The sequence below is a fragment of the Schistocerca gregaria genome, chromosome 7 (assembly GCF_023897955.1).
Source record: "Schistocerca gregaria isolate iqSchGreg1 chromosome 7, iqSchGreg1.2, whole genome shotgun sequence".
In the NCBI taxonomy this organism is placed as follows: Eukaryota; Metazoa; Arthropoda; class Insecta; order Orthoptera; family Acrididae; genus Schistocerca; species Schistocerca gregaria.
The window spans coordinates 247,979,372-248,051,460 of NC_064926.1; positions in this window are offsets into that span (position 1 = coordinate 247,979,372).

Here is a 72,089-nt window from a genome sequence, read left to right on the forward strand (position 1 = left end):
TTGTATGACTTGTAACCACCCGACCTCACAGGAAATATCTAGTGCTGCTAGGAGTATATACTGTGATGTCTGTCATTAAGGTGTATCTACGAGTGTATGTCGGTCAAAATGAATGATGCAAAAGGGACGATTTCTTATGGTGCAGGATACTAATTACATGTTTACTACATTAACATGGTACTTGTTGATATATTGCCAGGTTGGAGGTAGGTATCACGCTCTAATACTCATGTGTGCATCCTCAGTGTCAGAGCCATGTAATTGAGTAAGAGTTTTTTGGTATTTGACGATCTGTAGGTAACTTTGCAAGGATTAACTGTTTTTCTGGTGCTAGAGTACCACAGGTTAGAAGAGAGTCCTACGGCAACAAGGCGAAGATTTCAAGCACGATTTAATGTTCCAAAAAGACCCGATGCGAAAGGGATGGTGTTGTCCACTGCTCACAAAGACATGCTGTTGTAAACAGCAGCTTCGGCCCTGATTATTATGAAAATAAGCATGACCCTCGTATACCTCTTTGTTAAAGGTCGGTACAGGTAGGCCATATTGCACCCTTAAATTTTCCATGGGTACCTCTGGGCGGCTTTTATATAATGGACATTCAGTTGATTCATAAGCAACATTTTAGAAGCAAATCCAAACTATCCAGAAAACTGACATGTACTTTGCCTCCAGTATGTCCAGAGAGAATTGTACCACCACAATAGTATTAACAAGAAATTAAGTTCGTTTCCACATTATACAATAAGAAAATTTGCGTGATTAACAAGGGAACTGATGAATTTTAAGCAAAATTCACTGAATATTGTCATTTTGTCGAACTTTGTGGCTGAATATGTACATCATTATTAATTCTGTTGTGACAAATACATAAACACATACAGCAAATACGAAAAAAATTCTTCAAACTCTTGAATAGTAGTGTGTTTGGCAAACCTATGCACAATGTGCGAAAACACAATTATAGGAAGCCAGAAGCAAATTGGGTAGACAGACACAGACTGCAAGATCGAAATTCAGGCGCAGTGATATATTTGTCGAAAATTTGCTTGCACTTGAATTAAGCGGACTTCACAATGTTGTGATACACCTACAGTTAAAGAAAAGGCTATTTTAGATATTTGCAACACCCTTCTTCCAGAATTTCACTACTGCTATATGTTGAAAATGTCGAGCCAATAAATGATAAATGTGTTGCACAGACGTTACGTTACCACTGAAAATATTTATGATGTTATGAGAAATGATTTGCGTAGTTAGTTTTACATTTTACCTTACCCTGACAATAACCTTTATAATATTCCACACGTCCGTTAAAAGATAACCCGTTTAAAAAATATATAAGTTTTCGTCAGATATTTCTGTAAAATTCATAGGACTGAGTCCAAAAATGCATGTTGTCGAAACCGACGCACAACCAGTAATGCATAGGCTAACACTGCGAAACTGTGAAATCCTCATCAGCGAAAGAACAAAGCATTGATGATAACTGGGACTGTGTATTAAAAGATGTTGAAAATTCGTCGTTCTAAATCAATTCAATCTACGTTCCAAACAGTTCCGACTGTAAGACAACGCAAATTAATATATTTAGTGTAATACGATAATTATTTGATAGTAGACGATAAAGTAAGCACTGTCGTGTTGGATCGTTGCTGTGTGTACAAGAGTTGATCCTCATGTGACCTCAAAGTGCTGTGGTTTACACTGTGTTGCGGACTGTCTTAGCTCAGAAAAATCTTAGGGGTTTCTGGGAATCGAATCCAGGTTCTTCCCCCACACATGGCAGTGACAACCAATTCGGCATAGGAAGAGGTCGATTTCCCTACTTGTGCATGGAAATGTAAAAACTTGATACTGATTGACTTCTCCGAGTACATGTGAAAAAAATTTAAAAACATTATGTGTGATTTTATTGTGTGTTTAAGGAAATTAGTAAAAATGCAAGAACATTGTGTGTGAAAATCCTGTACAATTTAAACTCGATGTATTCGAACATGCTTGATCGGCGTTGGTTCATACATTTCACACTCAACCAAGTATATAACTACCTTTCTTTAGAATGTATTCGATTTTATACAGAAACATATATTTTGAGTTCTTTTGTTTGTGTTCCGTTTTGACTCTCAATCCCTCTTCAATGTATTAGATTGTCTGCTATTCACGAGAGTGAGTCATACAAAGAGAAACAGAGGGAGAGAGAGAGAAGGGGGCGGGGAGCGAGAGAGAGTGATGGAATTTGACATAACGTTAGTAGAGTTAATACGTGTCGCCTCTTACCAACTGGGTAGGCATGATACCAAATACCTCTACTACGGACGTGAAGAGGTCTACTAGCCCTGTTCGCTCTCTCTCTCTCTCTCTCTCTCTCTCTCTCTCTCTCTCTCTCTCTTGGTCATGCAACCAGCAGCAGCTCTTTCTAGAGTCAGATGATTGTCAGAGGTGTATTTCTGTTAATGTGCCTGTGTGTGTGTGTGTGTGTGTGTGTGTGTGTGTTTGTGTGTGTAATTAACAGCGCTAATTTAAGCAATTCAGGCGAACTTGAAGAATTTTTTTTGAAAATACTATTGCACTGGCATTATTTTTTAACATAGTACCGTCTTTACTAAATTTAGATAAAGGTTACCTTTTTTAAAAATGGAAATACTGTTGTATTTGCAAAAAAATTTAAAAATTTCCATTTTACTCATTGAAAGTGAAGGTCACGTATTTCTTCCATACGAAAACACAGTACGACTAGCATTTCTCTTAACATAGCATGATTTTGCTTAATTCAGATGAAACGTACCTAATGTTTGGAAATACTATGATATTGGCAATATCATTTTGGAAATATTATGATACTGGCAATATCGTTTTTGAAACACTGTACTCTTTGCTATATGTTTTTTAAATATGGTACCATTCCTTCAAAATCGTAAAGTTTACGTAATTTCTATGGAAATACTATGAAGTGTAAAGTATTTGCCATGAATAAGGCATCATTTAATGCAGTTCAATTGAGACATGTAATTTTTGGTGTTACGTGTGCACGTGGGAGAAGAGCACTTTGGTTCAATAATATAGAGCTTAAAATAATGTATTGCCGTATTTTTGCAAAATGGCGCGAAATTTTTAAATACCCTGGAACACGACAGCTATATTATATCTATCAGTTTCACTTCAACAGCTGCTAAATACTAGGTTGTGAGAAGCATTGTTTGTCAACGTTAGAGAAGCTTCCTTGGACGTTAAATGTCTATGCTGCTCAAGAGCATACGTGATCACATAGACGAGATAGTGATACATTTTCTTAATTAATTTTGAAATAAACGTTCTGGTTTATGTTGAAGGTAATTCGGATGAGTGAGCTCGACTCATGCTATGAGAAATTTTCACAAAATATCAGATAACCTGATCTAGCCTGAGCTACCTCCTCCAAAAACCGCAGCCTGTCAATGCAATCGATGTTTTGAATCTTCAGATAAGAAGCAAAATAGCGACTCGACGGATCACACCCCACGCCTCCACGCAGCTACTGCCTAATTCCTGTGTGGTTTGGCCCATGGAAGATGTGCAGAACAATGTGCCATCTTACGGCCTTTTGGATGTGCCTGATGTCACATCTCCATTGTACGCAGTTTAATTCAGAATTTTCAGAAACTGTTTATGATGGACTGGTATTCCGTGACAATAACAATCCATCATTTGGGTTTGAAACCATCTTGATGGCTACTAGCATTACAGCAGCACTTGCACATATACCAACAAAGTTGGCACAACCAAGCACCATATTTCCTTTTCGCTATTCCGTCTGCACCGATGCCACATGACCGACTGACACATACACACCAAATGACTGCTTTGACTTTCATCAGCAGTGTAGGGTCATCTGACCAGCGGAACCAGTTCCATACCATCTACAGCACTTCAGAACGGCAACTCTGCTCTTCTAAGGAGGTGACCAATCTGCGTCTACAAGATGACTACAATTCAAAATTAACTGTCTGGCAGAAGGTTCGTCAAAATGGCTCTGAGCACTATGGGACTTAACTTTTGAGGTCATCAGTCCCCTAGAACTTAGAACTACTTAAACCTAACTAACCTAAGGACATCACACACATCCATGCCCGAGGCAGGATTTGAACCTACGACCGTAGCGCCTAGAACCACTCCGGCCTTCTGAGGGTTCATCGCAACCGTTACACTCTCTAATAGCGCGTCACCAAAACACTTAAATCTATCGGTGCGAGAGATGATTACTCATTATTTTATTGTAACGATCATTTCTCCCTATTTATTTGGGCGCTAACAAAATATTTTTACACTTCGACGAAAAAGTTTGTGACTGAAACGTCATCGATGGTCCTACGGCAGCGGATTCTGCCTTTGCTTCAATAGCTGCATCCCAATTCGTGTATCACATCCGTGGTACACTCTCCCCTATTTCAGAATACAACGAGCTGCCATTATTTGAACTTTTTACGCCCTCTGTAAATCATATCTGACTCGGACCTCACACTGCACGAGCGTAATGTAAAGAGTCTTTTTAATAGATCTGTTACACTTTGAAAGTGTTCTGTCAATAAACCACTGTCTTTTCCTTCCGCGCAACAGTATCTAAGTGATCGTTCCAAATGAAGTTATTCGTAATTGTAATCATTAAGTTTTGTTAACACCATTCAGATGTTTCTGATTCATCGAGCAATTGATAATTAGCGGTTTCATTTTAGTGGTTATGTGAATGAGTTCAAACTTTTCATCATTTGCAGTCAGTTTAAATTTTTTGCATCTTACACATACCTTGTCTAATTCATCTCGCAATTAATTTTGATCATCCGATGACTGTGCATGACAGTAAATAATAGCTTCATCGGCAAACAATCTAAGAGGACTGAGTCAGATTGTCTCCTAAATCGTTTAATTAGAACAGGAACAACATAAGCCCTGTAATGCATCCTTGGGGAACGTCCGGAATTTCTTCTGTTTTACTCGCTGACGTACCGTGCATTATTACGAACTGAGACATTTCTGACAGGACATCACGAATCCTGTCACACAACTGAGACGATGTTCCATACGTACGCAATTTAATTATAAGTAGTTTGCGAGAAACGGTGTGAAAAGACTCGCGGGAATCGAAAAAGGTGGAATCAATTTGACGTCGCCTGTCGCTAGCAGTCATTGCTTCGTGGGAATAAAGAGCTAGTTGTGTTTCACAAGAACGGCATTTTCTGAATCCGTGTTGCCTATTTGGCAGTAAACCGTTTTCTAAGAAGTGATCCGTAATGTTGGAGTGTAGTATATGTTCCAGAATCCTACTGCAAATTGACGTTGGTGGTGCTGGTCTATAATTCAGCGGATTACTCCAACTTCCTTCCTGGAGTCCAGTGTCTAGTGAAAATTAGCAAAATTTTTCATCCTAAAACTCCTCAAATTATTAATTAATATTTAGAGTAGAGTATTTTTGTCTACATTAATAGATGAATGATTTTGCGGACACTTTTACTGCACTTTTATGATACAATAAATGTAATAAATGTGTCTGTTTGAACCTCCCCTTAGAAAAACCTAAGAATTACTGTGCTAGTAAAACCCTTTACGTACTCAGACATTGGTCTCTTTACTTATTCTGATCAACACTAAACTGACACACAATATTTTTTGCGCAACACACTCTGACTTTCAATAATCCCTACAAAAGAATGGCCCTGACTAACAATAACCTATACCTTTCATGAATCACTTACCTCACAAAAATGTTGGTTACTCAAACTGCTGCAATATAGCGAGCGCCAATACTGTCAGCAAAACAAAAGATTGCAACTACTGAAGCCACTAACTACTAATACGCATAGTTAGCAAACGAAAGATTTTGATAGGGAACAAACAATGTATTTACCTTAATATCAGTTCATGATATCCAGTATTACAAATTTACTCTTTCTGATGGCACACACGTCCAGATCTTCCGCTCTCAAAATTCTGCCATCTCTCTCCCGACATCCACGAGTGCTGGCGGCTCTTCTCCAACTGCGCAACGCTACACGCTGTTCATGTCCAACTGCCAAACACTACAATAGCGAATATTCCAACAATGCCAACCAGTCACAGACTGCCAACACCACAGTCAGTGATTTTCCTACATAGCGCTACGTGGTGTTACCAACCTAAAATTCTAAACAGCCCACTTACACTGTATTTGTTGTATTATGACCATTACTTGCTGTGAGTTAGGAGGAGCGTCACCACATGGAACAGAGCAGTCAGATTCTTCATCCGCCTTCTCGTAGCGTGTGAGCTGGGTAGCAGGCTGCAAGAGCCCAGCGGGCGTCGGCTGCGGGCAGCTAGTGCTGCCTCAGCCCGCCTCGCCTCGGCTCAGCCCCCTGCCGCCTAAGTGGTCGGGGCTTCCCCGGGGCGCGCCCGGCACTGCATCAGGGATTGCGCTGCCGCGGCAGCTCATAAATCAGGCTGGCCTCAACCCGCAGCGAAAATTACCGACCGCTCGCTGGCCCCAGCGGGCCGGCCTCGCCACCCCTCAGCATGTAGCTGCACCATGCCCACATGTTGCTGCCAGGTTCCGGCGTTCCCACAGCTATTTGGGCTGCTGCTGCTTTATCATAGTTACTAGTGGAAGCAGATCGCGAACTCAGTAAATTCTGAAAAGGAAACTGCATTCAAGACGCCGGTGTGAACACTATTGTTCCGGTGGCTGTTCCATATCAAGCAAGCCATACAACACGTATTGAACGAACTCATAGACGCAGTGACGGAACCGTAGCAGGTCGATATAGGACATACACAAGAGCAGCGATAATGCTCCGAAACGTAAACGGAATTCTTTAGAAGTCGATGTTCTTGGGAAACCCTGTCGGTAAACTTTAGAGAACCTTTATTCAAGGAGGACTGTGTAAACGTAAAGTTGGACCATTGTGCATGCGGCGTGATATCATGAAAATAAAATAAAAATCTTAAAAGACAAGCGGTGGCACATAATCAGTAATTATTTCCTGTTTTATTGTTGTTGTTGTGGTCTTCAGTCCTGAGACTGGTTTGATGCAGCTCTCCATGCTAATCTATCCTGTGCAAGCTACTTCATCTCCCTGTACTTACTGCAACCTACATCCTTCTTAATCTGCTTAGTGTATTCATCTCTTGGCCTCCCTCTACGATTTTTACCCTCCACGCTGCCCTCCAATGCTAAATTTGTGATTCCTTGATGCCTCAGGCATGTCCTACCAACCGATCTCTTCTTCTAGTCAAGTTGTGCCACAAAGTTCTCTTCTCCCCAATCCTATTCAATACCTCCTCATTAGTTACGGGATCTACCCACCTAATCTTCAACATTCTTCTGTAGCACCACATTTCGAAAGCTTCTATTCTCTTCTTGTCCAAACTAATTATTGCCCATGTTTCACTTCCATACATGGCTACACTCCATACAAATACTTTCAGATACGACTTCCTGACACTTAAATCTATACACGATGTTAACAAATTTCTCTTCTTCAGAAACGCTTTTTTTGCCATTGCCAGTCTACATTTTATATCCTCTCTACTTCGACCATCATCAGTTATTTTGCTCCCCAAATTCCTAATCTAATTCCCTCAGCATCACCCGACTTAATTCGACTACATTCTATTATCCTCGTTTTGCTTTCGTTGATGCTCATCTTATATCCTCCTTTCAAGACGCTATCCATTCCATTCAACTGCTCTTGCAACTCCTTGGCTGTCTCTGACAGAATTACAATGTCATCGGCAAACCTCAAAGTTTTTATTTCTTCTTCGTGGATTTTAATACCTACTCCTAATTTTCCTTTTGTTTCCTGTGCTGCTTGCTCAATTTACAGATTGAATAAAATTGGGGAGAGACTACAACCCGGTCTCACCCCTTTCTCAACCGCTGCTTCCCTTTGATGCCCCTCGACTCTTGTAACTGCCATCTGGTTTCTGTACAAATTGTAAATAGCCGTTCGCTCCCTGTAATTTACCCCTGCCGTCTTTAGAATTTGAAAGAGTATTCCAGTCAACATTGTCAAAAGCTTTCTCTAAGTCAACAAATGCTGGAAACGTAGGTTTGCCTTTCCTTAATCTTTCTTTTAAGATAAGTCGTAAGGTCAGTATTGCCTCATGTGTTCCAATATTTCTACAGAATCTAAACTGATCTTCCCCGAGGTCAGCTTCTACCAGTTTTTCCATTCGTCTGTAAAAAATTCGCGTTGGTCTTTTGCAGCAGTGACTTATTAAACTGATAGTTCGGTAATTTTCACATCTGTCAACACTTGCTTTCTTTGGGATTGGAATAATTATATTCTTCTTGAAGTCTAAGGGTATTTCACCTGTCTCATATATCTTGCTCACCAGATGGTACAGTTTTGTCAGCACTGGCTCTCCCAAGGCCGTCAGTTTTTCCAATGGAATGTTGTCTACTCCCAGGGCCTGTTTGGACTCAGGTCTTTCAGTGCTCTGTCAAACCCTACACGCAGTAATGTATCTACCATTTCATCTTCATCTACAGTTTCTTCCATTTCCATAATATTGTCATCAAGTACATCCCCTTGTATAGACCCTTTATATACTCCTTCCACCTTCCTGCTTTCCCTTCTTTGCTTGGAACTGGGTTTCCATCTGAGCACTTGATATTCGTATAAGTGGTTCTCTTTTCTCCAAAGGTCTCCTTAATTTTCCTGTAGGCAGTATCGATCTTGCCCCTAGTGAGATAAGCCTCTACATCCTTACGTTTGTCATCTAGCATATCCCTGCTTAGCCATTTTGCACTTCCTGTCTATCTCAATTTTTAGACATCTGTATTCCTTTTTGCCTGATTCACTTACTGCATTTTATATTTTCTCCTTTCATCAATTAAATTCAATGTTTCTTCTGTTACCCAAGGATTTCATCTGGCCCTCGTCTTTTTACCTACTTCATCCTTAGGTGCCTTCACTACTTCGTCTCTCAGAGCTACCCATTCTTCTTCTACTGTACTTCTTTCCCCCATTCCTGCCAATTGTTCCCTTATTCTCTAACTGAAACTTTGTACAACCTCTGGTTTAGTCGGTTTCTCCAGGTCCCATCTCCTTAAATTCCCACCTTTTTGCAGTTTCTTCAGTTTTAATCTACAGTTCATAACCAATAGATTGTGGTCAGAGTCCACACCTGCCCCTGGAAATATCTTACAATTTAAAACCTGGTTCCTAAATCTCTGTCTTACCATTATATAATCTATCTGATACCTTCTAGTATCTTCAGAATTCTTCCATGCATACAACGTTCTTTCATGATTCTTGAACCAAGTAGATGTAGGTAGGTATGATGTAGGTAGAATGTTTAAAAGCATGGAGAAAGGTTGGTTACAGGCCCTCAGCTGCCCTCCTCCTAATCATCACACAGCCATGCTGACTCTTAACTCCTTTTCATATTCATCAGACATCCGCAAAAACACCCTATTAGTGTGTTGGCGTTACTAGAAGAAATTACTGGGGTTAGGAGTCAACCCTAATTTTACGACAGAGCTTATCGGTGTTTAGCTGCAAAAAATTTGTGTAGTTTATGTATTGTTGTCAATGAAGCACACTGGTTTACATAGATTGTGATATGATAATTTCAGGACAACTGTCAAGATAACGTATTACGTCCTGATTAGCAGAAATAACACTGAACACAACAATATCAAATTAAAATAGAAAGTTCTCTTCAAGATTTTTCTTACATCAATACAGTGAAACACTGTCTCAGTTGGCGAATATTACGTCAAATCATCTGATTCTGGTTCTATATTTGGTACTGGTTAGGGGGACAATCAACTCTATGGAATATCGTTAGTTTCTGTGACAAGATATACAAAAAATTGGTCAAGGTTGCTGATGTTCACAGTGGATGTAAGCTCGTGATCCAATAATATTATGCTTCTGTCAGCAGCATTAACCTTTAGTTGTGACGTCAGCTGCATGGCTGCTCTAGTCCTCTGAAAATACTATAAAAAGCTAATCAAAATCTTTACTGATCTTATCAGCTGAAACTGCCTTTCTTCCTCGTTACGTGAGAAAACATAAACTCATTCTGAATCTGGAAAATATGGTGATTAGGGCCATACACACGTGCGTATAGCAGCATGTATACTTCAATATCCTCTCAGTTCTCGCAAGAACAATTAACTATGTGGCTGTTTTCTTTCTCTGCTGTCGGAGCTTAACGACTCTTCAGTAATTTCTAGCTGAATGTCAGCCAAAGTGAATGCAGTGTTCATACAAAATACATCTTTTGGCATTGTAGAGAGTGTGATGCTACCTGTTCTACACTTGACTATGATTTAGAGGAGAGTCCCCGATGCTTGCGATATTCTGTCTTACGAAGCAACCCCCCCCCCCCCCCCCCCACGTGTGTTCTTTAGAGCTTTGCATCACTGCCTTTTCAGAACAATGGGAGCATTCATTTCGTGTAAACTACCCCCACCAATAGCAAAGTGCGCAGTTTTAAATTTCTCTGTATTCTCGCCACTTCTGCTCCTTCCCAGTTTGTTTCAGCCAATCGAAGGTTTTTTGCCTGCTCCTGACGCCTAGAAATTACAGGTGTATATCACAAGAGCACCACGGTCCTTTCACGTGATCATCAAATGTGACTCTTTTTTAACTGCGTCTCTGGCCTGTTTGTATCGATCTGGAAATTCCGAAATGCAAGTTTCTAAAGAATTTCTCCATCGTAGGAAGCACTGGGCTGTTACCTGCTCCCTTCAATGTACCACCTGGTGCGTTCGTTGCCTCCCTCACTGTGGAACACAGACATCTGTTAGAAGCCTTTGATTGTATATGTTCCGTGGCTGCGCAAAACGAGTCTGTTCCAACTAAAGCGTTTCTCCAGCAGCTTTTTTCACTTTTTGGTCATTGAAATGCAGGATTTGGTTTTGGTGTGTGAATGCCATGGAATCTAGTGTCATATCTTTTTTGCATTATATACTGTACATTTTGATAGACAAATCACATGGAAGGTGTGACATTAACACTCATTCAAGGTGCCACCTCACACCTTACTGCTTGTCACTGAGACAGAACCAACTTTCAGCAGAAAACATAATAGACCCCCAGCTCACACTGCAATGGACTCTCGTTTGACACTACCGAAATCATAATTGTCTGTAAGGAAGGGAGTACAAGGCTTCAGTGTAGAAATTCCCTTGTCGTAGTTGAACCACTGATGTGTCAGAGGTTGCTTCAGTAAGGGGCCGAGGATATGCAACTCAGATAGGGAGGTATCACAGCTCTGAGAATGATGTTACAGATTCTCCCATCCAATTTTTGAGGAAGCTTGAGAGTGTTCAAGGCCAATTGTAGCTTATCACTGTCCTGAAGAATATTAATTCGACGAATTACCCCAGCACTTATTCTTCATGGCCTGTTTGAGCTTCAGGAAAGTCTTTCAGTAATGTTCTGTGTTAACTGTTGCACCCCCTAGTAACCAGTCGATGAGTAGAGTCCTTTTTTTCGTTGAAATTGAGCCATTATCACAGACGTCTGGACAATGCGGCTTTTCTTGGACGAGGAGAATTGTCATGCTGCCATTCTATGCTCATGTGTTTGGAGACAGGGTGAACTTGATGACACCACATTTCATCACATACCACAATCTGAGCAATGAAATACATTCCTGCCTCCCTGTATCTCAACCGGCAAAAAACCAAATCACTATCTTCTGAATCTCAGAAAGTTTCTTGGGCCTACACTGTGCCCAAATTTTGCCATAACGAAACTTCTCGTGTATTATGTGATGAATAGATCCTTTTCTTATCGACAGTTCAACAAAAATGTTATATGCGATGATCCATCAAATAGTCCGTATGAGCTCCTCCACAGCCGAAATAGTGGCACTGGTGGTGACAATCTGTGCATTCCCAGGGTGTGGTATGACTTTGATGTTAGACGTCCAACCTTATAACGCCGACGCCACCAGATCATTGGGCGCCGAACGAAATACTCTGACTCAGCTTGTGGAACTGAAAATACCACCATGCCATCCCTCAGCAGATACATTCACCCACTGGGATTATACTGTATACAACATCGCTACTTTTCAATTGGACATATCTTCTATACGGGAGCTACGAAAGGTTCGATGAATGGTCCAAATTCTAACCGCTGCACACTTGAGTCCAATGCTCAGGTTGTAGGCTTTTTTAATGGAGACTATGCTGACAGCTCACATCTCGCGTATCTGACATGTAACTTGTATAGCAGACCGTAATGTTCTTGTTAATAATGAGAGAAGGGGGAGGGTGATTTTTATGCTACTGTGTATAACCCCACTCCTCTTGAAGGGCATCAAAAGTGACGCTAAACGTAGCGACCAGAAGAAATGAGCTGCTTGCAGTCAACATTACCTCCCTACACCAGTGACTTAGAGAAGTTCAGAATGCAGAATTATGGCACATGGACTTGTAACCAGGATCTGGAAATCATTTCCTCCCTTGCTGGCTCAGTACCAACGATGAAAATTTTCTCACCATCACAATTTTAACTGGGCAGCCTCATGGTGGGCGCTTTTAGTAACTTTTATCAGGGAGCTCTGTGACATCTAGATATGAATGTGTCTCTAACTCAAGGGAGCGTTTTTGTATAAATGCGTAAAAGTGACACATGATATTCAACAGAGAAAAGTGACTCTGTATTACTGAAGACCTAAAACCGTATGACCACCGAGTTACCGTAGTGTAGGTCCACTTTAGGATAGCAATAAAACACCACGATTCTGCATGGTGTGTCCACACCATGAAGAGCCTGTGGTGGGTTTCTGGTGACATGACCAGATATCTACGTTCATGCAATCGTCGAGCTGGTGGTGGTTCACCTTGGAGCTGCCACAGGGTAGCGTCCAATATGCCTGCCACTGGTATCAGGCGAGGTGGATTGGTAGCCAAGACGTCAACGTGATTTCACCATCATGCTCAAACCACTGTCGATAGATTCTGCCCTTGAAATATGACATCTGTTCTGCTGGAATATGCCATCGTTGTCAGGAAAGACATCATACCTGAAGGCATCCAGTTAATTTCACGTAATCCCTAGTTGTTACTTTGCCTTCGATTACTACGACAGGTCTCATTGAAGCCCAGGTGAAACTCCCCAATGTCTCAAGAATACCTCCACCACACAGCTTTCATTGTGCGATGCATTTTGAGAAGCAGTTCGCGTGGATGTCGACGTATCTGAACATTACGCTCGATCTGGTGTAACAACATATATCATGTTTCAGACATGTCAACAGGTTTCCATTGATTCACGATTGAATCTTTATGATCTTTTGGTCACCGACGATTTCGTATCGTGAACACGGGTAGACATAGAAGTCATCTTCCACAGAAATCCACATCCAAAGTGCGTCCAACGGTGTGATCCGATAGATTTGTGCCCGCAGTGACATTAGATCGCTGCCTATTGTAATGACATGAATCGTGGACATCCAAATTGCTTTTGTCGACTCATTGTCCCAAAATCCTTCATCTGCTTCCTATAGATGCTCAAGACAGTAACACGAAAAGAGCCGAACAGATTCACTTTTTTCGGAATGTTCATTCCCAGGTGCCAGGCCATCACAATTTAACCTTTGTGAATGTCGCTTACCGAAGTGAATTGCACCAGCTGCTGCCCATAGAATAATTCCCGATTATATAAGGGGAGTTAAATGAAAATGAGACTGGTGGAAGGAAAGTGAATGAACTGTTTATTACTTTAAATCTAATGGGAGTAACTGTTAATACACATTTGTTATTGTGAAAAACGACAGTCGGTGCCTTCAGGGAAAAATTTTTGTTGTTGTCTGTGAGACCAAAATTTCAACTTTTCATCCAAAGACAATCGATGGGCACATGTAACTCTTTTCAGGTCTTCGGAATTATGGAAAACATATTGGGAGAGATCGGGACTCTATGAAAGTGGTTTAAGGGCTTTCCTGCGAAACTGCTCTAACATAAACGAAACAGCCTTGGCGACATGTGTATCGTTCTCCGTTCAACAAATGTGTTATTTCAACATCCTTCCGTATGTTTTCATTTTCTCATTTAACATATAATCTTATATATATTTTTCACTTTTTACTCTCCCTTTCTAAACGTCTGAGAATTTTCATTCTCGCATATGAATTCTCCCTTTTTCCGTTGTTATCTACGTTTTTCTTCCTTACGTAACAACTGGAATAACGTTTCTTTTGATAATTCAGTCGGTTATTTGCTTAGTGTCCTTTGTTACAATTGTTACATAAATGAATTTCCCTTAGGTCGAAATTCATTTTTGTGCAGATTATTGTCCCTGCTAGAAAAAAATAACTGGACGACTGCAAACAGCATGGACATGATATATTCCGGATTTTTAAGATTAAAGAAGTTAAATCTTACTTCATTTATCTATTCCCAACGATTTTCTGCACTTTTAGCAAGCCCACGACGATGATTTCTGTCTTTGATTTTCTTACCTACATTAGAAAGATCGATTGTGGTAACGCAGTGGTTAGCACACTGGACTCGAATTCGGGAGGATGATAGTTCAGACCCATATCCCGATATCGCGATTTAGGTTTCCTGTGATTTCCCTAAATCGCTTAACGCAAATGCCGGGATGGTTTCTTAGAAAGGGCATAGCCTCTTTGCTCCATCTTTCCCTAATCCAAGCTTGAACTCTAATGAACTGGTTATCGATGGGATAATCTCCTACTCCTCCTCCTCTTGCTGTAGAGAGCTTTGACTCTAAATACAAAACTCCTTATTGTTTCTACCAGACGTCTGGGGAAAATCTTGTTGTCAAGTTTCTAAAGTAGTTTGCTTCTTATATCAAAATCAGTAGCTCTAATTTAGCAGGTGAAGATGGTATGTGCTCCCTTAGTGTTCTCTCTACAGTACTCTATATCCTAGTTCAAGTAAAGCTTGGAATCACAGGTCATAAACCGGAGAGAACTAATAAATATACTAGCAGAAAGAGCAACAGATATTACAGTAATTATCAAACTTATGAGAAATCTCAAATGAGTAAAAAACATTGCACAACTAATATACAATGATATGCAATGTGTAACAACACCTTTTACTTAGTTTTTTAGATATTTCTCTTTCCTGTAAACTGGGCAGTAGGACTTGCTAACTTTCTAGAGCCTGGTAGTGTACAAACTTGAGTTACTACGTATGTGTAAGCTACTAACATGCAAAGCGTAGCAAAGCACAATTTTAACAATACTAACGAATATTTTTAAGGAATTTGTTACTAATTTGAGAACTGTTTTAACTATGATGGAACTGAAATGGATAATCATGCTCTGCACCCTACCACTCTTATAACAAACTGCCTGTTGGCTTCTGTATCGGGTTCTTCGGCAGATGTTCGTCTGATGATTTTACTGACGCTTCGCCAGTACGAGTGGCTGTCACTGTCAAAGCTTCACCGTCCATTGCCGGTAGTGAACTGGAGCCGAGCTCACGGCCACAGACCATAATGTAACTGGTGCACCAAAGTCCGAGGGCTTCGCCGCGGTCATTACCGGTGCGGTTCTCCTCTTGATACCTGACACGGTCGTTCGCTGACGTACCTCAAGGCTTTCCTCTTATTCGTTGGAGCTGTTCGCGTGTTTTTGTATTTCTACAGCTTCCCTACAGTCAAAACTTCCGTGTCCGCAAATTTTATTACGTGGTCGGTCTCGCTAAGTGCGTGCTCTGCCACGGCCAATTTCTCCACCTGCCCCAACCTGCAATGTGGCTTATGTTCTTTTGATCCTGGTGATTGATCGTCCAGTACTTCTGACATAAACGTTTCGCATGTGCATGGTATGCAGTACATTCCTGACATTGCAAGTTGGTCACTTTTCTCCTTTGCCGATCTAAGACACTCTTCGATCTTCCTTGTCGGTTTGAAGATCGTCTTTAAGCAATGTTTGCCCAATATGCGGCCGATTTTGTCCGTCATCTGGGAATGTGCGGCAGGAAGGCCGTACTCGACATTTCTTTTTCTGTTTTCTTATTTCGCCGAGTGTTTGGAGTACCCGTTGCTACTCAGAACACTTTTCAGGTGTTGTACTTCGAGTATGAGGAGTAATGGGTACTCCAAAAATTATATTAGAAGTGTAACAGAGCCCAACAGAAGCACAAAGACTGGGATGGTATGGGCGTATATGCCATTTTGGTGAAGGCAGATTTCCTATGAAGATGGTGGAACTAAGAGAAGACGCAAAGAAAACCCCAAAAAATAATGTGGAGAGGGAGTCAGCAGAGCTATGTCAACGTGGACTTTGCACGTGCCCCAAGCCAAATCCGTTATGCAAAACGCCTCTCTAGTAGCATCTGCCACTTGAATTTCTTTAGAATCTCTACAATGCTCTCGCGCGGACTGTATGAAACTATGACCAAACGCCAGCATGAAAGGGTCCTACCCGGAATGGATCCGAGAGTAATTAGGAGTCGGTCGAACATCTGTTTTGCAAGCCACTTCACTCTAGCATCTGCTTTTCCTACCACTTGTTTTATGTAATTTTATGTGTGTCGCTCCAGATGGTTATTCACAGATATTTTACGATAAAAGCTGAGTGTTTCCAGCTATTTATCAGCAACAGTCTTGTTGCCCACTAGTAGATTTCTCCTTCTACGGATGCGCCATGTGTTTCCTTATTTACGTTCAAAGTCAACTGCCGGTGCCAGCAGGATTCAACAATCCGCTGCAGGGTCTTTCGCAAATCGCTGCAATCTTCAGGTGTTGCTATCTTCTTGTAGGAAACAGCATCTTCCGTGAATAGCCTTATGGAGTAACCGAGATTTTCTGCTGGATCAATTACATGCAGGGTGTAACTAAGTTCCCTGTATAGGCTTTGAAGAGAGATTCACTGCACCGAAACAATAAAAAAAGATATCCAATAAACATGGGCTTTGAAATGCATACCTTACGAACTATGAGCACTTGTTCATCTTCGATACTGTGAAAAATATCTGTTTTACTGCAAATTCTTTGTTTCCCACATTTTAGGAAGCGATAGTATGGGCCCAAACAAGAAAAACACGTCCAGTGAACATGGGTTCTTAAATGCAGACCTTAAGAGCGACGAGCATTACTGCAGTGGAACAGATGAGTAAGACAGTAGGGGAGATGAACAAGTAATCACAGCTTGTAAGGTATGCATTTGACAGACCATGTCTGCTCGATAATTCTTTATTTTGGAGTCCATACAATCTTGTCCCAAAATATGGAAAGACAAGAGCTTGTAGTAGAAGAAATGTGTTTCACAGTATCGAAGATGAGCAAGTGCTCGTGGGTCACAAAGTTGGCATTTTAGTTTCGATGTTTACCAGTAATTTATCTTCCTTCTTTTGGTATAAGGAACCTGTCCTCAATGTCTGTAGAGGCAATTTAGTTATACCCTGCCTACTGTAAACAGTAACGCCCCTATCACACTTTCTTTGGGTACTACTGATATTATATTTATATTTTTCTAAGTTTTCTCTGCAACATCGGTTAAATATTTATTTTTCAGAAAACTTTTGTATAGGATGTAACCAGTATAAAATACGGCTCCAATGCATAAAACGGCATACCAAATATTTATTGCTAGAAAGGGAATTAACCAAGAAAACGGAACAACAGCTATGATGACAGTATCAGCTTTTAATCAACATTTAAATAAGAGCTGTGGTTAGTAAGGAATCTAACACTTTATTTCTGAAACCAGGTTTCCTTTATTCAGAATTCCCGAATCTTTCTACACGAAATACCTATTTTTCAACATAATCTCAGATAAGTTCCACGGATAAAAGACACCTTACGGAGAGTGCCTGTAGACTTGCATGGTAACATTCTATTAGTCGACGTCGGAACCAAATTCTTGTTGCTTCAGCAACCTCCCCAGCATCGACGTATTGCCCGTCGAGTGCATGCATCATTGAGCCAAACGGATGGGAGTGGGAAGATGTGACATCCATCTTGTAGGACCGATGAGGAAGAACAGTCAACGAAGCTTAGTGAGCTCTTCTCGGGTGTGTAGATTTGTGTGAGGCTTTGCGTTGTCATGGAGAAGGAGAAACAGTTTTCAATTTTTGTGGTTGCTAAGTGTAGCGCCATGAGGGAGGAAGTGAAACTGAACAACCCCTTCAGAGTCCCAAACTCGCCGTAGTCGCCATGATGTTACCAACTGATAATGCGGCTTTGGACTTTTTCTTCGGATGATACGTGGTATGGCACCACTCCATTGACTGCCGTTTTCTTTCTTGTTCGAAGTGATGAAATCTTGTTCCATCGCCTCCAACGATATTAAACAAAAAATTGTCACTTTAAGTCTCGTACCGCGGAAGATATTCCGCACAGAGGGTCCTTCTTTGCTCTTTATGGGCTCCTCTAAGGCGGCGATGACCAGAGCAGGCACAGACCTCTGAGTACCTAAACTGATAGACGAGTGCGTAAGCTCGACCAACAGTGACATCCAATTGAGCAGCAAGGTGTTAGGTTGTAATCCTTCGATCACCTCCAATAAGAGTGTCCGCACGTTCCAACGTTGCGGGAGTCACACCTGTGTGCAGCCGGTAGGCACTCGGGAGATAAGACTGGTTTATTCAACCGTGTGGAGATGATGACAGATGTCCGCCCAACGGCTCAACGTGCTTTTGCTCACTGCCAGGTCTACGTAGGCGTTGTGAAAGCTCCTATGAACATCTGTGATGCTCTGCTTTACCGCCAAAACTATTTTGAAGGATATGTTTATCACGGGCACCTATCTGAGCTTCATAAAACTATACCGACGCGAAAATATTCCACAATGTTCCACAACAAATTCCGCATTTTTTTAACCGAAAATGGCGAGAAAAACAAATGTGATGCAGTACTTACTGACCGCCTTTGGTAGCAAGTATTTTTAGATGCTAGTTTATTTCTACCCACAGCCTGAATTGGATTTACGTATGCACCATGAAATGTTTATCTCATTGTCTCTCCGTTCTGTCAAAAAGCAATTAAGGGAGTTCTTTTGAGTTTATGTGTATAAATTAATATGGAAAGTGAGAGCGTCCGGCGTGACAGTGGGTTGATTTATGTCATCAAGTCGGCTGGCAGCGGACACAGTGTCGGCAGGTGGACGCCACGTCGAGGCGCGCGCCGCCTGTTGTGGGTGGCGATCTAATCCCGACCCGCGGCCGTGTTAATTGGCTATTGGGCACGGCCGCGGCCGCTCTGCGGGGAGCCCCGGGTCATCACACGCTCTGTCGCCCCCGCGGCTGTCCGTCCAGTCCCGCGGCGTCACGTCACAATCCACTCAGCTACCTGCGCTTCGTCGCCCGTCCTGTTTCGTTATCGGGGGTTCTTTCCTCTGGTGAGCTGCGTGCTCGCTGCTCCTGATTCCACTAGTTTCCATTTAGTAATGCTTCCATAGCAACACCTGTATAAGAGCGTGATACTTAGCCAGTCAAAGCAGCCGTTCTAATGATACAAAGAACATTAAACTCACCGTGTGCATAGTAGTATAAATGTTATCTTCAATGAAAAAAATTCTAGTAGTATCATCCAACGTATAATATTATGACAAAAGTCATATTTTTTATGGGATAGAAGATGTGTGAGAAAAGTAATGAGACGGATTTTTATTTACCGATCACTTAAAAAAAAAAAAAAACCTGTACAATCCCTTTGAAATTAGTTCATCTCGGCAGCTATAGACCGAGAAGTTGTTCTCAGTCTTGGTAGCAGTGCTGGAAGGCTTCAACATGTGGTGTCTTTAACATGTCTGTGACATACTTTTGAACGTCCTCCGAGATCCTCTAGTAAAGTCGTTTTGAGACTTTTCCAGTTTCGGAAAAAAAAGTCACAAGAATTCAGATCAGGTAAACAAGGGCTTGTGGAACCACAGGAATGCCTTCTGAGGTCAAAAATTTCGTGATTGATTCGGAGTAGGTATTAAAACCCATGGAGAAGAAATAAAAACTTTGAGGTTCGCCGGTGATACTGTAATTCTGTCAGAGACACCAAACGACTTGGAAGAGCAGTTGAACGGAATGGACAGTGTCTTGAAAGGAGGATATAAGATGAACATCAACAAAAGCAAAACGAGGATAATGAAAAGTAGTCGAAATAAATCGGGTGATGCTGAGGGAGTTAGATTAGGAAATGAGACACTTAATGTAGTAAAGGAGTTGTGCTATTTGGGGAGGAAAATAACTGATGATAGTCGAAGTAGAGAGGATACTGACAATGGCAAGGAAAACGTTTCTGAACCAGAGAAATTTAACATCGTGTATAGATTTAAATGTCACCAAGTCGTTTCTGAATGTATTTGTATGGAGTGAAACATGGACGATAACTACTTTAGATGAGAAGAGAATAGAAGCTTTCGAAATGTGGTGCTACAGAAGAATGCTGAAGATTGGACCGGTAGATCACGTAACTAATGAGGAGGTACTGAATAGAATTGGAAGAGAAGAGAAATTTGTGGCACAAAATGACTAGAAGAACGGATCGGTTGGTAGGTCATATTCTGAGGCATCAAGGGATCACCAGTTTAGTATTGGAGGGCAGCGTGTACGGTAAAAATCGTAGAGGGAGACCAAGAGATGAATACACTACGCAGATTCAGAAGGATATAGGTTGCACAGGGTAGAGTAACATGGAGAAAATAACTGATGATAGTCGAAGTAGAGAGGACTGGAGACAACAACAACAACAACAACAACATGTGGCCATGTGACATGGGTCGTTGTCATGATGAAGCATCCCCCTGTTTGCAGTGTCGGGTCTCATTTGATTCACACATTCCCTGAGCCTTTCAGTGATATCTTTGTAGAACAATTGGTCGATATTTTGTCGTGGAGGAACAAGTTCTTTAATCATGACACCGCTACTGCCCAAGAAGATCAACGCCTACGTTTTTTGATTGTTCTTCTACTCAGTTGCGATGTTTTGGCACAAAGATTTGTATGTGCAAAACTTAGGTCAAAATTTTGTGTATAGTGTAAGACTTTAAGTTTAACAGAACATTCATTACCATTACTCTTAAACGTCTGTCTAATCTCACAAGAGCACACACACTCTCGACGTTTTCGTCGGTTTCTGAACTTCAGAATCTCCGTGAACAAGGTTCACACTCAACGTGTTCCCTGTAATGCAAAAAAGATTTGTGCCAGCGAAAAACGTTTTCTTCTTTGAGCATTGAGCATTTGGTAAGAAATGTTTCCCCACAGGCTATCTCCCACTTTTAAAAAGGTCACAATTGCCGATTCTCCACATTAACACAAAATTTTATGGCATAACGTAGCTCTAAATTCCGCTGTTTCGTTTTCGTGACACACAGCAACAACACAGCTTCACTGATGGCGCTCTCAAAAGTCACGTGGTTGGTGTAACTGAGCTAAGATTCAGACTGAGTATCTCAAAGGGGTGAAACCACTGGTCTATCCAAGTAGAACAATATAGCGTTACCAGATCGCTCGCGGTGTTTCCAGACTCATTACTTTTCTCACACGCCTCATATCGGTTGCATTCTGAAAGTAATAATATAACTGTTCCCATAGACATATCTATTCAAGGTACTGAAAGAAAACGTGTTTTGCATGCTATTTTTATAGCTTAGCTCTTATTCTGTCTATTCACCATACAAATAAAAACAGTTATCGTACGTTTACGCTAGTGTTACAGTAGTTACTGTATACTCAGTTGCCACCAACCTGTTGAATCAATCAGCTAAGTCCTCTTTCCGTTCTTTACGATTTCTGTAGTATCTTCCGACCAAAAAAGTCGCTCAATTTGGCATAAATATGGTAACCCCTTCGAAGAAGAAAGGACGCTTAGGGTTTAACTGAACAGATTAGAGACAGTTTTTTGTGGGGAGTGGAGCAAACTTGTGGTATACGGAATGACAAAAGAAACTTCAATATTTTATTGACACTCAGTAGTCCAATACACAAACACAACCTTAGTTGAACAGCCACACTTTGCTATAACAAGATAAATGATAATAATACTTTATATTAATATTTAGAGGACATCCTATAAAAAAGCTTCGCAAAAGCTATTTAAATTACGCTATGTTGCCGTACTCTCTCACTTTCCATATTAAGTACGAGACTGAGAGCAACAGTTTTTTAACGTCATTACAGACGATAAAACAAGTTTTCATCACTTCAAACAAGAAACAAAACAGAAATCTATGGAGTGACACCACACCACGTCTCTTCCTATGTAAAGTTCAATGCCACATAATCAAATGGTAACGTAATGGCGACTACGGCGATTTCGGGACTCTGAAGGGGTTGTTCAGTTTGACGTCCTCCCTCATGGCACAACAACCAACTCTGAAGTGTATTGTGCTACCATTAGAAAACTCACAACTGCAGACCTATCATCTCCTTCTCCGCAAAAACATAAGACATTACATAAGCCTACACACCCAGTAAGAGCACACTAAGCTTAGTTGGACTGTTCTTCCTCATCCGCCCTACAGCCTGGATGCCACATCTCCGACTTCCACCCTTTTGACTCATTGAAGGATGCACTCAACTGGAAATAATATATGGATGTGGGGAAGTTACTGATGCAGCAAGACGTTGGCTCCAACGTCGACTAATAGAATGGAACCATCCGAGCGTACAGGCCCTTTCCGTAAGATGACGTAAGGTCGTCGAACTTCTCGGAGATTATATTGAAAAATAGGTAATTGTCGCAGAAATATTCGGGAATCCTGAGTAAAACAAACCTGGTTTCAGAAAAAAAGTGTTGCATTCTTTACTAAACGCACGTCTTATTTAAATGTTAGTGAACACTAATACTGTAACGACAGTTTTTGCCCCGCTTTCTTGTTTTTTGGCTTCCTTTGACCACCTTAATTTATATTACCATCAAGCACTTAACACCATTTTAACACGTACAAATATGAAGCCACCCTCTATTAATCTTTACTCATAATGTCCGTTGCCATCGTGCGTACTGAAAATTTCCAAGCTTTTCAAATTACAAGAAAACGTATCTTCCACAATTACTGAAAAGAATATAAACTTACAGATCAATTATAGCTGGGACGAACAAATAATTACTTATAGTTACCACTCCTTTGACCGGTGAGCTCCCGCAATTACTCATGCTCTCTCCTTCTGGCCTCAGCGTCAACAAGGTAGCTCGAGCAGTACAACGCATGATAAATATCAGCTCCTTGTACGATTAAGTGTTATTACACACAAGGTTGTGTAAATGAACGCACTAGTTCCCAAGACACGGGAAGACCATCGTTTTAGCGATAGTTGCGAGACTCGGCTGCTCGATAGTGCATGTTAAATAAAACTCCTTTCAGCAGTCAATTTTCAATGCTATTTAATTGGGCAACCAGCTTCAACGTTTTACTACGCTATCTTCAGGCCCCTGAAAGACGTGTAGGAATGATCTACCTCGCTTGTCATCAAAACAGAGGCCAGCAATACTAGTAATACTAGAGGAGCGAGGGGCTTGTTGTAAGAGGGTAAGTAGTAACAGGCTCTTTTCACTAGTATCTTAAACTTCATTAGCGTATTTCTTTGACTCGATTTGACCTACAAGCCGCGCCGCATCATGTTGCCATAGCCAGTGTCTCGCCGGCCGGCGCAGTGAGCTGAAGTGTGCTCGCTATTCACTTTTGCCACGTACTATAAAATTGTACTGTCGTAACATTTTGTTTTGCGTTATTATTATCCACCAACTGCAAACTTTCTATATCGTATTTACATTCCTATTTATCTAACTCTGACAACGTGTTACAGTTTTTCAGATTGATACATTGTTTAAATAGTTATCTTGATAAATGTTAAAAATCATACCATGGGTTTAGTTGTAACAAACTCCCGGGGCTTGTTGTAACGTGTTACAACATGCCCTACGTTATAATGTAGATACCACTTCTTTTTCCTTTCTTCTAGAATGAGGGTGTATAAAAGAAAGTCAGAGCGGGCAAGACAAAGCCAAGTAGAGTACGAGTTACCGGCAGATGAAGTTGTAGAAAAAAATGCAGTATTCTGAAAGCTAGTCAGTCTTTCGGATTATGTCACGTCTCTGTTTATAGATACATAAAGAAAAAGAAGAGTAATGAATGTTTAAGAGTTGGTTATGTTAAGCCTAGACAAGTATTTACTGCAGAAGAAGATACCTACTGAAGTGCCCCGAAATATATTTTGGACTACTTCCTATAGAATTAAGGAAACTAGCTCACCAATGCGGTTTGCAGATTAATGCTAAAAACATTCCTCCTTCTTGGCATCAAAATAACATGGCTGGTACTGACTGGTTCCAAAATTTTATGCGCAGGAATCCACAGTTATATTTAAGGATACCAGAAGCGACGTGTTTAAGCCGAGCGACGTCGTTCAATAAGACTAACGTTAATTCATTCTTTGCAATATATCAACGACTACTCCAAAAATATCAGTTTAATGAATCTCGAATATGGAACATTGATGATACAGGGGTCACAACGGTTCAAAAATCTAAGAAAGTAGTAGCAAATTGGAGCTATGACATAGGCTGAGAGGGGAACTCTGGTAACACTTGCTTGTGCCTCTAATGCTGCGGGTAATTTTATCCCACCGATGTTCATTTGTTCCAGGCTCAAATATTCTGAAATGTTTATTCGTGGTGGACCTCCATATTGCATTGGATCTGGTAATTCCTCTGGATGGATGACCGAAAAAGAATTTATAACTTTTATGGATCATTTTATCTAACACGCCCAACCCACCAAGGAAGAGCCAGTTCTGTTTCTACTTAATAACCATAGCTCACACGTGAATATTGGAGTTGTTGAAAAAGCCAAGGCAAATAATGTAATCATGTTATCGATTCCCCCGCACTGCTCCCACAATTTGCAACCTTCAGACGTAGGAGTATACGGCCATTTTAAAGATTACATAAATAGGGCCCAGACAGCATGGATGCACAACAATCCTGTGAAAACGATGACAATATATGACATCACAGGTACTGTGAAAGAGTCGTTACCACTTGCCTTAAATCCTGCTAATATTATGAGTGGATTTAAAGCTTCTGGTGTCTGGCCTTTGAATGGTGATATTTTCCAAGACTCCAACATTCCACCATCGTATGTTACTGATCGTCCAGACCCTACACAAGAGCCAGATTTCGTAAATGTCACATAAAATATTTCATTGAATCTTGAAAATCGAGAACTATTAGATTCTGTCCCTGAATTAGATATTAGCAATTAGCACCACGGAGATTAAATGCCAAATCGAAACTGCGAACGAACCAACTCCAAGTTGCTCTAGTCTACAAAAATCTTTTTCGCCATCGAAGATTAGACCTCTACCAAAGGCGCCACCAAGAAAAACTAATACAAATAGCAGACCCAAAAGAAAATCTACAGTATTGACGGACACTGCTAAAATAGAAGCTTTACAAAAGGAATATGAGGAAAAGATGAAGAAAAAAGAGAAAAGAGGACAAAATGAAACGAAAAGGCAAAGGAAAGGGGAAGGGCAAAGTAAATCAACAAAATTTAAAACCGGAGTGGACAGAGCGAAAAACAAAATTTATGTTCAGATTCAGAATCTGAATAAGAAGAGTGGTATTGTTTGGTATGTCGTGACGCTTACACAGATTCAGATAAAGAAGATTGGGTCGAGTGTTGCATTAAGATGTGGGCACATGTAGGATGTGTTACAGGAGACACTATATCTTTTATTGGTGTCAGTTGCAGCTCAAATGAAGACTGAATTTAATTATACCGAAACCCACCAAATGTTGATTCGTATATAAGTGCAATAATTTGTTAGATAGATATTAAAAATAGATCATTACGAAGCATACCTTAGATATACATAATTTAATTACTTACTGTGATTGAAAAGTGCCTGATGATTATAAGTAGTCTTTAACTAAATAAAACTGTTAATTACTTAAGTATTAGGTGTTGATTACTTAAAAAGTGTATTGATTTAATTTTTGATAAGAATTACATAATACCTCCTTTAGAAAGATGTCAATTTTGTTAATAATAAACAAAGAACAAATGATTAGAGGTATTATTGTTGTTTTCTTGTCGTTACTATTTGCCCCGTAGACGTAACAACTTGCCCCAAGCACGAGGTAAGTTGTAACACCGCACGTCTTCTAGCAAATAATTGACTGTAAAATAATGTCCAATACTTACGGTATTATTTTTACTTGATTTCGTAGAGGAAGAGTTAGAGCATCCATCCATCTTTATTTAGTTGCAATTTCATCAATGGATCTCATGATATATTAGGTTTCATGAAAATTGTTACAGCAAGTCCCTTGGTCCCCTAGATATTGGCTTCAGTGACCACCTCAACCATCCACATTCTCTAGAGTCCCTTGCTCAAAGGCTTTCTCAGTATCCCATCACACTTCCAATAGAAACACGTTCGCAACACAGTTCCAGAACACTTTCCAACATGACCATTTTCTGTAGCGAGACTTCAAACCCAGAATCCTGGTTCGAATGGTCAGAATGCATTTATCTCCAACGTAATCGACAAATATTTCCCGTCTTCTTCATACCGCACAGCGACTAAAACTAATACAAATAGCAGACCCAAAAGAACCACCACCACCACCGGCACCCAACGGAGTCAAAAACTGTCTCGTCCGCTTCGCCTGCAGAACTAATCTACACTCCGTCACTGTGCGTGCACCGTGACGCACCGTCGCTGACCAGAGGCCACTGTCCAGTAAGTACTGGCTCACCTCTCTTCTCGTTCGAAGCTTGATCTACGGATTATATTCCGCACTCCACAGTGAATGTCTCTGGGAGAATGTCGCTGGAGACGCGTTAGATATGATAGCAAAAAACTGACCATATAACATTGTCCGTTAACGTGCCGTCCCCCTCATCCTCATTAGACATGGCGCACATACTCGGATTTTTTCAATCACTGGAAAGAAAATCTGCTGTGCCCTCTCAAAGGAATCTGTTTGGAACGATTTGTAGAATCGCGGAAAACCTATATCTGGATGACTGCACATGGATCTGAGCAGTCGTCCCCCGAGGGCTAGTGCACTGTGCTAACTGCTACCCCACCTCGCCCAGTGGTAATCACTTGGGGCCAGAGTCCAGGTCATAATTTGGATGTTCAGAAGTTTCCGCCCAAATTGCCGAATCAAAGCTTCATCAAAGCAGCAGAATGTTAGTGAGCTTATGTTGAAGAAACAGAAGAGGAAGAATACAAATACATCGGTAATAAGAGGATGCTGTGGTAACGATCATTTTAAGTAGTGGCTTAACTAGACGATGTTTGCATGCCACACATGAAACACTTGCGTTTAATAGCGGTGTGTCTATAAGTTTCGACAGAGTGGTCTGCTTTTTGCATTCAGAATCCATGTCAGACTACGAACCTTACACTTGCTGGTGGAAAGGTTCAAATCGCTCTGAGCACTATGGGACTTAACTTCTGAGGTCATCTGTTCCCTGTAACATAGAACTACTTAAACCTAACTAACCCAAGGACATCACACACATCCATGCCCGAGGCAGTATTCGAGCCTGCGACCGTAGCGGTCGTGCGGTTCCAGACTGTAGCGCCTAGAACCGCTCGGCCACCCCGGCCGGCGCTAGTGGAATCATTAATTTTGTCGCACATTTTAAAATTGCACAAATAAACAGTAAACGACCGTTCCTGGTGGTTGTAGCGTTGAACATAAGCCAGCGAGTAGGGAGGTCAATGAATGGGGAGAATTTCACTGCACATACAAAAGAAACGTTCTTCAGTGCTCCTCGTACAGGGTTTAGACTTTGACCAATTTTTACCTGAGAGATCGAATGCAAATATGACCTCAGAATGCTAAAGCAATTAACAATGGCGAGCCATAGAAATATCAAAGGAGAAATCTATGGCACTGGTTCTACACAGATAGAATCGGTGTCCCCACATATAACTTACCAGTGATAAGGTAAAGATTTACTAGCAACCAGAAGGAACAACACACTTTGTGAATATCCTTTTCTATATACACTACTGGCCATTAAAATTGCTACACCACGAAGATGACGTGCTACAGACGCGAAATTTAACCGATAGGAAGACGATGCTGTGATATGCAAATGATTAGCTTTTCAGAGCATTCACACAAGGTTGGCTCCGGTGGCGACACCTACAATGTGCTGACACGAGGAAAGTTTCCATCTGATTTCTCATACACAAACAGCAGTTGCCCGGCTTTGCCTGGTGAAACGTTGTTGTGATGCCTCGTGTAAGGAGGAGAAATGCGTACCATCATGTTTCCGACTTTAATAAAGGTCAGATTGTAGCCTATCGCAATTGTGGTTTATCGTATCGCCACATTGCTGCTCGCAGTTGGTAGATATCCAATGACTGTTAGCAGAATATGGAATCGGTGGGTTCAGGAGGGTAATACGGAACGCCGTGCTTGATCCCAACGGCCTCGTATCACTAGCAGTCGAGACGACAGGCATCTTATACGCATGGCATTAACGGATCGTGCAGCCACGTCTCGATCCCTGAGTCAACAGATGGGAGCGTTTGCAAGACAACAACCATCTACACTAACACTTCGGCGACGATTGCAGCACGACGGACTATCAGGTCCGAGACCATGGCTGCAAAATAGACAGTAGCACCTACGATGGTGTGCTCAGCGACCAACCTGGGTGCACGAATGGCAAAACGTAATTTTTCGGATAAATCCAGGTTATATTTACAGCAACATGATGGTTGCATGCGTGTTTGGCGACATCGCGGTGAGCGCTTATTGAAAGCGTGTATTCGATCGCCATACTAGCGAATCACCCGACGTGATGGTATGGGGTGCCATCTGTTACACGTCTCGGTCACCTCTTGTTCACATCGACGGAACTTTGAGCAGTGGACGTTACATTTCAAATGTGTTACGACCCGTGGATCTACCCTTCATTCGATCCCTGAGAAACCTTACATTTCAGCAGGATAATGTACGACCGCACGTTGCACGTCCTATACGGGCCTTTCTGGATACAGAAAAGTTCGACTGCTGCCCTGGCCAGCACATTCTCCAGATCTCTCACCAACTGAAAACGTCTTACCAATGGTGGCAGAGCAACTAGCTCGTCACAACACGCCAGTCATTACTCTTGATGAACTGAGGTATCGTGTTGAGGCTTCATGGGCAGCTGTACCTGTACACGCCGTCCTAGCTCTGTTTAACTCGACGCCCAGGCGTATCAAAACCGTTATTACGGTCAGAGATGGTTGTTCTGGGTACTGATTTCTCAGGATCGATGCACCCAAATTGCGTGAAATTGTAATGACATGTCAGTTCTAGTATAATATAGTTCTCCAATGAATCGCTGTTTATCATCTGCATTTCTTCTTGGTGTAGCAACTTTTATGGCCAGTAGTGTATGATGTTACTATTGACATAAGGCCGTGAAAAGTAATATTAACAGTAGAAACAGGGCTATAGGGAGTTTGCTATTTACATTTCTGGAATTTGTACATATTTTTTATGACTCAAACGTTGGGCAACAGCTTTGAATTTGCCGAGTATTAACACGCTGTCTTTGGTCAGAGTATCTATGTCTCTGGAAAATGTTTCTCTCGTCGCTGCTCGGCAGCAAAGAGCGTGGGAATTCTGTTATTGCAATAGTAATGAGACGGACGCCGAGCAGAGAAGTCGTGCCTGTGTAGATGTGAAGTTAAGGGCATCTGCCTGTAAGTAAAATGATTTATGTTTGAATATTGTGAAACACAAGAATAAGATTCCGAAGATGATTTTGAATGCAATGAGATGTAATGACATTAGAAAAGCATATGGAGGGGAATGAAGGTAATATGTTTTATCAAGTGTCACTGCAGTTGAGTGTAGTTTGCAACCAACCAACTAAGCCAGTACGAGTTCAAAAACCAACGAAAAAATCTTTGTAAAGGAAACCTCACTTGGGCGAGAGGTCTGTTTGGTTCGTGCGTCGGGGAATCTTTTCGGAATTTTATAGTCAGATGTATACACTGCTCCCTGTAACATTTTGTTGTTACTTAATTTTCGCGCTGTGCTTATAACTTAATCATTCGTGTTTTCTTTCCCATACAAGTAATACTTAATACTTAATTTTGACTATGTGTTTTCTTTATTACGATGCGGCGCAAGACGGTAAACAGTAGTTCTCATACAAGTTTCTTCAATCATTAGATATGTCCAACAGAAAATAATATCTCTATTTATGACAAATTATTGTATTAAATTTCAGAAAATCTGACAACCTCGACAATGCTAGATGTAGATTCTTCCCTCACGGACAGTCACGTATATAGAAAAGTAACCGAATTAGGACAGCAATGTGTTTCAAAGTCTAAATATTCCTTTTAGCAATGATGCACCTATATCAGCGTTATAAGTTTTATATTCTAGACTGGTGGAATCCACCACAACACAAACATTTACAAAGTTAGGTCACAACAGAAGTATACAATGAGAATACTTATGAACAACCCTCTCATTACACATTGATTAACGGCTGTCCTTGACAGACTAAGGATCCCGGGATTATGCTTCAGATCTTGTTCGCAGAAAACAACAAATTTTGGGAAAAATATTTTGAGAAAAAAACAACAGAAAATTAACAACATTTTTGCATCTCAGCAACAAGAATATGTTGGCGACATATCTTGACACAAAACAGAAGGAAACAAAATTGTAGGTAGGCAGCTATCAAGTCATATTGACCAAATATTGCCAAAGCACAATGAAACACTTCAGAATTAGCAAACAAAGTATATGGACACGAAATTAAATAAAATTTCTGACCATTTACTAGAGCTTGCAGTAAATCAGACATAGTTGGCACACTTTATTTTTGCAACGAGGCGTTGACGTTGATAATCAGCATATTAAAGAAACAGTGCAGAATCAGAAAGATTTGCTTCTAAACATTCATGGTGGTGTCTGATTGTACTGTATCGTGTCTCTCTACCACTTTCGCGTAACGACGCTCTGAGCGTGTTTTTTGGGAATTGACTAGTTTTGAACCTTGAACCCGTTGCTGGTAAGGAGACGTCAGACCACACATGACATGCAGAAGAGTTCAGTGAGACTAGCGATGATATAACCAAATACTAAATGATCTCAGCGTCAGCTCCACTGCACTTCCTGTAAAAGAATCTTAATGCTAACTAAACTTAGCGGAAGGGGTTCAAGCCTTTCCTATTTTTAGTTAGCTGGTAAAATAACGTCGAAAAAGCAGTTACGTTTACCACTGGAAATTTTATTCTACTCACAAAACATCGTTTATAAATTGCACTAATGACAAAAGGAAATGTTTTATTACAGGATGGTAAAAACCAACTGCGTTCAACAAAAATGTGAACGAATATTCCCTGAATGGGTTTCCAAGTTCTACAATCGATCCAAGGATGACCTATCCCATATCACATCTATAATCTAGGTTAAATTTAAGTTTCACAAAACAGAAAACTATCAAAATGGTCTACAGTCTTCTTCATTTAGTGTTCAACCCTGAGGTTGGTTTGCAGCAGAGCGCCATTCCTCTCTTCTGTCTGCTTTCCTCTTCATTTCCACATATGTGTTACATCCAACGTCATTCATGATCTGTTGCATGTATGATATCCTTGGTCGCCCCCGCCGATTCCTTCCCTCAATAACTCCTTCTCCTATTGTTCCAATGATATTGTTGTGTCGTAGGATGTGCCCTACAAGTTTGTCTCTTCTTGTTTGGATGTGCCTCCACAGAGATCTGGTTTCCTGTACTCTTCTAAGCACCTCTTCATTTGTTACTTTGTCTGTCCAGCTGATCTTCATCATCCTTCTATAGCACCACATCTCCAGGGCCTCTAGCCGTCTTCTCTCTGCTCTTCCAACTGTCCAAGTTTCACATCTATATAGGGCCACACTCCAAACGAAACCTTTCATGATGCGTTTCCTTATTTTCAGACTGATGTTGTTGCTGGTGAGTAAGTTCCTTCTCCGATTAAATGCAATTTTGGCCTTTTGTATTCTGGTGGCAATTTCTTTCCGGCTTCTACCATCCCTTGTGATTTTGCTTCCCAGGTAAGCAAATTCCTGTATCACTTCCAGCTCCTCTCTTCCAATTCTAATTCTCGGAGGTCTACAGTGACCCTCGATTATCTTTAATTACTTATCTAACTTGCCGTAAATTACAGTGGCTGATGTGGCTTCTCAATAACTATATAACAGAGCAATTATCGCGTTTCAGGTTTTTACTTCAAGTGGCAAATGAGAACACCATGAGTTTTAATTAACGATCGACACTAGTATTACGCAAAAAAGAAAAGGGGTGTAACAGATGAGACTTCTGCAGTTCTGAGTGAAGCTTTATGCGCTGCTATGCGGCATCGCGTGCGTTCATTACCTTGTCGGTGTTCGTCAGTGGGGGCGGTGGCCGGCGCAGCAGCCATCCAGCTCGCCGTCTCCGAACTAACTCTCCTCTAACTTCTCCTTACTACAATTTACCGAAGTTAGTTTAAAAAAACTATCTGGCTATGTTTTCATCTGACCAATCAGGGTCTCAATGTTAACCTTAATCTCCGTCTACAAAAATTCTGTCTATCCAATGAGAAACGTTATACTTTTCGTGGTGGGGCAATGTTTTTAAAGTTTGCAACGTAACAGAGACGCTAAAATGTCTCACGCTAAAACCTGCAGCTAGTGTGGTCCTTTTAGCGTTATCGTAAGATCTATACTGTTCTTCTGGAGGGCTCTATCTTTTAACATGGGCTGGGGGGTGGTCCTTCACGTACCTGAGACGCGAAAAAGTCTCACGCTAAAACTTGCGGGTGGTAGTGGCCCTTTTTGTGTTATCGTAAGATCTATATTGTTTTTTTGGAGGGCTGTAGCTTTTAACATTGCCTGGGGGGTGGTCCTTGACGTACCTGAGACACGAAAACGTGCGGGTTGTCCAGACCTTCTCTTGTCGTAGGGCCTTCTAGCTTAACACGGTTCTGCTCTCGGCTTCTGTCCTCGTTTCTCCCCTCGGAACTGCGTCTGCCTCACGGTGGGAAGGTACGACATGCATTTAGGCATTCTTGTGTTAGTCATGGTATTCCATTTGCTCACTCGTTACTCGTATTACTTTGGTTAATTTAATGTCACGATTTATTCGGAGCTATGTGACATACTACTGGATTTGCTTATCATGTCAGGGTTTTCATGGAAGGTGTTGGATTTGCCTGACACCTTACATGCTTCTAAAAAAAAATTGAGAAAGTAGTTTCCGGTGGTGCAGTCTCAAGAATACAACATAAAACAGTCATTTGTAATCGAGAATTAATGAAGTCGACAATGCCACTACGACACAATCGTAATCTCTAACAACACAAATTGTGGATATTTCTCAGAAAGACGAACAATTAGAGCTGAACATAGACTCAAATTCGGCAGACACGCTTCACACATCTTTTACAAAAACTAATTAATTTATTTCATTACATCGTTTTCAACAGGGCTTGCAGACAGTGAATAACATCAACGGCCAGGAGATTAACACATTAACAAGTAATCTTGCCAACGTTGCGAAAACTGTCATATAAAAAAAAAACCTTGCGATTCTTCAAATACTTTCCATGCACAGTCAGATGGATTTTGATCCGAACAAAACGGAGACAGAATGAGAAGAATCCGGGACTTTGAAACAGAACAGCGACAGTCGCAAACGTTTTACAACGTAAACGATAAGCAAAATTCTCCAACACAAGAGGGATTGGACTATAAACATTTTCTTTCTGTAAGAAAAGTTTTTAAAAATGGAAGCACTGCCTTGCATCCATTAGATTGGATCCACCAATTCTCTATTTCTTTACTTCCAGCATGGTCAATAATTTCCAAATTAGCGGTCATTTGTACTTTCTTAAAAGGTGAACTCGCCATGCGTAAGCGTCCACTAACCAGATAATGCTATTCAGCTGAAGAATTCCTGAACGCATTTGTAGTTGGGTATTGGTAGGAGACGACACAGCGACGCGTCAAACATAAGTTAATCAGCATAATCAGTTTTGAGAACTCGAAAATCAGGAAAGTTAGTAATTTTTTGAGTGCATGATGCAACAGAAACAGTGTTTAACAGAGCCGTACCGTCAGTCATCTCTCATTCAACTTTGCGTCTCAAAAGTCCCTCGTTATTGACGTGTTTTTTTACTCGCAGGTCTACAAAAAGGAAGTATTAATGCGTTCCTGGACGCTCTTCAGTTACTTGAAATTCAACAATCCGACTGTTCTTTCGTTAACAAAAATATCTGCCAAAATAGCACAGGTTTCAATGAATTACAGGAATCAATGTTATAAGAGATCGTTTTATAACAGACGCCACAGACAATACGGCAGTAGTCAGCGGTATCAGAATAATTACAACAAGCGAAACAATTTTTACGAACAGCCTCAGAACAGTAACAACAAAACAAACATTTTGCTGGTTAACAGCTAGTACTTTCAGCAGCTTGATAATAGCAATCACAGATCGTTAAGCAAAATAACTGATCACGGCAGAATTACAGTAATAATCATCCGTGAAACACTTATGTTCGTCGAAATATTGAGCTACATTCCTATTGCCACGTCCCCTACAACAGAAGGTACGACAACAGACAACGAAACCACAATCAGAATTACAGATACTGTAACCGCAATGACAACAAGCAAAATGACAGTTATGGACAGCAACAACTCTGCGTAATTAATGAAGCAGATAGTCGCTTCCATTCTCCTGACAGACAGCGATTGTAAGTTCAGCATACTGTAGATGTCTGCAGCAAAACGACATCTACAGGCAATTTGAATCCAATAACAGAACGTATTATCACGTTCGAAGACATAAGAGATGCAATAATTTTATCTTGGAACTCTTCCATTTGGTCCGTGTTTGCATAGAAAAACAACAATATCAGAAGTTGAGTCCGCCTTGATGCAAAACACCTTGTTATATGTTTAATTTCTTTATTTTCCCATACTAGTTTCGGCGACAGATATCACCATCATCAGTGGGCTTTTTTAATCTTATTTATTGCAAGTTACATAATGTTTTTGAGCATTATTTTTGCTGTCTGCAACATATTTACTCCGTGCTTATGTCACCGTTTTTATTCACGAACATCATGTCATCTGCAAAGTTCGTTGGATGGTGTGGAGACGCTTTTATATACACAAAACAAAACTTTCGCACTTTGTTTTGGCTCACGGGTATTACGCCATCTTAAACATATAACATAAGAGATGTTTTATTACGCGAACAGGAACAGCCGCTAAAGAATGTGTACAATCCGATTATCAGTAATCAAACTGATTCACATAATTTCACTGCAGTAATTGACGCTGCGTCTCTAGTTCCAGTGATTGTGAGGCAACACTTAATAAATGCAGTACGAATAATTCTTGCCTTTCATTCCCATTATAAAAGACTAAAAGTTAGAGGAGCAGTTTCTGGAAAACGACTAAATGTTATAGTGTAGACACACGTACTTAAAATTCACTATTCGTGGACACGTATTTTATACAAATTTTTAGACGTGCCACCTTTAACAATTGAAGTTGTGCTAGGTACGGATTTCTTGACAGAACATAAAGCGACTTTGGACTTAGACACTTATTTTGAACCACGCAAAAATAATGAGCAAGTTGCACTACAATTTCAGCAAAACATTTTAATTTAGGAACAGTAAATTAACAGATTAGACCTTCCTTCATATACAAAGAATACACATTGACCTACATAAGTTTTCACTGCCCCATCATTTTCTACCGATAATGCAGTTGAAGAATATAATTTCGACGTTACGCAGACAATTGTGTAGCAGCAACAAACTAAAAAAGACAACTGTTACAACTAGTTCTACAATGAGAGTAATATGTTTTGTACAGTGTACCCGGCACTATGCGAGAACTTGTGTATGTGTTCCAAGTAAAACCTCATAAGACTTCTATTTTAAAGCATTACTCAGAGGGTTTTACTTATACTGACGAAGACAAACAAGAACTAGAATCCATGTTCGCTCAAGGCATTATTGAAGACGCGGCAGGTACATTTATCTGCCCATTACACCTAGTTCCCGAAAAGGACGGATCGTTGAGGTCTGTGTGACATTCACAAAAGATTACTGCCATTGTAGTTACAGAAACAGATACTTCACAAACCCTTGATGAATTGCTACAAACGTTTCATGGAGTAACAGCATTTTCGACGCAAACTTTAAAGTATGGATTTTGCCAAATAGAACTTCACCTCAGTTGTCGTAAATATACTTCCTTTTTATGTTTCGATAATTGTTATCAATTCTGCGAATTACCTTTTGGCCTTACCATATCATTCGTGGAAGGAATATTATTCTTCCACCTGATATAAAATAAAGGATCGCAAAGTTATGTCGATGACGCACTTACTGCGGAAGCAAGTTGGTATAAAGACAACAGTACTTTGTATCACTGTACACAATCACACGACAGGGTATTACAGTTAATCTACTTAAATCAGAGTTTGGAAAATCACCTATTAATTTTTTAGACCAAATCATCTCTGTAGACGGAAATGAATATGACTCAGATAAAATTCAAGCTATCTGGGACATTACAGTTCCCACACCTAAAAAGACAACTACGAAGTTTTCTCGGCTTCATCAATTTTTTAGGCGTTTCATTCATTATGCAGCTTTAGATATACCAGTACTTTGTCAGCTAAGTGGTAAAAACTGAAATTGGTCTGGGGATGATCAGGCACTAACTGAATTTCTGAATTTGAAACTTACTTTACTGAATGCCAATCTATTATCCCACCTACGTCTTTCCAAGGACTTTTGTATTTCAACGGACAGTTCGAAAACGGCTCTTAGCATTCATCTTTTCCAGGAAATAGAAATAAAAGGAGTGATCGCCACAAAAGTTTTGCCAGTCATATACTTTCCCCAATAGAAAGAAATTATTATATTACACAACTGGAAACGTTGTCAGTCATCTTGTTTTTTACAAAATTTAGTTATTTCTTGTATGTAAAATACACGAAAGTGAATATAGGACGTCGTGCTATTCGGTCCTTCATGTCCGCTAAATTTCCACGTGATCGTCTGTGATGATGGAAACTTCATCTACAGGAATCAATTGCATCGTCATCCATATACCAGGCACACAAAATATAATCACTGATGCTTTATCAAGATCTCTTACTGGTTCTCAAACGACTGCTTTCATACCATCTAGTCAGTGAATCTCCAGTCTCATTTACATGCAGCAGGTTGCGTTTAAAAACTTTGCGCCTTTTGCTTTAATGTATTCTTCTGGATTAATCAATGGAAGAACTTGACACAAATATCAGACTTCCATATAGAATGAGGTGTATTGGGAAGGACAGAAAGGTGGCTCAAACATTTTGTGCTATGATGAATTTGCCACCACTTACAAGATTTTAGAACTACATACAGTTACTTCTTGCAATTCTTGGTCAAGTGAGTGTTTTGTCAATGAAGAAAGCAGTAGAAGAAACTTCGTTATGCAATGAAGGTGACACTGATATAGCTGCAGCCTTTGATGGGACATCGCAGAAGCGTGGTCACCTATCATTGAATGGTGTTGTCACCATAACATCCCCAGAAATTGGAAAGGTGATTGACGTAGAAAGTATGACCAAGTACTGCCGTGGTTGCAAACGAAATAACCAGGTTTATGTTAGTGTGCAGAATTTTTCTGGGTACAGTGGTGGAATGAAATCAGAGGAGTTATCAAAATACTTCAAACGTCAGAAGAGAAATATGGTGTACAGTATGTGAAGTACCTTGGATACGGAGACTCGAAAGCGTTTGCAAATGAGTTGAAAAATATGCCTTATAAAAAACTTTGTGTTCTGCCTTATGGCAGGTCTTTCCATGAGGGAAGCCTCGTCAGAAAGGTCCACCGCATGAGCATCTACGTAAGTGATTCTAGTGGTTTTTTTTCCCGTTGTCGTCCACTGGTGATGATGAAATGATAATGAGGACAACACAACAGCGCGGAGAAAATCTCCGACTATACCGGGAATCTAGCCGAGGTCCCTTGGCGTGACTGACTGCCACGCTGACCACTCAGTTATTTGGGGTGGACATATGCCTTATAGAAGAACTGTAAGAATCATTGTTGATCATGTCCAAAAGAGGATGGGCACACGTTGATGTAAGCTAATAAAAGATATGAAGGGGAAAAAGTTCAGTGATGGTAAACCAATTGGTGGTCGGGGTCATCTTACTAAGGAAGAGAGGGACAAACTGCAGCTCTGTTATGGTTTAGCCACAGGAAGGAATCTAGACAATTTGTGGCCATGAAGAAAGCAGTATGGTCTACCTTTTTCTATAATGTTTCTACGAATGATCATCCACAGCAACCTCTCTGCGACAGTGGTGTAGACACATGGTGTGGATACAAAAAAGCAACAGCAAATGGTGAGTCTTATGCACACCATCACTCCATGCCATTTGAGGTATTGGAAGCAATTAGGCCCATACTCAGGGACCTAAACGACACCAAAACTATTGTTTCAAACATGTGATATGGGAGTGCCAGCCTAAAACTGTGTTTGTTGGTTTCAATACAACGACATTAGGTGTATTAGACGCATTGTTTTGGCTTTAATGATGGGGCACATAGCAGATGTGATGTTTTAGAGTTCTTGCGACTACTGGTTTCAATATGAGACTACCACTGATGGCAATTGATTCCTTGAGAGTGGCCAAAGGCGAAAAGTGGGCTCTTGAGGCAACTAAAGAGGCGAGAATAGCAAATAGGAGCAAGAAAAGGAAGAGAGAAGATGAGGAATACACAAACCAAGAATATTATGCAACTGGAGGGTTTTAAGAACAACAGAGGTGCGTAAGAGATGAAATGTAGCTTTAAAATGAATTTACCAATAATTAAATTTTAGAAGCTTTTTTTTTGCAAAAATTTATTAGAGCTTGAGGCCTGAAATTTTTTATTTCTGACCACTATTTGGGGAAAAGTAGACTACAGACACCAGCTCACTATCACCAGGAGGAACAACATACCCTAATTAATTATAAAAATATTACCTTAACTTTGGTTGTCTAGTTTATGAACTTACTGTATAAAAACTATTGATTGAAATCATTAGATTGTAGTCTACGTTTTGGATAACAATGTCATAAATGTATGCACAAAGTTTTAAGCATCTAAGAAAAGTAGTTAATAAGCCTCTAGACTTGAAACTTAGACTGTCAGGAAAAATTTTTAAGTTACTGATAGACATAAACGTTTATGTAATGAAGTTTATATCAAAGCTATTCTGATTATTCATATACAAAATTATTCATCCTTAAAACACTTTCATTGTCCTGAAATTTCTTTGTATTCAGAGTTCACATTATGTAGTTAGACCCTTATAAACTGTATGAAAATTCTTCCTCTTTTTGCAGAAGCTCACTTGTAAGTTACCTTAAAAGATATTGCTGTAGAACAGGATACGGATCCAGTATGGAAGAATATTAAACGATTATATCATAACAAACAAAATTATACAAACAGACTTCATTACCTGGTACGAAACCACAATTAAAACTTGGCGGTAATACTTGGCTATTCCATATGCCTGATGATCTTGTGAACAAAGCGATATAGTATATACGTCTGGCATATGCTCATTGCGGAACAGAACAGTGTACCACATCCTTAGTCATTCATTCTATTCCACGAGATGAGAATTAAGCGCGTTCTGGCGAAATGCAAACTCTGAAAGGAAGCAAAATATTTCAGTACATCACATTTAACTCGACATTCTTTAATTATCACCACTACATTAGGTCCCTTGGAGGCGGTAGATCTCTACGGGCCTATTACAAGAAGCAAAAAAGGTTTTTCGTGCATATTACTTGCAGTCGAGCTAACATCTAAATTTGTTTCCCTTACGCCACTTTGCAGAGCTGCATTTTTTATCACATTTAGGGCATGTAGAAGACGATATATCTGACTATCGACCACAATTTCGTTCCGCAACTGGGCACGTACATTGCACAACAGAAAGATAAAACCCGGTTTTACATCCAGGTATCACGCTTCCTCCAGTCCTTGTGAAAATATAATCAAAGAGACAGGAAAACTATGTAGAAATTATTGCCACAAATAACACACTTAATGTGACAGATGTATTCAGATTTTTCAGGACGCAACTAATTCAATTCCTAGTGATTCAACTGCACTCTTGGCACATTTGGTTTTAAAGAATAAAAATTCGTGAGACAAAATAAAGAACATGTTTCGTTTCCCACGTCACAGCGTTTACGTCGTGGTGAAGCAACAGACATCGCAATTAGTAATGTTAAAAAGGCAGCTGAGAAGAAAAAATGCTATAAAGGAATGTAAGTCACAGTAGGAAGTTCGAAATTGGACAAAACGTTTTAGTTCGAGCACACCCATTCCCCCGTAAAGCAAATTATAAGCGTCAGAAATAGCTGACCTTTTTTTAGTATTCGACGAATTTACCATCCCAACGTAGTACATCTTGAAACCGTCAGAACGAGAGCTTCGAGAGTTCTTCATCACAACACCAATAGAAAACCATTCCTTGAAAAATTATTTGGCTTTCTTTATCCTAATGATCAAACAATGCACCAATACATAACAGTCACGTTGTGACAACCACTATGTCATTTTTTTTTCACATAAAGAGTTTGTACTTAGTTGGTATTTCTGCTATTTCTATAGATTTTCTTTCATTTACATGTATGCTTACATAACAGTAACCAATACTTTTGCCTCATACAATACTATAGGTATAATCCAATTCGTGTTTATTTTCATGACTTTTACGTAATAGATGCAATGACTGTTACAGCGTTATTTCTAAGATACAGTCCATCATTTTACAAGCAATGGTGACGTAAAAGAAGACAGCAATAATTTCATACGTAAAGATAAAGGCTTCACAGTAGATGAAAGCAACATCAGGGACTATAACAGCGAATTTGGAGCGTCGTAATGCATTTTCTCTTACATGCTAACTTACAGAACTATGCAATATTCGATTTCACACAGGAAATTTTTCTCACAGTTCAAATGGCTCTGAGCACTATGCGACTTAACTTCTGAGGTCATCAGTCGCCTAGAACGTAGAACTAATTAAACCTAACTAACGTAAGGACATCACACACATCCATGCCCGAGGCAGGATTCGAACCTGTGACCGTAGCGGTTGCTCGGCTCCAGACTGTAGTGCCTAGAACCGCACGGCCACTCCTGCCGGCTTTCCCACAGTTGATGACTTCATTACTAGTGCACATTATTGTCCCGGACAATTTCCGTTAACTTGTTCATACTTCATCCAAACGATATATACCCTTTCGTGAGTGCACGTGAGTACCGATGTAAGCAACATTTGTAACTTATCTTTGCCATACGCAAAATTTATTATGAAAAAGTCTGTCCACAGAAGACATGGGGTAGTGAAACAGATCTTTTGGCAGATTTCTATTCGAAATTCCCTTGTCTCTACGTACTTAGAATGTCTCAAACCCCAGGCGACATTTTGAATTTGCTGATTATTTGCACGCAGACCCTTTGTTCAGAGCTGCTGTGTCGCTGGAAAATGTGCTTATTTTGTCATCGATGTAGACGACATTCCATTAGAACTACTGAAGCCTTGGGACAGCCAACCCTGACAAAACTCTACCATCTGACGAGCAGGATGTATGAGACTGGCGAAATACCCTCAAACTTCAAGAAGAATAAAATAATTCCAATCCCAAAGAAAGCAGGTATTGACAGATGTGAAAATCACCGAACTATCAGTTTAATAACTTACGGCTCAAAAATACTAAAGCGAATTCCCTACAGACGAATGAAAAAACTGATACACGCTGACCTAGAGGAAGATCAGTTTGGATTCTATAGAAATGCTGGAGTACGTGAGGCAATATTGACCCTACTACTTACCTTAGAACATAGATTAAGGAAAGGAAAACCTACATTTCTAGCATCGGTAGACTTAAAGAAAGCTTTTGACAATGTTGACTGGAATATTCTCTTTCAAATTCTGAAGGTGGTAGGGGTCAAATACCGGGAGCGAAAGGCTATTTACAATTTGTACAGAAACCAGATGGCAGTTTTAAGAGTCGAGGGGTATGAAAGATGAGCAGTAGTTGGAAGGTAGTGATCCAGAGTAGTAGCCTATCGCCGATGTTATTCAATCTGTATATTGATCAAGCAATGAAGCAAAAACACTTTGGAGTCAGAATTAAAGAACATGTAGAAGAAATAAAAACTTGGAGGTTTTCCGACTGTATTTCTGACAGAGGCAACAAAGGAACTGGAAGAGCAGCTGCACGGGATGGACAGTGTCTTGAAAGAAGGATGTAAGATCACCATCAACGAAAGCAAAACGAGGATGATGGAATGTAGCTGAGGAAATTAGATTAGGAAATGAGACACTTCAAGAAATACATTAGTTTTGCTATTTGGGGAGCTAAATAATTGATGATGGTCAAAGTAGGGAGGATATAAAACGTAGACTGGCAATGGCAAGGAAAGCGTTTCTGAAGAAGAGAAATTTGTTAACATCGAGTATAGATTTAAGTGTCAGGAAGTCATATCTGAAAGTATTTGTATGGAGTGTAACCATGCATGCTAGTGAAACAGCGAGGATAAATAGTTTGGGGAAGGAGAGAGTAGAAGCCTTCGAGATGTGGTGCTACAGAAGAATCTACATCTACATCTACATGACTACTCTGCAATTCACATTTAAGTGCTTGGCAGAGGGTTCATCGAACCACAATCATACTATCAATCTACAATTCCACTCCCGAACAGCGAGCGGGAAAAACGAACACCTAAACCTTTCTGTTCGAGCTCTGATTTCTCTTATTTTATTTTGATGATCATTCCTACCTATGTAGGTTGGGCTCAACAAAATATTTTCGCATTCGGAAGAGAAAGTTGGTGACTGAAATTTCGTAAAAAGGTCTCGCCGCGACGAAAAACGTCTATGCTGTAATGACTTCCATCCCAACTCGTGTTTCATATCTGCCACACTCGCTCCCCTATAACTCGATAATACAAAACAAGGTGCCCTTTTTTGCACCCTTTCGATGTCCTCCGTCAATCCCACCTGGTAAGGATCCCACACCGCGCAGCAATATTCTAACACAGGACGAACGAGTGTAGTGTAAGCTGTCTCTTTAGTGGACTTGTTGCATCTTCTAAGTGTCCTGCCAATGAAACGCAACCTTTGGCTCGCCTTCCCGACAATATTATCTATGTGGTCCTTCCAATTGAAGTTGTTCGTAATTTTAACACCCAGGTACTTAGTTGAATTGACAGCCTTGAGAATTGTACTATTTATCGAGTAATCGAATTCCAACGGATTTCTTTTGGAACTCATGTGGATCATCTCACACTTTTCGTTATTTAGCGTCAACTGCCACCTGACACACCATACAGCAATCTTTTCTAAATCGCTTTGCAGCTGATACTGGTCTTCGGATGACCATACTAGACGGTAAATTACAGCATCATATGCGAACAGTCTAAGAGAACTGCTCAGATTGTCACCCAGGTCATTTATATAGATCAGGAACAGTAGAGGTCCCAGGACGCTTCCCTGGGGAAGTAGAGAGATCATCATGACACTTTCCAATTACAGGCCTCATTCCTTGTGGATACACGTTACGTGACTTTAATGCAGTGGTTTCCATTGCTTTCTGCATCCCCATGCAGTTGATCACTACTGATTCCTCCACCTGTGGGGGCCGATTCCCACCCCTAGGTCATGAAAGGGCCCTGAACATCTGTCCGATCCTGTGCCTTCTTTCACAAGGCCGTTAGCAGAACGAAGGCGGCTTCTTATTCCAACTCGTGACTGAGGACGTTTAGATAACTAATCAAAGACGCTACCCATGACCACGGATACCTCATTACCTGACTTTTATGGTCACTATTCACCATAGAGGGATTAAGCTGTCTCTGGGCTCTGGCAGCGGCAGCCCCATACGATGCCTCTGCTTTGAGTTTGGGAAACCACCACTTATGACACCGCAGCAACTGCTCAGTTTGAGTCACCTGCTCTTCCACAACATACCAAACTACTGCCTGCCAGCTATGCAACGCCTCTTTACCAATCCTTCACGGGCAACAAGACCCTTTGGAATCCACACAAAGTGTGAACTGGTGTCACTTGGTGCGGAGTCTCCCTAGAAAGGCTGAAGAAGGAGGCGGCTTTCTGCTGGGTACCAGGGCGTATGGGTACTGCGAGGAGCGAAAGGGCGGATGTAGCTACCGAAAAGGAGTGTAAGGATCCTCATTTCCGTGTGCCATCCCCCTGCAAACATTCGTCACGCTGTTGAGCTGGAAGAGTGTCTGTAAATGACGGACAGTTAGTTGCTTCTACTAAAACTCGAAAAGCATCATTGCTGTACCTTCTTTCAGCAACGCAGGCGGTATGAAGTCCTTCTTACTCGTCTCCGTACAGACCGCAGCGCTATGACGAACGGCTTCCTGCTCCGGCCAGAGGACCTTCTTACGTGTGGCTATATTTTATTAGTTTTCATTTTATTTTCAAACCAGAGGACAATGACAGATTTGCTTAAATATGCGCCATACAATCTCATGCCTCAAGGGCAAGACCACTTTAACTTAAAATCGGCTGAAGGCCAATTACTTAAGACTCACACCAAAATCAGACGTTTAAAAGGCAGAAGGCGTTATCGTAAAGCAGTTCCTTGAATTAGGCTGAAGGCCCAAGCAATCTCGTACCTTAACAGCATACAACTTTAATTAAAAAAAATTAAATTTATTAAGGCAAAGCCCATATGTTAAAACAGTTCTTTAATTAGGCTGAAGTCCCAAACAATGTGGCACCTTAAGAACCAAACAACATTAATTTAAAAATCGACTGAAAACCCATCGCATGACACTCAAACCAAAAAAAATTTTCAAAAGGCCAAAGGCCTTACCTTAAAAGAGTTCTTTAATTAAGCGGAGGGCCCAAACAATCTGAACTTAAGAGAAAAACAACTTTAATCTAACACTGGCTGAAGGCCCATCACTTAAGCCTCAAACAAAATAAAATTTTTAAAAAGGCCCAGGGCCTTACCTTAAAACAGTTCTTTAAATCAGTCTGAAGGCCCAAACAATCTGACCTTAAGAGCAAAGCAACTTTAATCTAACATCTGCTGACGGCCCATCACTTAAGGCTCAAACAAAATAAAATTTTTAAAAAGGCCAAAGGCCTTACCTTTAAACAGTTGTTTGATTTAGGATGAAGGCCCAGACAATCTCACACCTTAGGGCAAAACAGCGTTAACAGTCAACGGACCCACCGACAAGATAACTTCTGCTCCACCCGACCAGCACACAATGGGGAGTTCAATGGAACAACGTAAAAGGTATTGGCACCCACAACTAACTATTCATTGAGCTGTCAAACTACACACCGTGCTGGGCAGCGACAACACGATGAGGAAAATGCACTGCCTGAATTAACGTCAACGGCCAGGGCAGGTAACCGGACAGTTAACGGCCACAAGGCAGAAGATTCTGCTGGTACAATTCAATTCAAAGTAACCAAGTACAGTTAGACTCCACCGGAGGATGGCTAAAATTTTCCATCTTGAAAAAACGCGTTGTTGTTCGCGGGAATGTCCCAACAGCCGAAAACGAAATCCAATCGACACAATGTTAACACTCGTGGCTTGCTGGTAGATTAAGTCAAAACTCAATTTTTGTTTTCAGGATCGGTGAACGACGGACCTCGTAGCAATGGGAACAGCACCACACACTCCGACCGCGTGTGGACGCCGCCAGCGGCCTCGGCCAATCTCTCTGCTCCACGCCAACCGACCAACTGATCGCACACCGCACAGCCGGAACTATAAGCGCCAGGCCAAAGATAGTACAAGGTGTGAATATCGATACACACCGCTACTGCCACTCGCAGAGAGAGAGGATAAAAGCATAATCGCGGAAGGCTAAACACAGAATAGCAACCAATGTTTAATGCAACGCATAACATGAGTTGTTTCTTTGGTTCCTAAGTGGCCTGGCAATTGATTTCTGTGACGTAAAAGTTATGGTTACCAACAGACTGTATAGCTGAATAAATTTGACGTGGGGCAGGTAAATATTCAGAGTTGTTGAAACGTATGTCTACATTACACGTGTATGCCACTGTAGATAATTTTTATTATGTCCCTAGGCTGTATCACCACTTTTATCTGAGCGATGAATTGGCTCACAAATGGTCATTTAAGGGGACATTTAAGGGATATATGAAACTTCTGATAGTTAAGCAATTCCGACATTGGTAAAGTTAGGATTTATGGAGAGGAATAAGTTACGTGAGAGCTGCAGCTAGCCTCTCCTGTGATTGTCCAGTCAAAAATTTCTCCATATTAATGGCTAAATATCTGAAAAGGCCTCTGCCATATTCGTCACCTATTGCTAACAAAAAACTTTACCAAGAGACAGAGGATTAATGAAACAAAGTAGACCACATGTACCTCTTTAAATTCTTAAACAACGTAGACCAAATATGGTTCCTCAAATTCTTCAGAAGTTTATAAGTATACTGCGTCTGAGAAATTACTTTCTTCCAGTCAAGAAAACATCATGTCCTGACCTGGGTGACAATCTGAGCAGTTCTCTTAGACTGTTCGCAGATGATGCTGTAATTTACCGTCTAGTAAGGTCATCCGAAGACCAGTATCAGCTGCAAAGCGATTTAGAAAAGATTGCTGTATGGTGTGTCAGGTGGCAGTTGACGCTAAATAACGAAAAGTGTGAGATGATCCACATGAGTTCCAAAAGAAATCCGTTGGAATTCGATTACTCGATAAATAGTACAATTCTCAAGGCTGTCAATTCAACTAAGTACCTGGGTGTTAAAATTACTAACAACGGCCGTTGGAAGGACCACATAGATAATATTGTCGGGAAGGCGAGCCAAAGGTTGCGTTTCATTGGCAGGACACTTAGAAGATGCAACAAGTCCACTAAAGAGACAGCTTACACTACACTCGTTCGTCCTCTGTTAGAATATTGCTGCGCGGTGTGGGATCCTTACCAGGTGGGATTGACGGAGGACATCGAGAGGGTGCAAAGAAGGGCAGCTCGTTTTGTATTATCGCGTTATAGGGGAGAGAGTGTGGCAGATGTGATACACGAGATGGGATGGAAGTCATTACAGCATAGACGTTTTTCGTCGCGGCGAGACCTTTTTACGAAATTTCAGTCACCAACCTTCTCTTCCGAATGCGAAAATATTTTGTTGAGCCCAACCTACATAGGTAGGAATGATCATCAAAATAAAATAAGAGAAATCAGAGCTCGAACAGAAAGGTTTAGGTGTTCGTTTTTCCCGCTCGCTGTTCGGGAGTGGAATAGTAGAGAGATAGTATGATTGTGGTTCGATGAACCCTCTGCCAAGCACTTAAATGTGAATTGCAGAGTAGTCATGTAGCTGTCATGTAGATGTAGATTCCGAAACAGTCCTCCATTCGGATCTCCGGGAGTGGACTGCCAAGCGGGAGGCGACCATGAGATTCAAAACATTTTTTAAATGGCTCAAAAGGCTCTGAGCGCTATGGGACTTAATATCTGCATCGACCATGAGAAAAAGTCTGAAAATGAACGAAAGGATAAAATTCCATGAATGGGAGCGTGAAATGTCAGTAGCTTGAACGTGGTAGCTTCAAATGGCTCTGAGCACTATGGGACATAAATGCTGAGGTCATCATTCCCCTAGAACATAGTACTACTTAAACCTAACTAACCTAAGGACATCACACACATCCATGTCCGACGCACGATTCGAACCTGCGACCGTAGCGGTCACGCGGATCCAGACTCTAGCGCCTAGAACCGCTAGGCTACCCCGGCCGGTTAGCAAGTTAGAGCAGAGAGTGTGTTACTGTGAACAGTTCGGTGATAGGGTTGTTCTAATCAGAATCGACAGCAAACCAACACCGACAACGATGGTTCAGGTATATATGTCGACGTCACAAGCTGAAGATGAATAGGTATAATAAGTATATGAGGATACTGAAAGGGTAACACAGTACGTGAAGGGAGACGAAAATCTAATAGTCATGGGAGACTGGAATGCAGATGTGGGGAAAGCAGTAGCAGAAAAGTTTTCCGGAGCATATGGGCTTGTGACAAGCAATGAGAGAGGAGAAACATTGAGTTCTGTAACAAGTTTCAGCAAGTAATAACAAATACTCATTTCAAGAATCACAAGAGGAGAAGGCATACTTGGAAAAGACCGGGTGATACGGGAAGATTTCAGTCAGTTTACATCAGGTACAGGAATGTACCCAGAGGCAGATATAGACTCAGATGGCAAAGTAGTAGTGATGAAGAGTAGCCTGAAGTTTAAGGTGCTATTCCGAAAGAATCAATATGCAGAGAAGTGGGATACAGAAGTACTAAGGAATGACGAGATAAACTTAAAGTTCTCTAAGGCTATAAATAAAGCAGCAAGGAATGGCTCAGTATCCAGTACAGTAGAAGAGGAACGGATATCTATAAAAAGCGCCATCATAGATGTCGAAAAGAAAAATATAGGTACAAAGAAGATAACTGCGAAGGAACTATGGCTAAACAGAAAGAATACTTCATTTGTTCGATGAAAAGAGGGAGAACAAAAATGTCCCGGGAAACTCAAGAATACAGAAATACAAGTCGCTGAGGGATAAAATACACATGAAGTGCAGGAAAGCTAAGACGTAATGGCTGCATGATAAATGTCAAGCAATCGAAAAAGAAATTAACTGAAGGACAAACTCAGCACACACGAAAGTCAAAACAACCTTAGGTGACTTTGAAAGCTATGATGGCAACATTAGGATTGCAATGGGAATTCCACTGCTAAATGCAGATGAGAGGGCGGATAGGTGGAAAGAACACATTGAAAGCCTCTATGAGGGGGGAGAGTTGTATAATGTGAGAGAAAACGAACAGGAGTCGATGTAGAAGAGATAGGAGATCGAGTATTAGAATCCGAATTTGAAAGATCTTTGGAGGACTTAAGATCAAATAAGGCGGAAGGGATAGATAGTATTCCATTAGAATTTCTAAAATCATTGGGGAAAGCGGCAACAAAACGACTATTTTCCCAGGTGTGTAGAATGTACGAGTCCGGTGACATACCATCTGACTTTCGGAAAAATATCATCCCCATAATTCCAAACATTGCAAGAGCTGACAAGTGTGAGAATTAACACACAATATGGCTTAACAGCTCAAGCATGCAAGTTGATGACAAGAATAATGTACAGAAGAATGAAAAAGAAAATAGAGGATGTGCTCGATGACTATCAATTTGGCCTTAGAAAAGGTAAAGGCACGAGACAGCCAATTCTGACGTTGAGGTTTAAAATTGAATCAATGCTAAAGAAAAATCAAGACACTTTCATAGGATTTGTCGACGTAGATATAGCGCTCGACAATGTAATATCCTGCAAGATGTTCGACATTATGAAAGAAGTAGGGGTAAGCTATAGGGAGAGACGGATCATGTCCAATATACATTATACAACATCCAGGAACCGGCCGCCGTTGCCGTGCGGTTCCAGGGACTTCAGTCCGGAACCGCGTGACTGTTACGGTCACAGGTTCAAATCCTGCCTGGGGTATGGATGTGTGTAATGTCCTTAGGTCAGTTAGGTTTAAGTGGCTCTAAGTTCTAAGGGACAGATGACCTCAGATGTTCAGTCCTATAGTGCTCAGAGCAATTTGAACGATTTTTGAGAGGGAGCAATAAGAGTGTACGACCAAGAAAGAAGCGTTCGTTTTAAAAATAGTGCAAGACAACGATGTAGCCTGTCGCCCCTACTGTTGAATCTGTACATCGAGGAAGCAATGCTGGATATAAAAGTAAAGTTCAGGAGCGAAATTAAAATTCAAGAAGAAAGCATATCTATGATACCACTCATTGATGACATTGCTATCCTGAGTGAAAGTGAAGAAGAATGACATTATCTGCTGAACGGAATGAACAGTCTATTGAGTGCAGAGTACGGACTGAGAGTAAATCGAAGAAATACGAAGCTACTGAGAAGTAGGAGAAATGAGAATAGCGGAAACTTAACATAAGGATAGTTGATCAAGAAGTAGATGAAGTTAAGGAATTCAGCTACCTAAATAGTAAAATAAACAATGACGGACGGAGCAAGGAGGACATCAAAAGCAGATTAGCAATGGCAAAAAGGTCATTCCTGGCGAAGTAAAGTCTACTAGTATCAAACGTAGGCCTTACTTTTAGGAAGAAATGTCTGGGAACGTACGTCTGGAGTACAGTATTGTAGTGAAACATGGACTGTGGGAAAACCGGAATAGAAGAGAATCGAAGCATTTGAGATGTTGTACAACAGAGGAATGTTGAAAATTAGGTGGACTAGTAATGTAAGGAATGAGGAGGTTCTGGGCAGAATCGGAGAGGAAGGGAATATGTGGAAAACACTGATAAGGAGAAGGAACAGGATGATAGGACATCTGTTGACATATGAGGGAATGACTTCAATGGTATTAGAGGGAACTGTAGAGGGTAAAAACTGTAGAGGAGGACAGAGATTAGAATATATCCCGCAAATAATTGAGGACATAGGTTGCAGTTTCAAACCAGTCAGAAGACAGATGACCCAAAAAAAGAGGCCTCACTGTGCACCCACAGTACATGCGTGATGGCAGAAAAATCCTGTATGGTTGGGGTATGGTTGGGACAGAGGCGCCGTGTCTGCGCTCTGGGACTTGTGGCTATGACACTTCAAGATGTTCAGTCCTTCTGGACTCTGACCTTCAGATACTGTAGGTATGGTAAACACGGCAGTTTGGAGACAAAAATGAATAAACCTGAATGAATGTTTAAAAGGGAGAACTGAGCTCCACAAAGGCTACTGAGGTAAATTAAAAATACGATGAGCTCTGCTGATAACTGAAAATCCATCTTTCCAGCTCACTCCAAGCTCTGCAATTTCATTTGTAAGTGTAGAGTTGCTGCTGTAACACTGGGGGAAGAGCAGGAAATCACCAGTTCCTCGAAAAATAAGGAGCACTGTTCAGGACTTCTCACAATAGCCCTGATATTGTTTAGGCTCTGAGGATCACCATTCTCCTTCTCAACACGATCCGGTAGCACGTCACCAACTTAGGATGAGTAAAGCACATAGATGGCTATGAGATGGGGAAGTGGCGACGAAGCCCTACTGGTGGAGCTGATGTAGGCTACTGTGTGTCCAAGTAGTATTAGGCTTACTGATTTCAAGGAATACATCGTTACAGTGATGGTTGCGTAGGAAACACTGCTGAACAGTCGACAGTCGACAGTAGCCTGACGTCTGCTGTACCTACACTGAGAGCGACTAAGGAGCTGCCCGGTCCTCAGCATCCAGACAAGACAGCAGATAACCATTCGCTCGTGAAGGCAACACGTTTTGCCATCTCTAGGCTTTGCTTGGAGACATCATTCTGTCTGTGTTTAGTGGAAATCCTCCTGCTAGCTTCCTAACTTTGCTAGTACCTATGGAACTGTTGACAGAATGCTAGGACACTCCATTGCTTTCCTTGGTGTTGTGTTTAGGCCTTGGTCCTTCCCGCTCTAAAGGACGCAGGGTTCTCTTACCGTTGTTCGGCGCTTAAACCAACGCAGAGCTGCTTATATTACGGAACAGCACACATCAGTTCATCAACGTGCAGATTACATCCAGAGATGAGGTAACGACTACGGGTTGGAGATGTTAGCACCATGGTAGATCACTCCTGTGATGTAGTCCAGCCACTCCTGGACTATGTCAAGTCGTCCAAATACAACTAGACGGCTGTACAGCGTCCACTCATCTCTGCTATCATCCATAGTGGCTGTGTCCTTTCAGGGAGAGTTCCAACCAGTATGTGAATCTGGAGTGGAAAGTGATCGCTGCATTGAAGGACATTAGCAACTTCCCACTGAACAGCGCGAGGTCAGGAGAGCAAACAGAGAGGTCGATGGCTGAGGATAAGCCAGTATCAGCACACAAGGGAATGGAGGCATCTGTGTTGAAGGTTTATACTTCGTGAGACATACTGATTTCAACCCCTCCTTTGAATCTTTGCCCACGTAGGTCATCCTTGCGCTGAAGGTTATAGCCTCATAGTAAAGGGGTATCAGACGTTTTAAAATGCGCCTCGTGCCCACAAAATCATAGGTGGTGCTCCTGTGCTGCTAGTTTCGTTTCCATCAAACGTGTGCTGAATCCAATAGTGTTCAGCTGTTGCAAGGAAGTGATTTATCATCGGGGTAGCAACCCCACCACCCTATCTTCTGCCAAACAATCTAGACCATAGTGGATGGAGTAAAATTCGTGTTCACCTAGAGAAATATCAACAATCGATGTTTGTACGAAATATTCGCATCTGTGGATACACACCGTTAGCTGGTCTCCAGGTTGTAGATGTAGTTGTAAGAGGTCCTTCCACGGAACAGCAAGATGCACAATACTGTTTGATGGGGAATACAATGTGATCTGCTATAAAGGGTCGAAATGCAGGTAAATTGGCTCTTGTATATCATAAATGAATCCTGGAGATGATTTTTATTCTTTTTTACTTGGTTCTTAAGTTTTCAGATTTCATCTCACAATAGCATTTTTTTTTTTTTTGAGAAGGAAGGGGAATTTTGAAATTTATCGAATTCGGACATGATGCTCTTTTTTGGTAGAATTTTTATGCAAGAAGCAATTATACTATTGGCCGAGTGGATGTTTCAGTGACTGGTGGGCGTGTCCTGTTTGGTGGGATGAAAAGAAAAGGCTTTACTATTAAGCTGGAAAATAGAGAGTTCTTTGTTGGACGACGATGCGTACTGATCTAAGAGTTCATCGAAAGACAGGAAGGCACGGATCTGGTGTGTATCTTAACAGTCAGTTGGTGTCAGAGTTTGTGCTGTTGGAAGCGCGACGCACGCCGTATGGCACAGAGACGCAGACACTGTGACATCTTTCTGCATGTCCCATACTGAATATTCCATCCTCCACTATGATCCGCACCTGGGACCATATTAGATTCATGTTTATCATTCTATTGTGCACAATAGCCTCAACCTGGGACTTAGAGGTGTGTGCGACTCTTGATTAACTTCTTTGGTCAGGTTAAACATTTTAAACAAGTACGGTATTTTGCAGCTTGTCCGCCTGCGCTCCGTCCACCCAAACGACTTTCATCCCCTCGGCAGGAGGCGGCTACCCGACCTGAAATTCTTCCCGGTTTCTGCGAGGAGCCGGAGGGACGCACCATGCAGCTAATGCCACTGAGCCTCGTAACGAGACAACTGTCTCGTGCCACAGTATTCTCCATTTCCAAAGTAAGCCAAGGAAGAAATTGCAAGTACCCTGTACCAGATAAGATTATAAGAAAACTAAGAAGAGGAAGTGAACTCATCACATCCTGTCACTGTGGTAATACGTATCGCGTCAAGCTAATTCGCATGAAATTAATTAATCAACTGCGTAATAAGAGATGCATAAAGAATGACGAGAGGCGAGCCCAAGTGTTTTCCGCTTTTTAAATGGCAGTGAGTTCCCCATTTGTGTCACTAATAATATATGTGTGTCACCAGCTCAGACATCAGCTCCATACCGTAGCCATTAGGCAGGATATCGAGGACCATTTACAACAATTGTTGTACAGCTTGCTTAAGGATATGATACAATTGCTTGATGACACCCTTCCCAACAGAATCAGTACATGTAACAAGGGGAGCGGATGTGTAACTTCGTTCTTATTGGGGGGTATTATACAGAATTCTCTGTAAATTTGATTCAATTTTCTAATCAGTGCAGCAACATCACATACGTTCTCAACATGCTACGATTCAAACATGAATTCTTCTCGGATTATCAGTCGAGTGGTGGCGTCGTCTTGTCACAACGTTTCGATGAGTTTCGTACCTATCATCTTCTGGCGAAGTCAGAAGGTGATGGGTACGAAACTCATCGAAACGTCGCGACAAGACGATGTCATCACTCAGCTGATAACCTGAGAAGAATTCATCATTGGAATAAGCCGAGAAAGACTGCTGTCTCATATATTACAGTTCGTTCGTTTCCTCGTTCCCTTCTGAATGCCTCATTTTTTTATTTTTTGTTTTAGTCGGGCTTTGTATACAGCTATGTAATTGCTACGAAACACACAACAGCATGCATGATACACTGATTGAACATTATACACTGCATCACCAGTAATAAATATTGTATAAGGACGTTTTAAGTAACGACTTAATTTTATTTACATGTGATATAAGTAAAACGTTAATATCTCGCCTATGCAGGTAGTGAAATTGATTAATACATCGATTGACGCTTTCGTGAGTTGCGCCGTCCACCGGTGAGAACTGAAACCCCGTTTTCAACGGTTTCAGCACTTGAGGTGACTAGCAGCAGTACAAAGTAATACCTGAACAGCGATAATGTTACTGAGTGGGAGAGGAAACACTGTACAACAAAGGAAACGTCGAGAGCTCTTTTTTACTAGCGGGTTGCTTTAGCAGCTGTGACAGAGTCATTAAAACTTCCGGCTCTTCATTTTCGCTTCTCTGTGAAACTTCGTTAGTTAAATAAGAGCAGTTTCAAGCACCCCATTAAAACTACGTAGAAGGCAGTAAAGGGAGAACGTTAACACGACAAAGCAGATGTTAGTCAGATGGGTCATTACAGTATGATGACGAGGAAACTTATTTTGTGACAACATCGTCATCGGCAGTTCTTAAATTTATTCATCGTCACCTAAATATCACTGCAGGAGTATCGATGACGTTCGTTGGCCGATGTGATCAAACTGATAAGAGCACGTCAGTTCGTCACTACAAATAACTAAATTTCGTTCGTACACTTTGATATAGCCTTTGAGTACTTATCACTGAAATCTCGTGAAACTGAGCGCAATTTATTCCATACCAAGACTGAGTTTCCTATAGCAAGTGATCTACTTCTGACTGTGTTCTCAGATTTCACTTTTGAAGGACGCGTTGCAAATTTTAGACATTGCCCAAATTGCCCACTTCATTTTCTGTGCCTGTAAGCTTTAAAAATATCACTCGAAACTTGATTTATGGAAGTATATGGGGTCACAAAAGAATGAGATGGTAATGCGACAGCCTGTCAAATGATGCCTCCTGGGGTGTGAAGGTAGTTGTCAGAGACAGTTTATAGAAGCATGTTATAAATTCGTCAAGAGGCTGGAACATAAATGAGAAACTTAGGACGTCGTAACGTACAATGATAAACGATGTGGCAAAGCTCTTAAGACGATTTGATAACGTGGATTTGCCGGGGCAGGGGGTGGGGTAACTCTTGAACATTGACCTCCTACCATTTAAACCATTTCCTGTGTCTTCTCTTACTTCAATTTGTGTGTGCAGACGGTAGCAGAGCCAGGATAGGGAAGGTGTAGGCACATTTATTTGGTCCAAGCCTTGTTGACACAAATTTATTATTTAACATTAATTGGTTATACATCCAAGTTAATACAATTAACAATTTCAAAGGAAATGTTAGCAATAATTTTTTTAAACATTTTCAAGAAGAACATGCAGCCCCACTCTGAAACATTACATAAAAGTACTGTTAGTAAAGGGTATGTTATATCGTACAATAGTGCAACATGTACAAATATTAAGAATTACACCAGAAAAACATTGAACTTGCAATTTGTACTACATGTAAATCAAACCTAAAAAAATCCAATTTGGCAAGAGTGCAACAAACTCCCTACTGCATGCTTAAAAATATGTGGCAATGATAATCATTTTTTTTTCTTTTTTCTTTCTTTTTACCTCCTGATTTCACTTAAGCTTACGTAAACCCTACACAAATGTCACTTATTTTTCTCTCATGTGACATCAGTTCACATTTCGTGACAAATACACAAAATTTCTAAGTTATTTTATGTCGGTTAAGTAAGCTACAAGACAGAAATAACATCAACGACTGGTGACATGAGTAAACACTGTCAAGTTTTCAGTTTCACGACGGTGGTGTTATGTGGCAAATTTTCATTTAAGCACTCGCCCCCACGTGTTCCAAAATCAATTGAGTCAGTCTCAAGAAGAAACACAACTTAATACACAAATATGGCAATATCAAGAAATAGATGGGTTTATCCCATGCAATATTAGTAGAATTAAGACATTTGCAATTTAAAGGCACCAAAGTCTAATGTAATAATAAATTGGACAGAACTTTCATAAAATGATCGATGTTAGTGGATACCGTGCCATACACTATGAAACAAATCAGGAATTATTCACAGTGGACACCTGGCACATGATATTCTCTTAAGTATTTCAAATCACAAAATGTTGGCTACAGTTACCAACCACATAATAAAGTAATGATCATTAAATACACTCCTGGAAATGGAAAAAAGAACACATTGACACCGGTGTGTCAGACCCACCATACTTGCTCTCGACACTGCGAGAGGGCTGTACAAGCAATGATCACACGCACGGCACAGCGGACACACCAGGAACCGCGGTGTTGGCCGTCGAATGGCGCTAGCTGCGCAGCATTTGTGCACCGCCGCCGTCAGTGTCAGCCAGTTTGCCGTGGCATACGGAGCTCCATCGCAGTCTTTAACATTGGTAGCATGCAGCGACAGCGTGGACGTGAACCGTATGTGCAGTTGACGGACTTTGAGCGAGGGCGTATAGTGGGCATGCGGGAGGCCGGGTGGACGTACCGCCGAATTGCTCAACAAGTCGGGCGTGAGGTCTCCACAGTACATCGATGTTGTCGCCAGTGGTCGGCGGAAGGTGCACGTGCCCGTCGACCTGGGACCGGACCGCAGCGACGCACGGATGCACGCCAAGACCGTAGGGTCCTACGCAGTGCCGTAGGGGACCGCACCGCCACTTCCCAGCAAATTAGCGACACTGTTGCTCCTGGGGTATCGGCGAGAACCATTCGCAACCGTCTCCATGAAGCTGGGCTACGGTCCCGCACACCGTTAGGCCGTCTTCCGCTCACGCCCCAACATCGTGCAGCCCGCCTCCAGTGGTGTCGCGACAGGCGTGAATGGAGGGACGAATGGAGACGTGTCGTCTCCAGCGATAAGAGTCTCTTCTGCCTTGGTGCCAATGATGGTCGTAGGCGTGTTTGGCGCCGTTCAGGTGAGCGCCACAATCAGGACTGCATACGACAGAGGCACACAGGGCCAACACCCGGCATCATGGTGTGGGGAGCGATCTCCTACACTGGCCGTATGTCGAGATAGTATCGTCGAGGGGACACTGAATAGTGCACGGTACATCCAAACAGTCATCGAACCCATCGTTCTACCATTCCTAGACCGGCAAGGGAACTTGCTGTTCCAACAGGACAATGCTCGTCCGCATGTATCCCGTGCCACCCAACGTGCTCTAGAAGGTGTAAGTCAACTACCCTGGCTAGCAAGATCTCCGGATCTGTCCCCCATTGAGCATGTTTGGGACTGGATGAAGCGTCGTCTCACGCGGTCTGCACGTCCAACACGAACGCTGGTCCAACTGAAGCACCAGGTGGAAATGGCATGGGAAGCCGTTCCACAGGACTACATCCAGCATCTCTACGATCGTCTCCATGGGAGAACAGCAGCCTGCATTGCTGCGAAAGGTGGATATACACTGTACTAGTGCCGACTTTGTGCATGCTCTGTTGTCTGTGTCTATGTGCCTGTGGTTCTGTCAGTGTGATCATGTGATGTATCTGACCCCAGGAATGTGTCAATAAAGTTTGCCCTTCCTGGGACAATGAATTCACGGTGTTCTTATTTCAATTTCCAGGAGTGTATAATAAAAGTATATGAAAATTTGGGCCTTAGCCATGTGACGAGCACCACACGAATGCAGTTTCCTGTTAGACCCGAGCGCTAGGCCCAACAAACAACAGCTGGTCATGGAGAACCACGCTAAGCAAGCGAGCATTCCGTCCTCCACACATGCTCGCACACAGCCACACTCATCGCAGTCCTTAATCGGCAGGCACCAGTTGACTCCCCGCCGCTTCCGTCCTGTCGCCATCTCCCGACCGAGCCGTCCTCCAAAATTGTGGCTTCGCGCACCAGCGCCAACAGCGCTCAGCGATCACGCCCCCTATCGCTGCGGCGATACAAATGTGAAATAATCTCGCGGGTAAATCAAATGAGTTGAGCTGTGACACAACTTACAATTATTTTTGGGGTAGTTCCTTTGACCGACCTCCATCCACGTGAATGTTTAGTCTGAGCTGGGGTTCCAGTCCTGATATCGCCGATGATGGGACGCTCAACTACAATGGTCCTTTCTTTTCTTATAGTACGTCCACTTGTACTGCAGAGCTTTAGTTGTAGAATAGGGGAGATTAATTACAGTATTGTAAACGAGGAAGTACAAAAATCGGCTACGACGTAATTCTTCTTGCTTGTATGTTCAGTTCGCATTAAAACGTTCGAAGGAAATGCGAAGTGTTCATTGACATTTTTGCTATTTCAACATGCATTGCTAGGATTATTGTCTCGTAGCTATGGTTAGTCACGGAGATGAATTTCCAGATTTTCATCAAGGTTGATTGGGCAACCTGAATCTAATGCTGAACTGTAAGTGGGAACCACAACAGAAAACTGCAACTTGCAAAAGAGATTAGCGTCTAGAAATACACTCTGTCAGACGCTCTCAAATGGACGATGGCGGATACCTTGTGCGGACGTTAAGTGTACTTGGTCCTCCTGCTTTTCTCATGCTGAGGGGGAGAAAGTGACTGAAGCCCTTTTCTGTCCACTTGTCGCGCCTGTTTCTGTAGTTTCTATTCGATTTGTGCAGTCGCTGGAACATGCTCACCCGAAAACATAATTTCTGGTTGAGCAATGCGGTTCCACGAGAAAAACGCAGGATTTCTCCATTTAAAGTTATTAGCATTTCTGTTAAACCCCTCTGTGGGCTATATCTACATCCACATCTACATACATACTCCACAATCCACCATACGTTGCGTGGCGGAGGGTACCTCGTACCACAACTAGCATCTTCTCTCCCTGTTCACTCCCAAACAGAAAGAGGGAAAAATGACTGCCTAAATGCCTCTGTACGAGCCCTAATCTCCCTTATCTTCTCTTTGTGGTCTTTCCGCGAAATATAAGTTTCCTGCACTAAAATTGTACTGCAGTCAGCCTCAAATGCTGGTTCTCTAAACTTCCTCAGTATCGATTCACGAAAAGAATGCTTCTTTTCCTCTAGAGACTCCCACCCGAGTTCCTGAAGCATTTCCGTAACACTCGCGTGATGATAAAACCTACCAGTAACAAATCTAGCAGCCCGCCTCTGAATTGCTTCTATGCCCTCCCCCAATCCGACGTGATAGGGATCCCAAACGCCCTTGCAGTACTCAAGAATAGGTCGTATTAGTGTTTTATAAGCGGTCTTCTTTACAGATGAACCACATCTTCCCAAAATTCTACCAATGAACCGAAGACGAATATCCGCCTTCCCCACAACTGCCATTACATGCTTGTCCCACTTCATATCGCTCTGCAATGTTACGCCCAAATATTTAATCGACGTGACTGTGTCAAGCGCTACACTACTAATGGAGCATTCAAACATTACGGGATTCTTTTTCCTATTCATCTGCCTTAATTTACATTTATCTACATTTAGAGTTAGCTGTCATTCTTTACACCAAACACAAATCCTGTCCAAGCCATCTTGCATCCTCCTACAGTCAGTCAGCCTATATCTTCCTCTTATGTTCACAGTAGACGTATGTCAATTCATTACCTATACCCTACCGAGAATGAGTAAGGGATCGATAACTAGCGCAGTACTGTGCATTCTGCCACTTTAACGCCTTGTATGTCATATCACTTCAAAGGTCGCCGTATATACAATTCAGATAACATTCTATAGAATTTTATGACTTATGTAGTATCTTTCCCTAATTTAAGGGCGTTATTTTGCTTTTATTGACGCTTAGACAGAGCCCTTAGAACATTGTTATGAAACGTATCAGTAGTTCTTAAGTCCATACAGTCTTCCAGTGACATTATTTCCCTTGTAGATATCATACTTGAATCATCGATAAACAATGCTGGATGACACCCACCTCATGAATCATTTATTTGTACTACCGAGGTATGTTTCAAAGAATATACACTGAAGGAGAAAAATTGTACACCCTTGTACAGGCTTCCACTTCCCTCAAGATTTGTTGTTGCAGTACTGCATGTGGAGTACACAAAAGATTACATATACAGACCAATAGCACATGCTGCCTACAGGTACTAGGTATCGATCCATGCTGAAACACCCCTATAAATACGTTGCGTACTCGGGAGACAATGCAGTCGCTTACTCCGGCATCCAGTCGATGGTAGAGATGGCGAATACTATCATGGCATAAGTTATGTCACGCATCCTCTACCTGTTCGTGTAGTCCTGTAGGAGTTTCGGGCTGACGAGTCGCACGAGCCACTTCTCTTCCCATCATATCCCACACGAACTAGACAGGAGACAATCCGAAGAGTAAGCTGGCCATGGATGTTACTGCACGTCTTGCAAAGCACGTTGAGTTTCAAGGGCAGTGTCTGAGGGAGCATTACCCTATTGTGACATTATCTTGCTGTTGCAAGAATTGAAAACGAACGGGTCTAATAACATTCTTCACGTAACGAGTACAGTTAAGCGTCCCCTACATGAGCATAAAAATGAACAAGTGTTGTAGCTTATCATACTAGAGACCATAAGTCCTGGAGTGGGACCGGTGTGTCCTGGACGAATGCATTCTACGAGACAGCGCTCGCCCGGTCCACGTCGTATGTGCCAACGACAATGATTTTTTGCGCACAGAGATTCTACTTTCATCGCTGAAGACCACGGTGCGCCATCGCTTCTTGCAACAATGGAACGTTCTCTGTTGTTTGCTGTTTTATAGTAACTCAACACGCCAGTAGAACCCCACGTTTCTCTAAAACTAGGTTTTTATCCTTCCGCTTTATCCACATATGAATATCTCAAATACTGCACATTTCAGACACATATATGTATTTTAGATACAGTAAACATGTTTCAAAAATATTTTTATACACACTTACTCGGATATGTAGCGAAACAGTGAAGATGATGTGCGGACTACTACTCAGTCTTCCTGAGTTGTTGTCTACGACTCATCTTTACTGATGTATGAACCTTTTTTTGCTCCAGTGCTTCTTATTAGTGCTATGGATATTCGATGTAACAAGTTAATACACTTAGCAAACCATTGTGGAGCTGTATCATTATAACTGTAGCATCTTCCTGTATATCGAGCAGGCAAATGAAAGTTTATATATGTGAAAGGTCTGAGATACTGAGGACGACAGGTAGCTACTGTCGAAACTGGTTATAATATAAACTGCACTACTGGCCATTAAAATTGCTACACCAAGAAGAAATGCTGATGATAAACGGGTATTCATTGGACAAATTTATTATACTAGAACTGACATGTGATTACATTTTCACGCAATTTGGGTGCATAGATCGTGAGAAATCAGTACCCAGAACAACCACCTCTGGCCGTAATAATGGCGTTGAGCTTGAATTGCGTGTACAGGTATAGTTGCCCATGCAGCTTCTACACGATACCACAGTTTATCAAGAGTAGTGACTGGCGTATTGTGACGAGCCAGTTGCTCGGCCACCATTGACCAGAGGTTTCCAGTTGATGAGAGATCTGGAGACTGTGCTGCCCAGAGCAGCAGTAGAACATTTTCTGTATCCAGAAAGGACCGTACAGGACCTGCAACGTGCGGTCGTGCATTATCCTGCTGAAATATAGAATTTCGCAGGGATCGAATGAAGGGTATAGCCACGGGTCGAAACACATCTGAAATGCAACGTCCACTGTTCAAAGTGCCGTCAATGCGAACAAGAGGTGACCGAGACGTGTAATCAATGGCACCCCATACCATCACGCCGGGTGATACGCCAGTATGGCGATGACGAATACAAGCTTCCAATTTGCGTTCACCGCGATATCGCCAAACACGGATGCGACCATCATGATGCTGTAAATAGAACCTGGATTCATCCGAAAAAATGACGTTTTGCCATTAGTGCACCCAGGTTCGTCGTTGAGTACACCATCGCAGGTGCTCCTGTGTGTGATGCAGCGTTAAGGGTAACCGCAGCCCTGGTCTGATAGTCCATGCTGCTGCAAACGTCATCGAACTGTTTGGGCAGATTGTTGTTGTCTTGCAAACCTCCCCATCTGTAGACTCAGGAATCGAGACGTGGCTGCACGATCCGTTATAGCCATGTAGATTAGGTGCCTGTCATCTCTACTGCTAGTGATACGAGGCCGTTGGGATCCAGCAGGGCGTTCCTTATTACCCTCCTGAATCAACCGATTCGATATTCTGCTAACAGTCATTGGATCGGTATAAACGTGAGCCGCAATGTCGCGATACGATAAACCGCAATCGCGATAGGCAACAATCCGTCCTTGATCAAAGTCGGAAACGTGATGGTATGCATTTCTCCTTCTTTCACGAGGCATCACAACAACGTTTCACCAGGCAATGCCGGTCAACTGCTGTTTGTGTATGAGAAATCGGTTGGAAACGTTCCCCATGTCAGCAGGTTGTAGCTGCCGCCACCGGCGCCAGCCTTGTGTGAATGCTCTGAAAACCTAATCATTTGCATATCACAGCATCTTCTTCCTGTCGATTAAATTTTGCGTCTGTAGCACGTCATCGTCATGGAGTACCAATTTTAATGGCCAGTAGTGTATTTCACTTCACCTGATTTTGGCTTCTAATACTCTAAATTACAACGATAGATCGCCCCAACAGTATATGTAAATTACATACCTTCTGTAGTCATTTGCAAGGAATTTCTGAATGTCATTCCGTCCTATAAATTTAAGGTTTTAAGGTGATCGTGCTCACGTCTATTCCTCCTCGAAGAAGTTCACAAATCTCTCAACGTTTGTGAGCATTTTTTACATGTTTTATGTATAGTTTCAAAGAGTCCAAAGAAATAATATGTGAATAGGATCAGTCTTGGAACACATGCATGCCGCCTATTGTAGGTAATCAAAGCAAGTGGGACGTTGTTCGCATGTACTCTGTTTAGTAACGGCTGCATCGCAACGTCCAGAACTGTGCTTCGAAGTTTTGCCACTCACTGCTAGATGCCAATGACATCGTTTCCTCAGCTTTTACTCATAACTGAGGCAATGTACAAGAAATATTTTTAAATTATTTATGCAAACCTTTCTCCTGAATTAGCCTACCTAATAGCGAAGGCAATATCAAAACCCTTACAGTAACTCCTGTGACTCGCACGAACATGCATAGACGAACAGGGAACTTCAGCGTGCTACCGTAAGAGCGTGCAAACTTGTAGCAGGACATAGAGCGTGCTCCACCGGACAATCTGAGGTAATCTACATGAAGTCGGAGCAGCCAGCTTAAAGAGATATGGAAGTAAAATTGCCTACCGCTTTGTCTAGCATTACTGCTTTCCAGCTTGTTTGCAACTAACACTCGTAGGAGTATCCACAAACTGTGCAGTTTATTTACATGTACATTCTTTATTTCCTGCAAGGAAACAAGTGGGACATGAATGGCCACCTGTACTTGAGGTTCGTGCGAATGGTTCTACCTGAGTTGCTGGAGAACGTACCCTCGGATGTCCGTGAAAGGATATGGTTAAAGCATGACGGCGCACCACCTCACTTCAGTGTGGACGTCCGCAACCATCTCAGTGCAGTATTTCCTGGTCGCTGGCTTAGAAGGGGAGGTCCTAATCCATGGCCTTAGACGTCACGTGATCTGAATCGTCTTGATTGTATCCTTTGGGGATATCTCAAGTCACTTGTGTATGAGACCCACTGGACAAGTAAATACCATTAGTTGTCAGAATTTTAGCTGCCTGTGATGTGATTCGAAACATACCAGTGACGTTTGTCAGGGTGTGTCAGAATCTTGATCGCCGATGTCATGCTTGCATTCAGGTTGACGGCATTCCGTTTCAGCTTCGTAGCGTACAGTAAAAATGATACTTACATTGTGTAAATGATGGTATTTGTAGTTAATGTAAATAAAAAAGCACAGTAATCTGATTTTATTCATATTATCTCCTTAAAGTGACTCCTCTGACCCCAGGTTCCCTGCCTCAAATTATTCAGTAGAGCATCCTCTATGTCCTGTTAAAGTTTTGCCAACTCTTACTGAAACGCCCATCCACATCAACTCTTCTCTGCTCATATCATGGCATGTGAGTATTATAATGTCCAGTTCCAAAATATCTGTTCCGTATTAGCCAACAATCCCTCTTCACGTACACCTTATCCCAACGCCATACCGATACTTTCATCCTGAATGAAACCTTCCTCCAACCCCTTCATATTATCCAATAAAAGCAATACGAGTCGCCGTTATATAGGTTTATTTCTCGGCAACCGGTTACGATGTTACACAACGTCGTCTTCAGGCCAAAACTGCTCCACTCCAGTAGCTTGCTATATTTTTAACACGGAGGTTACTGTACTAGAGCAGTTTTGGCCTGAATATGACGTAGAGTAACGTCGAAACTAGATTTTTTGGGTCATCAGTCTACTGACTGGTTTGATGCGGACCGCCACGAATTCCTCCCCTGTGCTAACCTTTTCATCTCAGAGTAGCACTTGCAACCTACGTCCTCAATTATTTGCTTGACGTATTCCTAACTCTGTCTTCCTCTACCGTTTTTGCCCTCTTCAGCTCCCTCTAGTACCATGGAAGTCATTCCCTCATGTCTTAGCAGATATCCCATCATCCTGTCCCTTCTCCTTATCAGTGTTTACCAAATATTCCTTTCCTCTCCGATTCTGCTTAGAATCTCCTCATTCCTTACCTTATCAGTCCACCTACTTTTCAACATTCGTCTATAGCACCACATCTCAAATGCTTCGATTCTCTTCTGTTCCGGTTTTCCCACAGTCCATGTTTCACTACCATACAATGCTGTACTCCAAACGTACATCCTCAGAAATTTCTTCCTCAAATTAAGGCCGGTATTTGATATTAGTAGACTTCTCTTGGCCAGAAATGCCTTTTTTGCCATAGCGAGTCTGCTTTTGATGTCCTCCTTGCTCCGTCCGTCATTGGTTATTTTACTGCCTAGGTAGCAGAATTCCTTAACTTCCTGATGTTAAGTTTCTCGCTGTTCTCATTTCTACTACTTCTCATTACCTTCGTCTTTCTCCGATTTACTCTCAAACCATACTGTGTACTCATTAGACTGTTCATTCCGTTCAGCAGATCATTTAATTCTTCTTCACTTTCACTCAGGATAGCAATGTCATCAGCGAATCGTATCATTGATATCCTTTCACCTTGTGTTTTAATTCCACTCCTGAACCTTCCTTTTATTTCCGTCATTGCTTCCTCGATGTACAGATTGAAGAACAGGGGCGAAAGGCTACAGCCTTGTCTTACACCCTTCTTAATACGAGCACTTCGTTCTTGATCGTCCACTTTTATTATTCCCTCTTGGTTGTTGTACATATTGTATATGACCCGTTTCTCCCTATAGCTTACCCCTACTTTTTCAGAATCTCGAACAGCTTGCCCCATTTTATATTGTCGAACGCTTTTTCCAGGTAGACAAATCCTATGAACGTGACTTGATTTTTCTTCAGCCTTGTTTCCATTATTAGCCGTAACGTCAGAATTGCCTCTCTCGTGCCTTTACTTTTCCTAAAGCCAAACTGATCGTCACCTAGCGCATTATCAATTTTCTTTTCCATTCTTCTGGATATTTTTCTTGTAAGCAGCTTCGATGCATGAGCTGTTAAGCTGATTGTGCGATAATTCTCGCACGTGTCAGCTCTTGCCGTCTTCGGAATTGTGTGGATGAAGCTTTTCCGAAAGTGGCATGGTATGTCGCCAGACTCATATATTCTACACACCAACGTGAATAGTCGTTTTGTTGCCACTTCCCCTAATGATTTTAGAAATTCTGATGGAATGTTATCTATCCCTTCTGCCTTATTTGACCGTAAGTCCTCCTAAGCTCTTTTAAATTCCGATTCTAATACGGGATCCCCTATCTCTTCTAAATCGACTCCTGTTTCTTCTTCTATCACATCAGACACATCGTCACCCTCATAGAGGCTTTCAGTGTATTCTTTCCACCTATCTGCTCTCTCCTCTGCATTTAACAGTGGAATTCCCGTTGCACTCTTAATGTTACCACCATTGCTTTTAATGTCACCAAAGGTTGTTTTGGCTTTCCTGTATGCTGAGTCTGTCCTTCCGACAATCATATCTTTTTCGATGTCTTCACTTTTTCCTGCAGCTATTTCGTCTTAGCTTCCCTGCATTTCCTATTTATTTCATTCCTCAGCGACTTGTATTTCTGTATTCCTGAGTTTCCCGGAACATGTTTGTACTTCGTCCTTTCATCAATCAACTGAAGTATTTCTTCTGTTACCCATGGTTTCTTCGCAGCTACCTTCTTTGTACCTATGTTTTCCTTCCCAGCTTCTGTGATGGCCCTTTTTAGAGATGTCCATTCCCCTTCAACTGTACTGCCTACTGCGCTATTCCTTATTGCTGTATCTATAGCGTTAGAGAACTTCAAACGTATCTCGTCATTCCTTAGAACTTCTGTATCCCACTTCTTTGCGTATAGATTCTTCCTGGCTAATGTCTTGAACTTCAGCTTACTCTTCATCACTACTATATTGTGATCTGAGTCTATATCTGCTCCTGGGTACGCCTTACAATCCTGTATCTGATTTCGGAATCTCTGTCTGACCATGATGTAATCTAATTGAAATCTTCGCGTATCTCCCGGCCTTTTCCAAGTATACCTCCTCCTCTTGTGATTCTTGAACAGGGTATTCGCTATTACCAGCTGAAACTTGTTACAGAACTCAATTAGTCTTTCTCCTCTTTCATTCCTTGTCCCAAGCCCATATTCTCCTGTAACCTTTTCTTCTACTCCTTCCCCTACAAATGCATTCCAGTCGCCCATGACTATTAGATTTTCGTCCCCCTTTACATACTGCATTACCCTTTCAACATCTTCATACACTTTCTCTGTCTGTTCATCTTCAGTTTGCGTCGTCGGCATGTATACCTGAACTATCATTGTCGGTGTTGGTCTGCTGTCGATTCTGATTAGAACAACCCGGTCACTGACCTGTTCAATGTAACACACCCTCTGCCCTACCTTCCTATTCATAACGAATCCTACACCTGTTATACAATTTTCTGCGGCTGTTGATATTACCCGGTACTCATCTGACCAGAAATCCTTGTTTTCCTTCCACTTCACTTCGCTGACCCCTACTATATATAGATTGAGCCTTTGCATTTCCCTTTTCAGATTTTCTAGTTTCCCTACCACATTCAAGCTTCTGACATTCCACGCCCCGACTCGCAGAACATTATCCTTTCGTTGATTATTCAATATTTTTCTCATGGTAACCTCCCCCTTGGCAGTCCCCTCCCGGAGATCCGAATGGGGGACTATTCCTGAATCTTTTGCCAATGGAGAGATCATCATGACACTTCTTCAACTACAGGCCACATGTCCTGCGGATACACGTTACGTGTCTTTAACGCAGTGGTTTCCATTGCCTTCTGCATCCTCATGTCGTTGATCATTGCTGATTCTTCCGCCTTTAGGGACAATTTCCCACCCCTAGGACAAGAGAGTGCCCTGAACCTCTATCCGCTCCTCCGCCCTCCATGTTTGACAAGGCCGTTGGCAGAATGAGGCTGACTTCTTATGCCGGAAGTCTTCGGCCGCCAATGCTGATTATTTATCAACATTTAGGCAGTAGCGGGGATCGAACCCGGGACCGAAGACGTTTTGATTATGAATCAAAGATGCTACCCCTAGACCACGGGTACAATTGCAGCCTAGAAATAAACCTATATAACGGCGATTGGTATTGTTTTTATTGGACCCTGAACCGTTGTCGTCCCATGCTCCACCAGAAGATAGAGTTACATTCCATCATATTATAGAATTTCGCCATACATCCTCCATCACACAGATACCGCACCTGGAGACCCTATGGCTAGAGGTGGAGTTGCTATTTGTCCTCACAAGAATGCCCGTGTTTACTTGCAGACACTTCACAATACTTCTGCTACACACCTGATCTTCAGTCTCTTCCTCAAAACTATAGCGCTTGCCTGTTCCATCATGTACATCTAAATGTATCGTCACATCTCACACGACTTCTTTGTCCACCTTCTCGGCCTATATTATTGCCGCTGACCTTTATTTCCATAGCAGCTCCAATGGTGAAATCCAGCGGTGGGTCGTTCTACTAGAGACCGCGAGAAGTTCCACTCCTGATGCTACGGTTAAAACCTGAAGTGCAAAGGACAGACTAATAGGAAATTGAGCTGATGTATTGGTCGCAGTAGAGATCAAACCCAAGTCTACTGAAACAGAAATAGAAGCTGCATGCGAGACTGTCGATCCAAAACTCCATATCAGCAGTTGGCATCAAGTATTTGGATCCCACTATCGACAAACAGACTCACCTCCTGATGTAAAAGAGAATATTAGAAAAAATCTGTTTTGTACTAAAGTCCTAAATTAAATCATCCAACTATCAATTAGGAAATTTACAGTTATATTGGTGTCTGAAAACTATTTAGAACAGATATTTCGGAACCCCACTTATAACGGAAAAGTATTGGATTTAATGGCGACAAATAGACCAAACCTCCTTGAGGATATCCACATCGATATTAGCAATCACGGTGCAATTGTGGCAACAGTTATTACCAAAGTACAATGTATTCAACAAATTAGATAGAAATGCTGTAGTGACTTACCCCATAAGGAAGTTGACGCTTTCAGCACAGAACAGTAGAATATGACCAAGTGGAAAAGAATAGTTGACCAAGTAATGGATATACAGGATGAGTCACCTAACGTTACCGCTGGATATATTTCCTAAACCACATCAAATACTGACGAACCGATTCCACAGACAAAACGTGAGGAGAGGGGCTAGTGTAATTGTTTAATACAAACCATACAAAAATGGACGGAAGAATGTTTCTTAACACAAAGTTACGTTTTTTTTAAATGGAACCACGTTAGTTTTGTTACCACATCTGAACATATAAACAAATACGTAATCAGTGCCATTTGTTGTATTGTAAAATGTTAATTGCATCCGGAGATATTATAACCTAAATTTGACGCTTGAGTACCACTCCTCTGCTGTTCGATCCTGTGTATCGGAAAGCACTGCAACATACATCGCGTTTCTACAGAATGATCTGCCAACGTTGCTCGAAAGTGTCCCACTGGAAACGCGTCGACGTATGTGGTATCAACATGGTGGTGCACCTTCACATTCCACAATTAACACTAGGCTGACCCTTGACAGGATGTTCGACGGGCATGTTTCATAGGACGTGGAGGAAGCATAAATATGGCCAGACCGTTCTCCTGATCTTACACCTCTGGAGTTCTTTCTGTGGGGTACGTCAAAGGTGAATGTGTACCGTGATGTGCCTACAATCCCAGAGGATATGAAACAACGTATTGTGACAGCCTGCGGCGACATTACACTAGATATACTGCGGCGTGTACGCCATTCATTACGCCAGAGATTGCAATTGTGTGCAGCAAATGATGGCCACCACATTGAACATCTATCGGCCTGACATGTCGGGACACACTCTATTCCACTCCGTAATTGAAAACGGAATCCACGCGTGTACGTGTATCTCACCCCTCATGGTAATGTACATGTGCGTCAGTGAAAAAGACCAATGAAAAGGTGTTAGCATGTGGACGTAATGTGCTGTTCCAGTCTCTTCTGTACCTAAGGTCCATCACCGTTCCCTTTGGATCCTACGTAATTCGGTGCTCTCCGATACAAACGATCGGACAGCGGAGGAGTGGTACTCAAGCGTCAACTTTAGGTTACTATATCTCCGGATGTAATTAACATATTACAATGCAACAAACGGCACTTATTAATTATTTGTTTATATGTTCAGATGTGCTAACAAAACAAAAGGGGTTCCATTTTGAAAACGTAGGTATGTGTTAAAAAACATACTTCCATGCATTTTTTATGGTTTGCTTTAACCAATTACACTAGCCCCTCTCCTCACGTTCGGTCTGTGGAATCGATTCGTCAGTATTTGATGTGGTTTACGAAATATATTCAGCGGTAAAGTTAGATGACTCACCCTGTATATGTACCCAGCAGAACTGATTATAGGGAGAGGTACTGTCGATGGTATAGACTTACTGTGAAGCAACTTTCAGGGACACCCAGACTACGGCATAGTAGGTATTGACCAAAGCAAGGGGCTGTAGATAGACATATGGTAAATGAAAAGCAGTGCACTGTGAAGAGGGCACTCCGTACAGCCTTCAGTGACTGCGGTAGCAGAATACAGTCAAAATAGTTTTCGCAAAATCCAAATAGAATATGGAAATGTGTAAGGGCTATTAATGGCACCAAAGTTTGCATCGAGTCACTCATCAACGTGACAGCAATAGATATTGACGGTAGCAAAGCAAAATACTTAACTCCGTTTACTAACCCTCCTTTACAAAGGGAAAATCAGAAAAATTGCTCAACATAGCCATCATACCATAGAAAATGAGTAAGAGATAAGAATTAGAGTCAGTGGCGTGGAGAAGCTGAGGAAATCATTATAACTGAACAGAACCAGGGGTCCTACAGAAATCCTACCAAATATTGTATTGAATTACCGACAGAGTCAACCCCTCTGTTAACTATAATTTATCATAAACTCCGAGAATAAAAATAAATTGCTCTGTGGTTTGAAAAAACCACAGGTTACGTCCATTACATGAAAGACAGTAAAAGAGATCCATAAAACTGCCGCCCAATATCCTAGACAAAGATTTGTTGTGGAATCTTAGCACGTATTCTAAGCTCATATATAACGAGGTATCGCCTACACCATTCCAAGCAGCATACATTCCGAAAAGATCGATCATGTGAAACCCATCTCGCACGTTTCTCACATGGTATGGATGAAAGCACTCACGTAGTATTTTTGAATTGAAAAAATCATTTGACTAGGCACTATATTCATGCCATGAGGTATCAAGCGAAATTTGTGACTGGTTTGAGAATTTTTTGGTAGGAAGACGAGCAATTATCTTCTATGGAAAATCATCGTCATGTATAGAAGCAACGTCTGGTGTGCCGCAGGGAAGTGTGTTGGGACCTTTGCTGTTCATATTTTGTGTTAATGACCTCAGACTATTTGTAGATGATGCAGTCATCTGTAATGAAGCAGTGTATGAAAGAAGATACATAGCTATTCAGTCAGACATTGATAAGATTTGAAAGTGGTGCAGATATCGGCAACTACCTTGAAATGTACCGAAATGTGAAACTGTGCACTTGACAAAACGAAAACAATGTATTATTCTATGAATATAACATCAATGAGTCACCATTGGAATCGGTTAACGCATAGAATTAGCGAGTTGTAACGCTCTGTAGGGATTTAAAATGGAAAGATCACACGCGCTCAGTCGTAGGTACAGCAGACGTGGGGCTTCAGTTTTCTTGTAACGTTCTACAAAGGACGTTCCTCGCAAATCATTTGTGCAACCCATCCAAGTGTGCGCTCATGTGTGAGGGACCCATACCCAATAGAACTAGCAGAGGATATAGAAAATAAAAAGAAAAGGGCAAATAGTCACAAGTAATTTGATCCATGGGAGATTGTCAGAGAGAAGCTGAAGATACTGAACTGAAGGTTTTTGAAGATAGACTTGGAGTATCCTGAGAAAAACTGCTTACAGAGTTTCAAGAACCAGCTTTAAATGATTACTCTAGGAACAGGTTACAACCTTCTAAGCATCATTCCAGTAGCTCTCACGATATCAAGATCGTAATAATTACGTACTCACAGGGGATCTTAAATAATCATTCTTCCTGTGCTTCATACAATGAATGAAAAGTGAACGAATTCTAATAACTGATACAATGGGACGTACTCTCTGCCGTGCACATCAGAGGGATTTGCAGAGTGAAAGAACATTCCTTTTAATTCCATCATTGCTTCTTTGATGTACAGCTAGAAAATGGGGGCGAAAGACTATATCCCTGTCTTACGCCCTTTTTTATACGAGCGCTTCGTTCTTGGTCGTTCACTTATATACTTCCCTCTTGGCTCTTCTACATATTGCATAGTACCCGTCTGACC